Source organism: Magallana gigas, chromosome 8, assembly GCF_963853765.1.
Source record: "Magallana gigas chromosome 8, xbMagGiga1.1, whole genome shotgun sequence".
Classification (NCBI taxonomy): Eukaryota; Metazoa; Mollusca; class Bivalvia; order Ostreida; family Ostreidae; genus Magallana; species Magallana gigas.
In genome coordinates this window covers 19,003,740-19,067,741 of record NC_088860.1, presented here as the reverse complement: position 1 = coordinate 19,067,741, position 64,002 = coordinate 19,003,740, and the positions used below count along the sequence as shown (strand labels likewise).

At 33.8% G+C, this 64,002-nt stretch overlaps 3 protein-coding genes across 6 annotated transcripts in view; 1 reads left to right on the top strand and 2 right to left on the bottom strand.

Moving 5' to 3' along the window:
- Positions 1–4,455: 4,455 nt before the first annotated feature.
- LOC105332904 (uncharacterized) lies at positions 4,456–17,464 on the bottom strand. The gene is made up of 18 exons (XM_011435641.4): positions 17,303–17,464; positions 16,011–16,158; positions 15,490–15,592; positions 14,906–15,027; positions 13,628–13,748; positions 13,458–13,527; positions 12,946–13,149; positions 12,717–12,852; positions 12,438–12,572; positions 11,743–11,880; positions 11,396–11,470; positions 11,110–11,250; positions 10,235–10,438; positions 9,325–9,453; positions 8,925–9,197; positions 8,398–8,652; positions 7,814–7,927; positions 4,456–7,589 (listed from the first exon to the last, which is right to left on the bottom strand). Exons 1-18 carry the CDS (start codon positions 17,324–17,326, stop codon positions 7,480–7,482), a joined length of 2,502 nt encoding a protein of 833 aa, XP_011433943.3. The 5' UTR covers positions 17,327–17,464; the 3' UTR covers positions 4,456–7,479.
- Positions 17,465–20,254: 2,790 nt separating this feature from the next.
- On the top strand, positions 20,255–54,567 carry LOC105332906 (biotin--protein ligase). 4 transcript variants are annotated; one of them, XM_011435644.4, is made up of 13 exons: positions 20,255–20,334; positions 21,836–21,994; positions 22,370–22,485; positions 26,071–26,238; positions 26,785–26,938; positions 27,196–28,013; positions 31,752–31,931; positions 33,863–34,128; positions 34,650–34,717; positions 35,590–35,750; positions 47,570–47,684; positions 48,381–48,594; positions 51,552–54,567. In XM_011435644.4, the coding sequence occupies exons 2-13, from the start codon at positions 21,850–21,852 to the stop codon at positions 51,724–51,726; spliced, it is 2,580 nt and encodes an 859-aa protein (XP_011433946.3). In that variant the 5' UTR covers positions 20,255–20,334; positions 21,836–21,849; the 3' UTR covers positions 51,727–54,567. The 4 variants fall into 4 exon arrangements, with proteins under 4 accessions (XP_011433946.3, XP_011433947.3, XP_065924354.1 ...); XM_011435645.4 differs by having other exon boundaries at positions 20,256–20,299; XM_066068282.1 differs by having other exon boundaries at positions 20,259–20,389; positions 22,373–22,485.
- An 8,291-nt stretch (positions 54,568–62,858) lies between these two features.
- LOC105332907 (uncharacterized) overlaps positions 62,859–64,002 on the bottom strand; it is a 1,601-nt gene continuing 457 nt past the window's right edge. Inside the window, exon 2 of the mRNA XM_011435648.4 lies at positions 62,859–63,866. Coding sequence (XP_011433950.2) covers positions 63,177–63,866 — 690 coding nt within the window. The 3' untranslated portion in view covers positions 62,859–63,176. The remainder of the gene's footprint in view (positions 63,867–64,002) is intronic.

Sequence of the window (64,002 nt, the reverse complement as noted above, 5' to 3'; positions counted from 1 at the left end):
GGGCGACGACATCAACTTGATCCATCAGTAAAAGATTATCCTGCTAATCGTTAAGTATTTAATCAAACCGACTGGTTGTCAGTTGTTTACTTTTTTTCTTTTTTACAGCACTCAGCGATCTTTGATGGTTTCCCAATGAAACTGTAGAATTCTACAGAAAGCTGTAATGTGAAACTCCTTGGAGCAGTTAATGGTTCTGATCAAATGACGTAAGCGCCCACACGTACTTTGTGAGTACGATTTAACCCCTCAAAGATGGAAAGAATGAGAGTTTAGTGTCTTCCATCTCAAATACGTTGATATCGGAACCACAACAGTAATCACTGATTTTGACTGCACATGTGCTTAAGAACAGTTGAGATCGCGAGTTCATGACAAATGTTTTAAAACTTTCATTTACCTCAAGTTCATCATCTGTTATGGAAATGATCTCTTTTAATTTGCCATTGTCATATGTTAGAGCTCGTTATTATAAAAATCCGATGAAGATGAACCGTCCATGAACCGTTTATTTTGTCACGTAACGTGCTTTTCGAAAAGCGTTAGACAATTAAATATCCACAGATTAAATGTAAAAAAAAAAATTAAAAAAAACAAAAACAGAAAACTCAGTACGAATAATCTCTTTAATATTAATAATGATGATAATAGTAGTAATAAAACCAACCCAAGCACAAACAAAACTTGGCACCTACCCATGGGCGTGAAAAGTATCAACTGAAAACAAAACCGATTATTCTATACTGAGTTTACAACTTTTAGTACAAAGTTATTCAAAGTCTGCATAGTTGTTTTTTCACTCAAACAGGCGTTTCAGATAAATTACTTTTTAACACCGCATTGGGTTTTAACGTCCGTAAGTCCCCAAGGACGATAAGTCAATATGCCCTTTTCTTAGACTTTTTAGACTGGGAATACACAGGGAACTGAAATAAAGCCAGCAGCAGTAGTCATATTTTAGTGCACATGCGTGGATGTGCCCAGAGATTAAGACTGCTATTTGAGAAAAGGATGGCTACAAGGTTCTATTTTTAGCGAAATCTTAACGTGATATAAAATTAAAGTTTGTATTTTCATTTGGAAAATTTAATACAGGAGTATTTGAGAAGTTGTATACACACGTATATGTCATATAACTCTTTTCTCAATAGTCAACTTACAGTGATTAGATCTAAAAGTCACTATAGCAACTGAAAATTTTTCTTGCACTCATACAGTTCTAATAGATTTAAGCCTTCTAGTTACTACTTATAAGTAACTACGATAAAATTACTTTGGCTAAAGAGAACAGGCATTGAGAATTGCCATGATACAGGCAAAAACGATGATAAAAACAGGGTGATGTGTACACAGATCAATGCCTGTTTTTGTTTTTTTTATTATTTGATTGTTTACTTTAATTTAGTCGTAATAACATAACTTACACCTTTTAAATACTAAATAACTTACACCTTAAATACTAAATGTCTTACACCTTAAATACTATTAAATGTCTTAGAAATATTGCAAATTTACATGCTTAGTTTAATTTTTTATTAAAAGATCTTGGCAGATAATAAATGTATCATGAATTATTAATATATTATTTATGCATTTACACTTGAATAAGATAATTATATGCTATACTATTGTATGTGTTGCCTATTGAGATAAAGACGATCTAAGTACTCTGATGCAATTATCACTGAATAAAAGAAACCCAGAAAACCGATATAATAATGAAATTGACAGAAAGACGTATTTTTAATACATTTGTTACATAAGAATAATTCAACTGACAGTTGTCCTGAATGGAAAAACGCCTGTATCTTTTTTTATTATAATTGTTGCAAATGTTATTTGCCCTTAATTGTCCTAAAAAGTCGTATTTGTTGTCTTAATTCCTTAAAGAATTGTCTGCAGATCAATATTCTAGCCCAAATTTACGAACGTGGTTTCCATTCTTTACAGACAAATAATCTCTCCTGTGTGTTCAAGCATTATGTATTTTTAAACCAAGAAAATTCAATAATATCCATTGTTTTTTTTCCTGTAGTAAGAAGTGATATGTTCTTATTATCTTAATAGTGGCTGGATGAAAAACTATCAGGACTTTTCTTTTTAATTCAGATTGAATTTTATAAGTGGCATACCTGATATTTCGTAATGTTTTTAAAGATTAAATTTGACAACGAGCATAGTAGGAAATGTGATATGTCATCCTAATGTGACCGAGTATTTCATGTTTTATTTGTTTGTCGCAACCCCGAAGAAACCAACAATCACTTTAAAATGAATCCCAATGCGCGGATCCAGAAATTTTTTTAGAGGTGGGGGGGGGGGGGGGGGGTGTCAGGGGGTCGGGCGAGGCCTATTTTTTGATAATTTTATATATGTGAATTTAATCAGTTTGAATTTCCCCCTCTACATCCGCGCATTATCTCTGTCTCAATCAATTAAAGAAGAGTCTCCTTACAGTCAGCCTTCAGTTACCTTTCAGTTTCCTTAGGACACTGTAAGGTGACTGAATAAGAAGACTGAAAGGTAACTGTAAGGTGACTGAATAAGGAGAATAAAAGGTAACTGTAAGGTGACTGAATAAAGAGACTGAACGGTAACTGTAAGGTGACTGAATAAGGAGACTGAAAGGTAACTGTAAGGTGACTGAATAAGGAGACTGAAAGGTAACTGTAAGGTGACTGAATAAGGAGAATAAAAGGTAACTGTAAGGTGACTGAATAAGGAGACTGAACGGTAACTGTAAGGTGACTGAATAAGGAGACTGAAAGGTAACTGTAAGGTGACTGAATAAGGAGACTGAAAGGTAACTGTAAGGTGACTGAATAAGAAGAATAAAAGGTAACTGTAAGGTGACTGAATAAAGAGACTGAACGGTAACTGTAAGGTGACTGAATAAGGAGACTGAAAGGTAACTGTAAGGTGACTGAATAAGGAGACTGAAAGGTAACTGTAAGGTGACTGAATAAGGAGACTGAAAGGTAACTGTAAGGTGACTGAATAAGGAGACTGAAAGGTAACTGTAAGGTGACTGAATAAGGAGAATAAAAGGTAACTGTAAGGTGACTGAATAAGGAGAATAAAAGGTAACTGTCAAGAAGACTGAACGGTAACTGTAAGGTGACTGAATAAGGAGACTGAAAGGTAACTGTAAGGTGACTGAATAAGGAGACTGAAAGGTAACTGTATTACAGAAATCTGTCATTCAGTCACCTTTCCAGACCTTTTAGTTAACATTCAGCTTACTAAATAGCACAGGTTCACTCTGTGAATTTGGGGGAAAAGTATGTATTTTGCTATTAAATGCGCTTAATTAATTATAAATATGTATCTAACGTATTGATACATCGTAAAACCTCATAGTGATAAACTCAACAAATAAGGAAATACACCGTAGGAGAACAGTACATGCGTTTTACACATGTAAAGTCAATAATTGTATATATTATATGCTCACATTTATAATATTCTATGGTAAAAGGTATCAGAGAGAGAGAGAGAGAGAGAGAGAGAGAGAGAGAGAGAGAGAGAGAGAGAGAGAGAATCTTTTTAGCTAATTCTCGACTACCGTTAGATCCCATTATTAAATTACACCCAGTAGTGCCATATCGTGTACTCAGATAATGATTCACTCCTTTCTGGTGTCTTTGGCGATTCCTTCTATACTTGGTACTCCTAATTGCCCAGAAATACTTCTCCCTAGACAAAATACGCCCCTGTATATCAATATATCATTCTTATGTAGAATCAATGGATCACGCCGCAAGTTTTCCAAGTAGCAATTAAATACCAACATTGGGCCTTAAAGGTGTTTGGACTCCAGAAATGGACCACATTTGTCCTCTAAAAATGACATGCTGGGATGGCGTAAGAAAAAAGGAAACGTCATGGAGACGGAAAATGGCGAATGAATGGTCATTTAACAACATTAATTAAACATAGGTTACGGCATATGTATGTCAATAAAGTGCTATCTCTTGCTCACTTTCAATTCGAAAATGTTTTAGATCATGGTATATCGCGTTACTTTAATTAGTCTTTTAATACAATCACAATCCTTCATACGCTATTCGGGTAAGATGCTACATGCATGCCAAAAAACGATTCGAGATTCGCTTCTCTTCATTCAGTTTTAAAACGAAGTGAAAAATGACAGAGTTTAAATATCTCAATTAAAATTAGTTACACTGAATTTTTTTTATTCGAATACATAAAAAATATACTGACATGTTTAACTACTACAAAACCTCGGGGGTTTGTTTAATTTACATACAATACTGCTTTGTTTCTGTTAAATAACATCGTGCAGCTTATATCGAGTTTTTAGTTAAAAGTTAAAAAAAATTAATTTTTCCTTTACTTAAGATCACTTTATCAACCAACACCAGTCTTTGTTATACACAAACATTTATTGCAACGAAGAATGCAGTTAAAGGTAGAAAAATATATTAATCATACGTCAGTACAAGCAGGTTTATTTGTTATATGTATATTTTTGTACATATTTATACAGATTTGAAAATCAATTAAATATACATGTAAATGTACTGTATAACTTGTCAGTACGAAAGTCAATTAAACATGTTTTCTTAGTTCATGATAAGACAAACAAGAGGCCCAGGGGCCACATCGCTCACCTGAGCAACAATTGCCTTAATTCTGATCAAATTAGCATTACAGTATCAACAATATCTTGACAACTGAGTACAGTAGATCTTGCTAAAAAAAAATTGAAAATCTGCCAATTTTTATCCACCTCTTATTTTTTAGTAAAGCCCCTTTTGTTGTTGAACCTGTAAAAAGATTTTTCTCTATTCCTATAACCCCCCCCCTCCCCATTTCGTGGCCCCACTATTCTCTAGGGAATCATGCTTTCATCAAACTTAAATCTACTTTTAATCTCATAACCTGTGCTTTCACACTAAGTACTGAGTTTTGGACCGAAAACTTTCCCAGAATATTTTTAAGGATTGTAAAACTTGATCCCACAATTGTGGCCTCACCCTACCCCCGGGGACCATGATTTGAACAAACTTGAATCAACACTTCCTGAGGATGCTTCCATTTTAATTTGAGTTTTTCTGGCCTAATAGGTTTTGAGAAGAAATTTTTTTAAAGATTTTCTCTATATATTCCTATGTAAAACTTGATCCCCCAATTGTGGCCCCACCCTACCCCCGGGGACCATGATTTGAACAAACTTGAATCTACACTACCTGAGGATGCCTCCACTCAAAGTTGAGCTTTCCTGGCCTAATAGTTTTTGAGAAGAAAATTTTTCAAGATTTTCTCTAAATATTCCTATGTAAAACTTGATCCCCCAATTGTGGCCCCATCCTACCCCCGGGGACCATGATTTGAACAAACATGAATCTTCACTTCCTGAGGATGCTTCCATTTTAATTTGAGCTTTTCTGGCCTAATAGATTTTAAAAGAAATTTTTTAAAAGATTTTCTCTATATATTCCTATGTAAAACTTGATCCCCCAATTGTGGCCCCACCCTACCCCTGGGGACCATGATTCAAACAAACTTGAATTTACACTTCCTGAGGATGCTTCCATTTTAATTTGAGCTTTTCTGGCCTAATAGTTTTTGAGAAGAAAATTTTTAAAGATTTTCTCTATATATTCCTATGTAAAACTTGATCCCCCAATTGTGGCCCCACCCTACCCCCGGGGACCATGATTCGAACAAACTTGAATCTACACTACATGAGGATGCTCCCATTTTAATTTGAATCTTTCTGGCCCGATAGTTTTTGAGAAGAAAATTTATAAAGATTTTCTCTATATATTCCTATGTAAAACTTGATCCCCCAATTGTGGCCCCATCCTACCCCCGGGGACCATGATTTGAACAAACTTGAATCTACACTACCTGATGATGCCTCCACACAAGTTTAAGCTTTACCGGCCTAATAGTTTTTGAGAAGAAAATTTTTAAAGATTTTATCTATATATTCCTATGTAAAACGTGATCCCCCAATTGTGGCCCCACCCTACCCCCGGGGACAATGATTTGAAAAAATTTGAATCAACACTTCCTGAGGATGCTTCCATTTTAATTTGAGCTTTTCTGGCCTAATAGTTTTTGAGAAGAAAATTTTTCAAGATTTTCTCTAAATATTCCTATGTAAAACTTGATCCCCCAATTAAGGCCCCACCCTACCCCCGGGGACCATGATTTGAACAAACTCGAATTTACACTTCCTGAGGATGCTTTCATTTTAATTTGAGCTTTTCTGGCCTAATAGATTTTAAAAGAAATTTTTTAAAAGATTTTCTCTATATATTCCTATGTAAAACTTGATCCCCCAATTGTGGCCCAACCCTACCCCCGGGGACCATGATTTGAACAAACATGAATCTTCACTTCCTGAGGATGCTTCCATTTTAATTTGAGCTTTTCTGGCCTAATAGATTTTAAAAGAAATTTTTTAAAAGATTTTCTCTATATATTCCTATGTAAAACTTGATCCCCCAATTGTGGCCCCATCCTACCCCCGGGGGCCATGATTTGAACAAACTTGAATCTACATTACATGAGGATGCTTCCACTCAAATTTGAGCTTTTCTGGTCAATAGTTTTTGAAAAGAAAATTTTTCAAGATTTTCTCTATATATTCCTATGTAAAACTTGATCCCCCAATTGTGGCCCCACCCTACCCCCGGGGACCATGATTCGAACAAACTTGAATCTACACTTCCTGAGGATGCTTCCATTTTAATTTGAGCTTTTCTGGCCTAATAGTTTTTGAGAAGAAAATTTTTAAAGATTTTCTCTATATATTCCTATGTAAAACTTGATCCCCCAATTGTGGCCCCACCCTACCCCTGGGGACCATGATTTGAACAAACTTGAATCTACACTACCTGATGATGCCTCCACACAAGTTTAAGCTTTACCGGCCTAATAGTTTTTGAGAAGAAGATTTTTGAAAAATACCAACAAATTTTCAATAATTCTCAATTATCTCCCCTTTAAAAAGGGCGTGGCCCTTCATTTGAACAAACTTGAATCCCCTTTACCTAGTGGTGCTTTGTGCCAAATTTGGTTGAAATCTGCCCAGTGGTTCTTGAGAAGAAGATGAAAATGTGAAAAGTTTACAACGATGACGACAACGACAACGCCAACGACGACAGACAACGGACAAATTGTGATCAGAAAAGCTCACTTGAGCCTTTGGCTCAGGTGAGCTAAAAATGTTATATACACTTAAAAGGTACTCAATGATTATTAGAAAAATATATAACTCCCTTATCATTAAGATTCCTTGTATCAGTTTCTTTTCAAGGTTTTTTTGGATGTACAAAATATCTTTCCATACAAAGAATTGAAATGCTCAAACATAAGGATGGCAGACTTAATTCAGAAGAAGAAAAATGGGGAAAATAAAAGACACCCTTATAACCGGTACCCGAGTTTCTTACGAGGAATTTTTACAGTATATCCTATCTTTCACAGAATTGAAACAATAGGTTAGCAGACTTGGCATGATTTCTGACAAAAGCGCATCATGTAAGCTGAGTTCGTGTTACAGTGGTTGCTCTTTGACCAGAGTTGACAAAGGGTGTGCTGGTCCGTGCAAACTAAAATAAAAGTCACAATTGTGAGTTATATCAATTTTTTTTTGTAGAAATTCATTTAAAAAATCAAAATAAAACTTGCAACGTTTAGTAAGAATTATGCGAAGCAACCAGCCCCTAAACAAAACAACAACAAAAAACTCAAAAACAGATGCAACGGAATATGCGAGTTGACGAGGTTTTATGAACATTATATCCAAATTCAAAGTGAATGTAATAACCCAGACCTTGTTTGCAGTTTTTGCAGGAGAATTTACATTCCTTCAGTGCATATGTCGGGTTGGTATTGCAGACTCCAGATTTGGCCCAAGAAGGGCAACTGCTATGGTTATCCTGACAAGCTAAAAAATATTGAAAACTTATCGCATTTTTTACGTATATTCATATGCCAATTTTAACCGGACTTTTAAATGAGTTGTTGTCGTCGCTGGAAAATATACGTTCCAATTTAATACTCATTATGTACTTGTACGAGCATTGCCATACCAATAGAGAACCATTTTAACAAGAGCTTGGACTTTGGGTAGTTGTGACAAATAGCAATGTGACGTAGGCCTGTCTATTTCATCGTTGATCACTCAGCCACATGAGCCATGATGGCTCATTGAAATCAACAAGATTTGTTTGGCTTTTGAGCAAAGACTACGCAATCTGTGTATATTTCTAATGAAACCGGCGTCATTTTTAACTGATTTAAACGCAAGAAACAGATAGGTAAACGTCCTACCGAAAGTCCAAGGTCTTGTTAAAATGGTTCTATTTATTGTTTTTAAGCCGGGTATCTTTATTCCTTTGTTGTAATCCATCTCACCTTGTCTGGGTAAGTTCTCCGTGGTTGTTGTCGTTGTTTTGGCGTCAACAGACCCATCCCTTTGCTCTTTGTCAATGTCTACAATGGGGTCTCGCGGATCCTCGTTCGTGTCCTCGCGAGTTCCATACTCGCATTGGTTGCAGGCCTTTTTGCACATTTTCGACATATATGACGGGTTGATCTGACAGTGACCGTAATTAGCCCATATCTTACAATCTTTGTCATTATGGTCATTTCTACAACTTGTATCTGAGTCTGCAAACCAGACAGGTATAAATTTAAGATTTTTTAAAAGTATGTGCCAAATTGTATAGAGGAAAAGTAATAAAAATCTTTATGCACATTTCCGACATAGAAGACAGACGGATATGACAGCGACCCTAATAAGCCTATTTTTTACCATCAAAGTTATCAAGTTCATGCATTTGTAAAAGTGGGTCGGAGTTTGCAAACATCAATATTTGAAAAGGGGATAAGAAGTATATAAGAAAAGATGAATTGGACGAAATAACAGATAAATCCCAAACCGTCTTCATCATCTTCAAACTCCTGTCTGGGAGCTCTCGTGGTAGCCTGACCATCATTCACGTGAATTTCCACTTCAACGTCATTTCTACTATCTACTTCATTATCTCTTGAATTTACGTCATCATCCCTGTGATTGTCTGATCCATCCAATTCTTCACAACTGTTACAAGATTCAGCGCAATTCTTCCTCATCCAAGACGGATTCTTGAAGCATTCTCTCTCTTTGGCCCAGTATTTACACTTTTTATCGTCATATAAATTCTTACAAGAACCTGCTCAATAACAAATTGATTTTAGCTCCCATCATAAAAAATCCTGGTGTCATTTGAATCAACCTTCAAAAAATGAAATACAGATAACTTAAAAAAACCAAAATATGATAAGTTTTCAATAGCTAACCATCATTACATCTCCCACATGATTGTCTACAGTTAGGGATCATCCATTTTGGATTTCGTCTGCATTCATCCCTCTTCGCCCAGCCTTCACATTCTCGTGTGTTGTGTTTATCGCGACATCCGGTCTTAACTTGCAATGTTAAATCATTTAAATACATTACTACAGACAATCAAACCTATTCTCTAAGTTTTAGATGACTGATTTTCAAAATAAGATAAAACATGAAATAAAAAATCCATCAACGACAATGATAGAACAAGAATGCACATGCTTTAAAGAACAATAGACAAAACGACAAATGTATACTCTGTCCCAAGATATTTTGGATTTACGTTTGGCTTAATTGTTTGATATTTATAAATACCCCAGGATTCAAACGATGTTCATTCAAAAGTATGAAAAATTTCCAAGATTTCACAGTCAAAACGCCCCTGTTAGCTTATCAGGTTTCAATACAATGCTAAAAAATGTGATGTCTACGGAGATTTTGTATTGCAGCAAGCCCGGATGTTAACGTTGAAATATTGCGCGATGTATTCCGAGTGTATTCCTAATGTAGAAAAGATGTAAACATTCCCCATTATAAATCTCCGTAAGGAATCTGTTTTCGTTGCTGTGAATTTTTCCGTGTGAAAGATGATAATGTGTCAATGAAATTATCTTGGAAAATATCCTTTTCAACTATTTCAATTGCACTTCTTTCACAGGTAAGTGTATTTTTATTAAAAATCGTCCAAATGTGCAGTATAAATATCTTGGGACAGACTATAGTAATTTTTGGCTAAACCTCTACATGAATGATTTTTTTGAAAAATTGAAAATTTAAACGCGAACTTTATTCATGTATGATTTGCCTTCTTTCTTTCAAAAAAGAAACGTAAAAAATCAGTAGTTTGTAGCCTTTCCCTACCATTATCTTCGTCGTCATCATCCCGGTTTCTAGGTTTGTTTTCAGTCTCGTTATCGTCATCTTTTTCCGGTTCGTCTGCTGCCACACACAGCTGACACGACTTCTTACAATTCGTATGCATCCATTTCTTCTTGGTGATGCATTCACCTTTCAATGCCCATTTTTTACAGTCTTTGTCGTCTTCAATGTTCTTACAATCTCCCGCTAAAAAAAATAACATCACAGCAATATTTCATTGATTTCAACGGACCAAGTAAATTTTCATAAGATTTTTTTTACCTCCTTTTTGCAATAACATGGAATGGAAAATTGGATTGTGGTAACTACGGAGTGCATGATGTTATTTAACAACAAAATGCTTTCTTTAGTGATTCATGCGAGTAGCGACCCATCGATAGACTGGTTAGAACTGGTTTATGTATATTTTAGTCCAGACAGTTTCTAGAGATCTATGAATTGCAATCAATTTTCGCAAGAAATAGAAGGAATCATACTTAGTTCATGAACATATTAAAAGGAATTCTTCGTATTCATGAATGATCATTTTCGGAGGCCAATGCCAACTCTTCCGAAATCGATGCAAACATCAAACGACATTTTTATACTTTTATCTTATTAAACTTTAATACAATTATGAGTTTCACCACTAAATAATAAATGTGTCACAATTTAGATAAGCAATCTAAGAAAGTCATCCATTACTTTTGCAATACCACTATGATGGCACCGTCGTAAACAAAAATTATACAATGCTTGCATTAGCTCTTGCATCCCTACTAACACTTACAGTACCTCTGGATCCTTACTAACAATCACACTATATATTTTTCATCCTGACTAGTTACTAACACTTCCACTAGCTTTCTCATCCTTACTTCCAGTGTCTTTGGTTTCAGGGCTACATTTGCCACAAGACTTCTTACAAAACTTCGCCATCCAGTCTTTATTGGTGATGCAGTCTCCGTTTTTTGCCCATTCTTGGCATTTCTCATTCTTAAAACTATCTTCACAGTCATCTAAAGTAGAACAGCAAAGACTTTCATAAATTTTAAAACTATTTTTAAGAATGTGTACTGGAAATTTTGAAGGGAGTTTGCTTCTAGATAAAAATGCAGTTAAATAAGATTTATTTGGCTTTTACCGAAAAAGGCTTGATCTTACCCATGACCCAGTTTTTTGGAAACAAACTCGTGAATAAACCAAACCATTGCCATGACCAAGCTGCTACATGATTCTCTGGAAAATCAAACGCCACATTCTAATGAACATGTTCTAAGATGCTCGTTTTTATATAATGTTTTATATCATATTTTTTTTATATCCTTACTTTGAATTCAATTTGTACATGTATTTTGTTAAAATTTAAATGTATACAACATACATTGCATTCGTATTTTGTTAAAATTTAAATGTATACAACATATCTTGTTCTTTACACTATATAATAGTGAAATTTTAGATATTGGTGGGAGGGAAATTAAGTTAATGTGTTTGCGCAAACTGCATACCTCCCAATTGCTCTTCGTCGTTGCCACATACTCGACACGCCCTTTTGCACGACACCTTCATGAAGTCCGGGTTTATTTCACATTCACCCTGTGTAGCCCAGACATGGCATTGCCAATCGTTATAGGTATTGACACAGTCTAATGAGGATTTGATAGAAAATTGGACAAAAAAAACTACAATAAAAGACATTCATAGCGACGCGCCAGGGACGAATGAATTTGATTTGCTAAAAACAGTTCCGTTATATTCCACAACTTTATAGTACATATTCTTAAGATTATGCATAGAGATCTAACTTCGCCGTATATTTGAAATTGACATAAGCGTGTTGGCTGTAGCCGTGTTTCACTGGAGCGAATAATATGATTAATATTTTGATATGGATTTCTTAAATACATGTACATGAAAACCCGAATTAACAGATTCAACTTTTTAATGAATAAAGAGAACTTTCAGACAAGTTTTTTGATTAAATAGGTAATTGTATTAGCAGTCTGATTAAAACCATTCCCCTGCTCCTTGCGGAGCGCAAAGAAAAGGGGGATGGTTTTATCAGACAATTTTATTAGCGTATCGTAGAGGAGCGGTTATTCAAGTATAATTTTAATTGGATTGTTGATGGCTCGGTTTTGTAATGCACTTTCTTTCAAAATGAACTTTAGATCTAGCTCTGTTACAGTCAATTGTGACTCACCCGTAGGCCTATTGACTTTCATTTTTTCTCCGGGTAGTGGAGCTGTACATTCGTTCGATCCATCAGGACAGATGCATTTGCAATTCTGGTCAACGAACCCTCCTCGAATGCACTTCACGTTCTTTGGACAGTGGGCTGAAATTAGGATAAACTATAAATAAAAGCATTATTATTGATTTATTTGATGAGTAAAAGATAACCAAAATGTAAAAGACATGTATAATTATAAATTATAAACTTTTTTAAAGAATGCAGAAAATTGTATAGTCTAAAACTGACCTGCGCATTCATACATCCGGTTTACCGCCTTGACGTCACTGAAGGCAAGTTCTTTCCGCCATACCTTTCCAATGATGTCCGTCGACGTTTTGTTCTTTGGTCGAATGGTGGTAGATCTTCCATCGGAAGAAAAGGCCTGAAAAAGAAAATTGAAAACGTAATCAAAAAACAAGAAAGAGATGATCTTTACGAGATCTAGTCGCTGATTTGTCTGAAAACGATCACATACCGTCGTTCCGTAATGCATGACGGACGACAGTTCATAGTTCACGTCAAACTGATTGACCTCCCTTGATTGATATTTTTGAAACCATACGCGCATGCTCGGGGCCACATTGGCATAGATGATGTCGATGTAATCGTCTCGGTTTGGAAGCTGATGTTCATGGACAAGACCAATGGCGTGCCCGATTTCATGCAAATATAACCCTTTCTAAAAATAGAAATTGTAAGGAACGATTTGGTACTTGCGAAAACCTCACGTCAGAATTTTCAATATCTTGTAAAAGAATATGTCATGTACATACATTGTATATGTATATATAATTTTTATTTATTGTAATGAAACTTTTTTAACATTTTCGAAGATTAACGGTTTGCACTGCCGACTAGACATTAAAGTTTGATGATGTTTACATAAGTTTTTAAATACGTGTCGGAAAAAAAGCCCAATTTACTTAAATTACGTGGTAAAAAAGTAGAGTGTTTGTTTAAATTACGGGTAAAATGTTTATTTTTTACCCATCGGCATCCATTAATGTCTAAGTTCAGAATCTGTTCTCCGCCAACCATTCCTAGCTGTGAGTTACACCTGAATGTAAAAAGCATTTCAACTTTTATATTATGCCAGCTGTTGCAGTCTCGATCATGCCATAAGTCAATTCTTCTGTCCCCATAAGAAAAAACCTCACCCATGGCCGTTCTGAATCCGGACAAAATTGACATCGCTACTGGTTTTCTCTCTGAACTTTATACAGGTGTACTTTTCCCATTCTCTCATTGCTGTTTTCATAATGTACAGTTCTTTTGTGGCTTTAAGGAAGAAAGGATATCTATACTACTATATTAAAATAATAGACTCGAATTTTTAGTCTTTAATACCGAGAAATCGGAAGAATACTGTCTTTTGTTTTATATATTTTAAACATCTTTGGTACTTGAAGATTACCAATTTGTTTTTATTTTTTCTCAGTTAAGCTTCGCTAATTAATAATCAACAAAAATTCCTCAAAAAATCCCGGAAATCACCTGGATTTTTTGGATTTTACAACCTTGCGCTTGCGCAATACATTCACGCTAACGGGATCTTTAGTTTATATTTGTTTCCACAATATCACCCCTCCCTGAATAAACTCAGAAATGATAATACAAATACGGGTAAATTTTCATTGGACTTTTGCTATATATTCTGTTCATATAAATTAATGATTTCTTACGAGAGAAAGTATAAAATAACAAATATACATTTCAACTAAGCACTTACTTTCATCTTCGTGATGACAAAAAATATTGATTACATGCAAAAACGTTACATTATATTTGTTAGGAGAGTGAAGATCGAATATGTTTTATCGTAAAAATGAATAATGTCCTACAGACCCAGTTTTACAAAGAATATACGTGTACGTTGGTGAAAAGGTGTTGAGTTCTTCCATTCTATGGATTAAATTTTTTAGTTGAAAGAGATTTGCAGTCTCATAAAGGTTTGTTGTGATGTATTTGAATGTTATTTACAAGGCAACATCATTCATTAACTTTCTCCAAAATCGTTCCGGAGCTATTCTGCAATTTTCTGCTACTTTACGGGTATAAGTAAGGGATGGGCCTTTCTCGATACACAGTTAGGTTATTAAAACTAAGGAAAGTGTTGTGAAATTAATAGCATTATTGTAGGCTTATAGCTTTGTTATGTAAATGTCAATAATAAGGTGTATCGATGTACCTATTTCTAAATGTCCGATATGCAATGTCAACCCGTGCACACACGGGTCAAAGTCTAGTAAGATAAAAAAAACAACAAGTTTTGGTTGGTTTTCAGCAAATTTGGATTGTAGTAAAGCACATAAAATTATAATTAGATTTCAAAGAAGTTTTGTTGTTAGATTCAGTATAAATGGAATGAATGGAAGTATACTGTATGACTTTTTATCTAATAGATCTGGAACCATTTAAATCGAATGCATATTTACTAAAATGTCCATCAGCAAAGGTGTAAGGCAGGACACCGTCTGGCCATCGCAAATCTGTTCTTCTCACTGCCTTTCTCTTCTTTCTCTTTTGTTCGAAAAACGGCATCGTCTCCAAAGACCCGCTGCAAAAAGAAAGCAGGGTTGGGCTATATATATCTGATGATAACATATCAAAAATGCCACACGAAATTGCTTTAGTAATTTTATTACAATAGCATTTTTTCTAGTCTATAACTTTTTAGCTTGTGGCAGATTTAAGATTTTATCAAAATAGAAGAGACAGGGGGGGAGGGGTAGTGGGTGGGGGTCTAGACCCTACCCAATAGAAAATTCAACTTTCTTATATTCATATTGTAAAAGTACAAAAAGATGCTTCGGAACCCCCCTCCCATCTGGAAAACTCAATATCCTTCGGACCCCCCCCCCCCCCCCGGGAAAAACTTTCTGGATATGGGCATGTTTGAAATGTTTTTGATTAACTAATGATTAATGCAAGTTATTATACGATTAACTGAGAGTGTTTGAATGATGATTTAAATTGTATCTATTAACAAAACATAAGTCAGTCTCATTGGACCACTTACTACTCTGGTGCGCTGTACAACATCTGATACTGTTCCTCTGTCAGGTTCATGTCTAGCTCTGCAAGGATGTTACCCCCGGGAGTCAGCATCTTCTGGGCAGCGACTGAAGCGTTAAGATACTGTTTCACCTGCCTGACACGTTTATTTAGCATACATGCATTGTGTACAAGCGTTTAATCAAAATAAATACTAATTGTACTCTACAATACTTATGTTAAATGTGATATTGATGAATACTTTGTATTTTGTGTTAGTCCTTTCGATAGATGATAACTTCAGAGATACTTTCATCTTGTTTAAGGAAAGTGTAAAGATTAATACATATATTAAAATTGATATATAGCCTAAATCAAAGACAACTCCTCCCCCTTTCGGGTTAGGAATTTGATGTTTGATTGTTTGGGGTTTTTTTTTTTTGGAGTGTCAATATGTTGTAGTCGGTCTGCCAAACCACATCGGTCCCACTCTTTTTTTTTTTATAATATACCCATGTCTACAGTTCATAGGTATGACCCACTTACGATCGATCCCTCCCAGGGCCTGTGTGATGATCTCGTCGATACTGAGGTCTGTGTACTGCTCCACCCCCTCGATGTTATCGGGGGAGATGTCCAGTTTCTTCAGCTCTTCCATCATCTGTCCCCCACAGCATGCTGCAAGCGCCAGCGTCTACAACAAATCGCTGATTGATTGATTTATTGAATTGACTATCACGTGATTGATTGTCTTTGCTGTTTTACGTCCCTTCGATGATATATTGCACTCGATCATAAACATAAACTTTACTAATATAATGCATAATTTTGTTTTTTGTTTCTTTTGAAATCAGATCTAATTAATACGTTTTGAAATGCGATGCCACATGAATCGCTATGTGATTTTTTAAATAAAATATTTTCTGCATTTGTAGATTAACATTATTGAAAGTTTTGTTTCAAAACACAATAAACGGTACTAGTATATACATGTTTAACGTTTTATGAGTTTATTATTTTCATTTTCATTTATTTTTTCTTATAAACGGCTTCATTTTACAAGTATTGGTGTAAAATGTCATATACAGACAACAATAAAAACCAAAACGTATTGGGATATATTCCATTACTCTCTATGACCACATTAAAAAAAATGGTTGAATGCTTCTTAATACATGTATTGCATTTCAACAGTTGAAAACATCTAACATGCGATGATTAATATGGTGAAAATTAGAGCAACGAATTAAAGTATTCAATGATGGACCACTACTGATAACACAGTCAGTTGTAAGTATCTGTGTCTGTTGTCCTCGAGATACCATCAGCCCTGACTTTTATTTACAAGCACCATTTTCCTGTTGCTTAATTGTTGGACTAGATGTAAAGAGGAAAGTGTTCTAATTCCCATTTTTTGGTGCATCTTGGTGCATCTTATTTGTAATCTATTTGAATTGTGTGTCTACACATCCATTGCAATGTCTGCACCAAAACATTTCCTGGGTAACAGTAACCCATTTCAAATTTTGAAAAAAGAAGAAAAATTCAGATATGCATCGAAGTTTCCGTAACTGCAGAGTAAAAATCAAATTGATAATTATATAAAATTGTGTGTTTTCATAGCAGATATTAATTTATTGATCTTCCAGTTTAGGACCAGAGACCATGAGACTTTTGCGAGAATGAATATATAAGCATTAACAATAGAATTTCAATTTCAGGTTCGATTATGAGTGCAATAACTTGGCAGATTTCGCATTATGCATGGTACTCAAAAGGCAAATTTCGGCATGCACTTACTTCCTTGGGGGGCAAAGTGATCATCGTAAGAAACTTACCGCTAAAACCAGGAACTGCAACATTGTAGACTAATTCACTGGTACATCGGCGCAGTGCTTGAGTGACTGTTGGTGAATGCAGGTGCTCTTTATGTGATGGTGGACAGGATGGAAACGGCGGAAAAAGCTTCAGTACTAAGTACTTCACCAAAGTACTTTTTTGTTTAATTGGGTTATGTTTTCATAAAGAGACCAGATTGGCATGGTGGTTGGAATGAAGTGGATCAGTCATCTATATACTAGTGACTCATATGACTTCAAATCACTGTTGGATTGTGGAAGAGATAGGATAGTTAAAAGAACTGTATATACAAATGTACTTAGATACGGTATATACATGTATCCTTGGTTTAGTTGTTGGAGATCAAACAGTCTGCCTTCAATATGTGCTTGGTTTGCGAAATGAATCATACATAGGATGCATGTGTCATAAATTGTGTCGGATCTATTGTATAATTCACTTATCGTACATGTGGTTAATTACATGCATGTCTTGTTTTGTAATTAAAGTGTAACTTTAGAAAAAAAAATACATGTAGAAATTTGGTTAAAGTTATATGAGATTTGTATAACTTACAGTGATGTATTTCTTCAAAGATATATGTATATGGTGTTAGTACTTGTAGGTGAAATTTCAGATCGAGCGATAGTACCGTACCGTTCACGTTGCATAACATGAGCGTTCGGTAATTGTTTCTGTTCTAAAATGTTTTCTTGAGATCATAGGGCGCACTAGCACTACATGAAACTTCCGTTTTAATGTTACTTTTTATATGCCCCCCAAAAAGGGGGCGGGAGCAACTCCTTCAAATTTTAATTTTCTATATGTAATTTAAGTTTAAGTAAAATGTTTACTGCGAGAAAATGTTACGCGCTGCTAAAATTATTTTGTATAATACTAGTACTATCATACCTGGATGATGCTTAGAACGAGGTAACTGAAACGCTGATCGACAAATTTTAAAAATGTTATCATAGGTGTCGGAACCGGGGGGGGGGGGGGCTAAACTTAGTCCCTCACTTTTATCGCTAATCGCTAAGTAAGACATAACCATAACCATTTTTTTTTGCTTGTCAAGATTTTTGAAAAGTCTAGCCCCCCCCCCCCCCTTCCTTTCAATTTGCTTCTGACGCCAGTATCATTATGCATTGGGCAAACATCGGACAACATTGGTTCAAAAGAAACAAATATACGATCAGTCGAGTTACTTTAACTTAGCTGTTAGTGGAATAGGATTAAAGTTCATGTTATCGTAAATGTTGCAGAATAGTCTCCTTGACCTTCAAAATAATGTTATTTAAACTGTTAAAACCTCGTCGAGAGTGCGAAGTTGCGGAGACGAGGGAGCGATAATAGTTTCGCTCCTTTCGTTTTCGCATCTTCGCGTTTCGCCGACGCACCTTCGCACTTTTGTTTTTTACGCCTTGGCACTTTCGCCTTTGCAACTTCGCACTCTCGCATCTTCGTCCTATATGCGAAAGTGCGAAGGTCGAAGTGGCCCCAACGGAACACCACAGTTTGGGACCACTCGCACCTTCGCACTTACTCATTTAGGGCGAAGATGCGAGAGTACAAAGTTGTGAAGGCGAAATTGTGAAATTGCGAAGTCAAAGTAGCAAAAGTGGGAAGACGCTATTTGAAAATATTTACAGTTGCAACAATAATCAGGATATGGGACAAACAATCAAAAGCCGGAAAAGTTTTGAATTTTTTTTTTTAGTCAGCTGCAACAAAATGAATTTAGGCCACATAACATCAATATCAGTTTAGATATCCATCACTCTAGATATCAAGTCAGTTCTTTGAAAATGGTTGAGAAAAAAAATTTCAGACACAATATTAATATATAAAAAAAAAACAATGTAAAAATAAATCATTGTTCATAATACAAAGCCCCTTTAAGGTGTAGATTTATTTCCCCCGCTTGCACGGACTATTCTCTATCTTTTTTAATGATTTTTATAGTTATCAACAGAAACTTATATTTCTGCAATAAACTATTATCATGAATAGTTCAAAATCCAGCCAATCTGTAGTGGCTCGATTGTCGAATAGAATAGTTCTTCTTAGTTATTATTTGTTCCCGAATACAAAAAAGGATTAAAATTGGTGATCTTATATGTATTTCTGTGTATTAGTACATGTATTACAATGAATACATGTACATCCACCAAAAGCCTCTGTTTCAGTCTGTAAAAAAAATGCATTCAATGTTCACTCAAATGCCAAAAGTATGTCAAATTTGTTCTTTTCATTCTATATTTCATTGAAAACCAACATTTTCCCAAGAACCGTTAAAGTAACCCCTTGGCCGGTTTTGAAAAACCTGGATTGATAAATTCAGAATTTCTCCAGCTTTTTTGGCATCATACTTAAATTTATATTTCCTCAAAAGTAAAATTATTGGGCTCACATTAAGATCTATAATAGAGCTTCTAAACAATATCTTGGTATGATTTTTTTTGAATTATCAAATTTTATAAATGAGTCGTCAAAAAACTATTACAATGTATGTTTAAAAAATAATTTTTTATTTACTGTTTTTCATTTTACAATATAACACATTCGCACACACTTACAAAAATTAACCATCAGGGGTTACTAAAGCTCTTGAGGTAAAAATATTTAAGAAAAAGTTTTTATTTCATTCGAGCCATCTACTATTATGTTTATCATAGGAAGATTTAAAAAAAAAAACTTTAATCGATATAAATTTCTTTAAATTCTGACAAAAATTAACAACCGAAAACCTTTTAAAATAAGTCTTGTTTTAAAGTTTGAAATAAAGTGTGCATGGGAAAAAAATTGACATACTTTTGGCATGTGTATATTAACCTTAACAGTGTTAACGATTACATATAAAAATATCTGTAACCCCCCCCCCCAAAAAAAAAATAAAATACGGAATGGCATTGGCATTTAACGTCATCGGGTTTTTTCTTTAATTGAGCCAATGCCATTTCCAGTTTGAATCGAGGAAATCGCGGTCGAATGCGGTAAGGACAAAATAGAGACACTTGCCGCTAAAAATGTAAGCGGTTACTGGTAGTATGTCTGATTTAGTTTGATCAACATCTTTTTGCGATGTAAGTATGGTGAATACAACAGGTTTTAAGGTTGTTTTTAGGTTGGACAGATTGATAAAGCAAGAGAGTGCGTAGAAAAATATGGATAAGATCCAACTTAATGATATACCCAGTAACCCACTGATACATTTCAAAACATCGCTTCACAGGGGCTTGGTTGTCGGATAATGCAGTTCCTTATGATTTGGTCCCAAACACAAAATGATTAAAATTGGTTATCTTAAATGTATTTCTGTGTATTGCAATGAACACAATGATCCACTGTAATCCACGTTCCAGTCATGTAAAAAATGTGTATCCAGCTCGTCAAAGTACATTAAAAAAAAGTAAAGGGCATCACTCGCCGTCTTGGATTTATATAAAAAAGTGTATTCAACGTACATTAAAAAAGTAAAGGGGGGCACTCACCCTCTTCGAGATTTATATGAAAAGGTGTTATCATTGTACATTGAAAAAGTAAAGGGCAGCACTCACCATCTTGGATTAATTTGGGGTCTCGGTTCACAAAATGTTTTTTAGAAGTTTTCCCAATTGTCCAATGAGTTCTGATGAGATCTAGGTTGGTAAATGATCAAATGACTTATCCAGTCATCCTTATCACCTGACTACATCTTTGTGCTACATGATAAGTGCATTGTGTCAAAATGTACTAGATACTCGCCAAACTTATAGAAAGCAACGAAAGTTTACATGATGGTGTAAATTCTCCATAAAATCATCAGGATGTTTCGTAAACGTATGATAAATCTAGAGAATTTCAGAAAGCAAAAAGCCTGCAAAAACTTTTTCTTGATTTATCATATCCTCATGGTTTACATGGAGGGTTTTCATCAACTTCTGTTGCTTTCTATCTAAGTATTAATTTGTCTTTCTTTCCCTTGGATTTTCTCACTTATTTTTTATGGTATTTAGAGATGATTTGAAGCTTGGTAGTTTCATAACAAGAAACTAGAAAACAATTTTGACTTTTGTTATGTTTGATAAACATATGTTGAAGAAATTTGCATGCAAAATACAGATTTACGGTAACTTTTCAATCGTTTTACATCTATAATTTTGATAATTATACACATATATTTTAAAATATACTGGTATGCACCAATTTTTTTCACAAATCTGCAAATTAGAAAAATCCATCTATTATAATTCTGTATAAATAAATAAAGACTAAGTGAAGGAAATAAATGTCATATTGAATATATGTGAATCTCCTCAAATCTCATAAAGTACATAGAATGACATATACATTGTAATTCCAAATATAATTTAAAAGTACCTATAGGTCACCTGTTAATTGTTGCTTGTTTCATATGATGATTATACTTTCACATTCACTTTACGCTTAAAAAAAAGAAATCAAGCTTGATAAAATTATGTGGACTGGCTATCTAATAATTAGTACCGGTAAATGTCTGTCTGTGTAATAATTGTGACTTTCGTTTGTAGAATCCTGAGTGATAATGTTTGTCTCTGTGGGCTACCTGATTATTGCAGCGTATCAGTGGTATCGAAACAGAGTCCGCCACTCAATGGTCCACCGGTACATCTCGTCGTCTCTCAGACTCGGGAGTGTGATAGTTCAGAGGGTCAGCCCATTAACTCAAGGCAAGTCAAAGAAATCAGTTATAATAATCATTACAGTTTTACAACCAATTATTATTTATCCTTCTTAAACTCATCTGTTTTGTAAATCAAAAACATTTGGTTATAGAATTCCAATTTTTTCCCAGTCATAGTATTCTATTGTGAGTAATACAAGTAACAATGTTAAATGATATGTACCGGTATTTGAAGTAATTGGTTCTCAGTACCTTATTAAAAGCCTATTACTTAATTAACACTAGTACTAGTAGTAACGTACTTGCATGATATTTGTAAATAATTGCATGTTTATGTTTATATATACATTGTATAAATGGAGTTACTTGTATTTGTTAGTTAGCAATTAAGACATCTACCTTTGATTTCTTTTATGAATAGCAGTTGATGTAAAACAATCCCTTTGCAACTCAAAACTGGTGGAGAAGATTGGGTATTTGGGCGTGACAGAATTGTTTAATGATGATGAAATATCCATCTCACAAACTGTGCCTAAGGTGAGGAATGTTAGCAGTTTATCTATATGTAATTAATTAAATTAAAACTGCTCCTGTATGATTCACTATGCAAGATCTATCAACACTCTCTGTGGGGTGTGTTCCCGTTTTGCACACATTTGATAATTGGGTATAGAACAATAGGTGTGATTTGTGTTGTGATAGCAATTATAGTCTGCTTTCGGTCAAAGATTTTACCTGGGTTTTAACATGTGTTTTATCAGCGCCTTAACGATAAAACAAGAAGAATATAGATATTTTGTTGTGTTTTAGGTTTAATAACTATCACCATTTTTTCGTTTGATAAAATAAAGATAATGATATGTTTAAAAAGTCTTCAATTTCCGCACACTGATAAAAAAATAACGATAAGATGATTTGACTTTCAATTTTTTGTCCATTCACATTAAATATAAAACAAAATGAATCAGGAAAAATTGCTGGTCCAAAGCCAATTGAAAGCTGATTCAATGGATAGTTATATGATGAAGGGGAAAACTACATGGGTACTTGTGTCTCTTTTTACAATCGATTTGCAAATTATGTAAAACGCATGTTTATAATTGCTTGTTTGGTATCAACAGAAAGAATATTATGAAAGAAAACAGATCTTTATCACAAAATATTTCAATTTTTGAAGTAGCGACCTTGACAGTAGTTCTTATGACATCACCGCTTTAGTAGTTTCTAGTTTTTCAAATCAGAGGTTAAATACATAAAAAATCTGACAAAAATAATATTTTGATATTGATGCGATATAACTCAAACTGAAAAAGGTTGAAAATGCATGAATTAGGTCGATAGGTTTTGTGAAATAATCTTTACAGCTTTTGAAGCATATAAAATTGTTGATTTATCATCATACAGTTTGTCTATTTCTTCGATTATTCAAGCCACAACATAAATGAAAAATATCAAGCAGCGTTTTCACTAGACACATCTCCTCCATTTATGAATTGAATTGAACATATTTTTATCGAATAAATCAAAAGGATAAGACACAAGTTCTAAAACTTAGATAGTCTTCTCCTAGTAATGAAATTTTATAAATATTGCCAATAATAACGTTAGAGATGAATACACATAAATATACATGAATAAACAATCTACTGCATATATAATATCACCTTATAAATTCAGACATTTTTTATAAAACGACCACATTCACTCAAAAAAATTTGTACTGTTATCTAAGAAAGTAATAGATGTAAAGTAATTGTTAAGTAAATAATGTAAATATAAATTGCGAGTAGATATGTTTTATTTATTTTATTGTCAATTGCCCTTGCAGGAATTGGGGTATAGGATATAGCAATTAAGCATTTATCTCACCTGGTCAAATTCCCGTTTCGCACACATTTTTTCGATACCTAATTTTCAGATGTGTGCAAAACGGGAACAAACCCTCTGTGGGGACACTTCAGAGTGACCTTTCAATTAACCAATGAAATCACCACTGCTGAAATCTTAGCCGGCAGTTTGGACATCTCTTTCATTAACAAACCTATAAAATTGATGTCTTGTGTTGTAAACAAGGTCATGATGAGTTGCATGTGTCGATTCTGAGTTTGTGTTATTGTTGTTTGCATGATTCATAAGTGAAAAGTTGATTGGGCAGATTTTATACACAATTTTGGCATAAAATACTTATTTGGCACAAAATGGACAACTGAGCTTTGGAATTGGGAAAAATAAATGCATCAAATTAATGTAAGACTTGTTTAAAGAAGCTTGATTCTGATTGGTTATGACCTCATACTGTTGTTGTTAGATCTTGTATATTGAATCATAGAGGAGTGGTTTTACAAGTCTAATTTTAATTTCACATATGGATGTACATCATGAATAAATATGGAGCTTTTTCATTGGTTGAAATGGATGCCAGATTTGTTATATGATGTCCATGCCACATAAAACAGATGTTTTCTTAACAACCTTCAACATAATAAATAAAACAATTTACAAACATTATTGATATAAAGTTACATGCTATAAACTACTAATGAATTGGTATTTACAAACACATAGTTGTATATTTTGCATACATCTATTAATTTTAAGACTCCAAAACTGTACAGGAGCCTCATAAATACCGGTACTTGAATTTGGGTGAAAAAACTGTACACTTCCCACCCAAAATATGATAAAAACACGGTACAAAATAATGCTTAAACTCTGTTGATAAGGTACCTTATTTCTTAACCGATGAATGTATATTGTTGCAAATGTATTATTTTTAATTTTGCAATGAAGTTTTGCATTCCTTAAAATTGTATATTGTTTTTCATAATCACCATTTTCACCTGGAATTTACAAATAAAGCCAGTTTAGATGAATGTTTGCATGTTTTCCAACTTCGGTATAACATGATCGAGAAACAATGTCTTACATCTTGTTCATATTACACATACATGTATCAGAATGAGCAATGCCAAACACCAGCCTCAAATGCAAACTTACATAAATATCTGCACATATAACTTTAAACCATGTCCTTTTTTTTTAGCGAAATAATCATGGTTAAAATCATATATTACTTACTGATAGCTGGGTCAGCAAGATTTGTCTATTTCTTAAGCTGGCCAGATATATTAGGTACCCCTTGATTTAAAAACAAAGCTACCTAAAGGGATATCTTGATACGTTTTTATTGCTAGATAATTACCGGTATCCCAAATGACAGTTCACGCCTTCACATGCGATGTTTTGTGTACACTGTACAAGCTTTGGAAGGTCCTGTGTCAAACACAATTTTCCAGTGTCTTGCAAGCGAGCAAGAGAAAAAGGAAAATGGCAACATTAAAATTATACAAGCTGTACAGATTTTCATTTCCTTTGAACACTTTGTGTCCCGCCGAGATCCTGTGAATGGGGTAAAAAATATGGTGCATTTTGGGTACTCCAGATACATATGGCATGTATGACCTTGACTTAAGTGCATAGCAAGGATGTTGATCACAACATTGTCAACAAGGGATTAAGGCATTTTATTAAATTAACACTTATTACATGGTGTTAATCATTACATCATTAACAGCTATACATTATTGTATGCTATAACATAACAATTTTCACAATTAAATGATAACTCATTAAACTTTTAAAGCAGTGCTAATTTTTATGTACTTTATTAGAAGATAAGAAGTATTAACGTAAAAACAAATACCAGAACACTCATCGAACACATGAACAAATTCGCCTTTATACACCTCGTTTTCCAATTAGGAGTGTCAAATGAATAAGACTACATGTTATTGAAATTTGCTAAATTGGCCTTGAATTCTTCAACTTGTGCAATCTTCATTCCTACATGAATTCAACAAATATTTTTACAAAGAGAATTTCAAAGGATGGTTTTGATAAAGTGAAAATTTATATGCATGTATTTTGTAAAGTCTATTCATATGATGACTAACAGATATATTTTTTTCTGTCAAATCACAGTAAAACTCTTCCTTCAGAACTATTTATTTAAAAAAAAATCAAATACATGTACATGTACAGTTTGTGTATATTTTGCAAATATCAATACATGATTCATGCATATATTCTCATTTTTAAAATTTTTTATACATGTCTCGATAGGTTCAGGTAAATCTGGATAAATGGACGGCGTACTACAAAGACATTGGCCATGCTAAGCTGACCGCAGAGGATCGCGAAGTCGTCGTTCTTTTAGAGTCTCTTCGACCCGCGGACGTGGAGACGTTTGCTGAGCAACAGAGTCATGTTTCACTCAACAAATCATTCCATGTGAGTTGGTGTGCTTTTAGTTTTCTAAATGCTATTTCACTAAAATCTTGTTTCTGTGCGCTTGTTTGTATCTGTATGTATTAATATTGTTTGGTTATGAGAGTGGGAGACCGAGTGATAGATAATATATGTACAATATTAAGAAATCTTTTTATTTTTGTTTTTTCATAATAATTGATACACATGTACAAGCTATAAACCCTTTATATGTGTAACACATTCATATGTGCTGCTGTACATTTAAAAGGTAAATCTGAAAAAGTTGTGGAAATTTTTTTTATATTAAGATCAGATTTGAAATGCTACAATATTATAAAGGAAGGATCCCATCATGTGCCCCCTCCCCTCCTCTCTCTCTCTATATATATTTCACTTCAGAAGATCTGCAGTACAAGATAAGAAGAAGTGATATTACTTTTTAAAATGTCCATTAACGTATGAAATATATCCTGTAGCTTTAAAGTTTTCATTTAATGATCATTAGTACGTTTGTCAGAATTTTACCAAAGAATTTTGAGACCGATTTCACTATATGTAATTATGTAGATTTTGGATCATGGTCATCCAGTGGCTTGGAATACAGGTCCTCCTTTTGGTATCGTGATGCAGTGCTCGGAATCCGACTTCCTCACTCTGTGTTTATCATTCATTGATAATGCCATAATAATGGAAGAAGATCTGCAAGTTAACAGAATCATCAGTGAGTGTTATTTCTACGATCAAATGCATATGCATGGAGATGAACATGTGTATCCATCAATATTGAAGTTTTTATTTCAATGTTTTAATTTAAAAAAAAATAAACCCAATATTAAGGCTGCAATAAGTACATGTATTTAGATGAATAGACTTTGTGCAAACTTTTAATTTGTACTATATTATTGACTACTGTTAACACTTGAAAAGTTTATGAAAATGGAGTTATCTCTCTTTTCATGTTAGTTTTTTGTTTTTCAGGCATTCAAACAAAAGGAAAGGCAGCAAACTTGGTCAATTCTGACCTGAGGGAAGTAACGACAGTGGAGGATGCTAGCAGTCAGTGGTCCAATGAGTCGATGGCTGACTCTGTCAGTCTGGCCAATCACGAGGCGATGGAAATGTCCAGCCAAGACTGGGAAGGGGTGGAGGCAGAGAACGAGGTAGATATGAACAACTCCAACATAGAGGACATGGATATAGTCATGGGCGAGAGCGGGTCTGGGGAGATCATGTTTGACCCCAATGACTTCAGCATGGTACCCCCATCTGTTGACTCAAACGAGAAATACTCCAAACCTCCGAACATTGTGGTGTATTGTGGGAAGAAAGATGCAACTCGGAAGTTTGAGAGCTTGAAACAGGTCTTGTATCAATGTGTACACAATGACTGCTATGTCATCTACCATCTGAAGCATGATGAAGTTCACACTGTGCCTTGGGCTGAAAACACAGCTCTACTGGTCCTGACCGAAGAAAATCTGTATGATCAAAACGATGACATCATTTGTCGGTATTTTGAAAAGGGCGGCAGGCTGATCAGTTTTGGGAGCAATGTAGACGCGAACTTTGTACCCAGGAGAGAACTGTACAAGGGACCTGGGATACGTATTGTTAACTTTGAAGAGCACAAGAATATTGCGTTGTTGTGTGGGCGGTACTCTTACATGATGGACACTAACAGATCGGATATCAAGGTTAAAGGATTGGCAACCGACAACAAAGAACAAACAGTGGTGGTCGAGGTCTCTCAGAATGTGGCAGAGCAAGCACCTGCCGGCAAAGCCATTCTTTCTCAGGTAACCTTATAAAGATACATATCCAAAGTGTAAGAACATTACATGGTGATAAAATAAATAAACTGCCTACATGGATGTAGCACACAAATTTCATTACACTACATACCTTTAGGCATCTGAAGGATGGAATACAATTCAATGAATATCAGTGCCAAAGAAATTTTATCTTTTGCATGTTTACCCAAGTCATAAAACTTACTTATATAGTTTTATTTGTCTTCCTAACACCAACTGTAAACTTTTAACATTTTAAAATTGCATTTAAACAAATTTCTTATCTAGTATTTTCCCCTTTGTTTTGTTCAGGTTTCTTTTTAAAGGGAAACCAAAGTGGTGGGTGTTTTTTTTGTGTTGGAAAATTAACTTGCTAGGCACGTACTTCCTTAGTATCATTAAAAAAAAACGTAAGAGAATATAAAAAATTATATTTGCCGTTTCTGGTTTTCTTTTTAACACAGAGGGAGCATTGACCCTTGTTTTAAAAAATATATTTGGATTTAATCAACATGCTATGAACGTCACTTCTGGATTTTAATCAGAGGGGATTGCAATATTTATCACTGTGATGACTGCTAAGGCTCATGACCTTTGTTTTTATTTTTGTTAGGGTTGCATGTGTACCTGGTAATCTTATTGATATGAAAATTTAAACTGGATTGAAATTTGAAAATTAAATTTTACACATATGACATGCATTTATTTGATATAACAGTATAGTTCTCTTTTTCCTGAATACTATTCAGTATTGTAAATGCTCTATATAAATAAATGCTCTACTTTTAAATACCTACGTTACTTAAATGATTCCAAGTGTTTGACTCTGTGGGTATGTTATATAATGTATATATTATGTATCGGTGCTTATGAAAAAAAAAAAGAGGAAAAAAGGGATTGTTACTTGGTAGAAATAAATATATTAGCAATTTTAATATATACCGGTACTTGATTTGGATTGAGTTTTGTAAAATAAAAAATTGCGTCTGTAAGACATGGATTTTCCCATATAAAAAATTCATTATATGCTTCCCGGATTTCAGGCACAAATATACTTGACATTTTGAAGGAAAAGTTTGACAATTCGCTTTTTTTCCCCTTTGTCTTGCATGCATTTCATTAATCCATATTTGTAGAGCAGGTTGTAATTAACTTTGTTTTCTTAAACTTTTATTCAAAACTGGTTCATATTTGTCGAAAAGTTTATTAAAATTCCACAAAATTGGTCCCCTCTTGCTCTATTATGTCCCTGAACTTTTCAAAATTGACGTTGATTAGATGACTTTAACCACAGGATCCGATTCATTACTGGTTCCAATGCCCCACCAGAATGAATTTCTTGGTTAAAGTTGATCTTTTGGTTGTACTTAAGGATGCATATAAGCCACGGGAGTTTTAGATAACAGTCGTCCAAAATGGAGTAAAATATTTTCCAGAAAATTACTGTAATCTGTAAGCATGAAATTACTTTTTTTTTTTTCAATATTTGTCTCTTGGAAAGTTGCATATATAACAAACTACGGTAGATAGATGACATGTATGTACAATATTCATCCCATTGAGCAACCCATCTTTGCCTATATTAGCATCCCTTAGTATCTTTTCCAATCCACAGAGAATAAGAGCCCACATTAAATATATGCTCTATTTTTTTATTATACAAAAGTTTAAATTTTTTTAGCAATCAAGGTTAAAATTCACAAGATTTGTTCCGTGCTTTGCAATTTCACCAATCTGGCACTTCATTTCCATTGACAGTTCCCTTCTTAGCTCACCTGAGTCAAAGGCTCAAGTGAGCTTTTCTGATCACAACTTGTCCGTTGTCTGTCGTTGTCGTTGTCATAGTCGTCGTCATCGTTGTTGTAAACTTTTCACATTTTTATCTTCTTCTCAAGAACCGCTGGGCAGATTTCAACCAAATTTGGCACAAAGCACCACTAGGTGTAGGGGATTTAAGTTTTCTCAAATGAAGGGCCACACCCTCTTTAAAGGGGAGATAATTGAGAATTATTGAAAATTTGTTGGTATTTTTCAAAAATCTTCTTCTCAAAAATTATTTGGCCTGAAAAGCTTAAACTTGTGTGGAGGCATCCTCAGGTAGTGTAGATTCAAGTTTGTTCAAATCATGGTCCCCAGGGGTAGGGAGGGGCCACAAGAGGGGGATCAAGTTTTACATAGGAATATATAGAGAAAAATCTTTAAAAATCTTCTTCTCAAAAACTATCAAGCCAGAAAAGCTCAAATTAAAATGGAAGCATCCTCAGATAGTGTAGATTCAAGTTTGTTCAAATCATGGTCCCGGGGGGTAGGGTGGGGCCACAATGGGGGGTTCAAGTTTTACATAGGAATATATAGAGAAAATCTTTAAAAATCTTCTTCTCAAAAACTATTAGACCAGGAAAGCCCAAATTATAATGGAAGCATCCTTAGGTATTGTAGATTCAAGTTTGTTCAAAGCATGGTCCCTGGGGGTAGGGTGGGGCTACAATGGGGGATAAATTTTTATATGTAGAGAAAATCTTTTAAAATCTTTTTCTCAAAACTATTAGGCCAGAAAAGCTCAACTTAAAATGGAAGCATCCTCAGGTAGTGTAGATTCAAGTTTGTTCATATCATAGTCCCTGGGGGTAGGGTGGGGCCCCAATTGGAAGATCAAGTTTTACATAGGAATATATAGAGAAAATCTTTAAAAATCTTCTTTTTTAAGACTATTAAAAGAAGTTGGCCAGAAAAGCTTAAACTTGTGTAGAGGCATCCTTGGGTAACTATGTAAATTCAAGTTAACTTTGCAAAATCACAGTCCCTAGTGGTAGGGTGGGGCCTTGATGGCGGTTTGGATTTTTACATAGGAATATATAGAGAAAATCTTTAAAAATATTCTGGGAAAGTTTTCGGTCCTAAACTCAGTACTTAGTGTGAAAGCACAGGTTATGCAGATTTCAGTTTGATGAAACCCTGATTCCTTAACGAAAAGAGGTGCCACAAAATGGGGGGGGGGGGGGGGGGCTATATAGGAATAGAGAAAAATCTTCTTACAGGTACAACAACAAAAGGGGCTTGGTATTTACCAAAAATAAAGAGGTGGATAAAAATTGGCAGATTTTCAATTTTTTACTGTACTTAGTTGTCAAGATAGTTTGATACTGTTATGTTAATTTGATCAGAATTAAGGCAATTGTTGCTCAGGTGAGCGATGTGGCCCCTGGGCCTCTTGTACTTATATTCTTAACACCTGGGACATTCCAAAGAACATAGTATATTTAAGAAATTAATAAGAAAAATTTGACATGTAAGTAAAGTTAAAATATATATATGTACTTGTGTATACATGTATATGATAATGTTTTGTTTCATTCTTTTGTAAAAAACATTTTTTTCCCCTTTAACATTAAAGAATTGATTTTATGCAGGTATTTGATAGAAGTGGTACCATGCAGGCATCTAAAGATAATCTACAAGAAATAGCCCCCCTCCCACCTCTCCCTAACCCATGCCCAAAGCCCTTGACAATTCATATCTATAATCTGTAGTTTGCACTTTCATATAGTGTATTTCATTTTTTGGGTCTACACTAATTTAATTGTACATTGTATTCAGGTTTCTTTTTTAAGGTCTAAAGGATACTTATGGTATGTGTATAGCATTGAATAAATGAAGGAAACAGTTAATTAACACAGCTCCCTGTGTCCTGTAGGTCAGGGAGCAGTGCTCAGGATGTGTATTAATGTCATGATTTCGTTGTAGGTCTTGTTGGATCAGGATCCGACGGATGTAGCCCTCAATCAGGACGAATTCAACCAGCTGAAGAAGTATAACCCCACACGCTTCCAAATTCTCACCCTCATGTTAACCAGCATGGGGATCAGGTGTGAACAGGTCTCACAACCTGAACTCTCACCTTGCTTTCTCCTGACGAATGACCAGGTAAGTTAGATAATAAAAGTACATGTACACGTAACTTCAGGCTATATTCTCAAGAAAGAAAAAAATACATTGACCTTTTTCTCAACTGTGAAATTAATTATGTAACTTGTATTTTTCTGGAATACATCGTAAAAAGTCTGTGTTTAAAAGTTGAAGGCCCGGTAAATGGGTCAATTTAAAAGTTTATTGGTTTTTGGATTATTTTTTTTTTTTATCATTTCGCAATATATTTTGTAGTTCAAATTCTAGAGGTTTTTTTGTAAATGAATTTTTAAATTTTAAATTTTGCTTTCTGTCTTTGATTGACGATATATATGCAAATGAATAAATTACACAAATTTTTTTTAAACATGATGAATTTTGCAATTTATTCATTTTAATTCATAAAGATCTTTATTTATTTCTTTAAAAAATAGAAGAAAAAGAGAACATTTTTACAGAATTTTGCTTTTATTATTTAATGTGCATGATCATAAACTATAGTTTGACTTAACAAACATTTACTAGAATTTTTCTTTTGAAAAAAAATGTTCCAGGTCATTAAAAAAATATATACCATATGCATGAAAATGTATTTTATGTAATTCACAATTTGTACTTAATCTCACCGATGGATTTAAATATTTCTGGTAATTCTCATTAACTTTATTTAGTTGGGTTTCTAGGATCTTAAAATTAGGCCCCAACTCTTTTAATACAGTGTGGTTTTTTTTTTTTATCAAAATCTTTATGAATTATGGATACACGTATTTTTATTTTTTACTTGATTTTGACAAAATGCAAAGAAATAATCCAATTGAAAACAACCTGCCAAATTGCATGCACAGTTACTTTATAAAACCTGATATGCAAATATTTTAACTTACTTTTTTAAAGACAAATTTCTCATGAAATAAGAAAAACAATGATTCTCAGAAATGTTTAATATGAACAATTGAATAGATTAACTCACTTTATTAAGGAGGCCGATTTGGGGTTCTTGCGGAAAAACTACAATAGCAAAACTCTTTATTTTTTAACCATATGTAATTTAAACCAACTCTAGTTTATTTGCGAAATTTCAAGAAAATCAACCGTCTGGTTCATTTTAGGGACCATCTCAGAGTAGAGGTACATTTACTATAGGAATATAGGAAACTGTAATTTTCCGCACATCAAAGCAGTTTAAAAAAATACTACAATAGTTTTTTTTCTCAAATTGTTATATATGATTAGTAAAATCATTTCCTGCCTTATATGTAAAAAATACTAAATTCTACCGTCTGGTTTTTAGTGGGGGTCATCTAAAATTATTAAAATGCTACATATTTGGATCATTACGAATGAAGATTTGTAAAATGGATTCATTAAAAAAATAAGGAAAATGTTCTTGACGATAGCATCATACTGTATATAAAATTTCAACAGCATACAATTTTTACTTTTTTCTTTTATGTTATTTCTTATAACGCACTCCTATAAAGCTTCATTTTATCATAACATCAGAAATATATTGTATTAATTGTATTGGGTATCAATTAAGGCTTTAGGAGGTATTGTTTTTTAATTAAATTCAAAAAATGCAAAAACCTTGTTGCTCTATTATTTCTTAATTTGTCTTTTGAATGTCATCTTCGCTAGCCAAGGGTTTTCAGTCCACTTTGCAAAGTGGACTGAAAACCCTTGGCTAGCGAAGATGTTTGAATGTTAGAATTAAAGCATTGGTTCCTAAGCTCTGCCTTATCTGGTCAAATACTGCCCCATCGATAATTTTGTTTTTGCCATATTGAAAAGGGAATAATTCAATTTGAAGATGAAAATTGAGTTACTATCCCTTTCAATTCTTGCAAAAATGAAATAAATCCCTATTGCATTATAATTTGAAATTTTTAGCCTGAGAATCAAAATATAAGTTTTATAAAACCATTTTGGATGCTCAATTTTTTCTGCAGGCGAACAAGGTGCGCTTTATTAATGGACTTGCATCACGACTAAAAAGCGGATTCCTGAAATCCACCTCTGTTAGCCTCCAGTTTTTTCCACGTCTTATGTCCGAGGTCACAGTCACGCCCTCAGTGCTTCCTGTGGTCACTGACAAGATGGAGAACTTGAAATACTTTAACATTGATGAATACTGGGACAATCTGACGACAACCAAGCTCGGAAATGTCGTCGTGTACACTGATGTTGTTCCGTCCACCATGCCATTGTTAGATGGGTAGACAGAGAAATTTAGATATCGTTTATTTCTTTATTCTTCTTATTAAGAGAGCTGGATGGTCATGGCTATTTTTAGTTTAGACTTTATTGATCTCCTTTAGAGAAGAGTTTGAAATAAATTATTTAAACTATTAAACTTCATGGGGGCCAATTTTTGTGGATTACTGAAATTTTATAGGTTCGTTGGGACGTAATTTCCTGTATTTTCTTATACCCACGAAAGGAAATATGACTTTATAACCCTAATTTATTAATTCGTGGAGGATGTTAATTCGTGGTTGAGAGGTACCCCTGAATTCCATGAAAATTGATTCACCACAAAATTTAATGATTCCACAGTATAGGAAATTATTTAATTTTTTGAGCTAAAATATATCATATCTAAAGATTTAGGATATACTTGTAGATCTTGACCACCCAGCCTCCTTAAAATCCATTTTAATTGGATTAAAATAGGTGTTCGGTTTTACTGTGGAGAATGGCCCCCATCAGATTTGTAGATTTGTTTTCTCTTTTCAGCCTGATGTACTCTGAGCCTAAGTCTGTGGGTTTGATAGCCATTGCTGGTAGGCAAACCCAAGGACAAGGTAGATATGTTTGTGTTTCTTCATCATTCTTTCTTAATTTCATCATATCTCTACTTGCATGTGTTCACCTTGGTTTTAATTATGAGCTGTTGCATTTCTACCTCAACACAACATGAATATGAATATCAAAATTATCTTATATAGTAAAAACTATGATAAAAGATTTGCATTCATAATCTGGATTGTTTTTATTTAGTTACATTTGAATAAATCAATTAAAAAATTCTTGAATTGTTTGAACTACTAAAGGTACAGTCATTTCTCGCATATCTTTTACAGTTTTATGCTATGCTATGGTATGCAATTTTAATGATATTGGGTATGTTATGAGATTCCTATGGAATGCTATGAGACCTTATGCTATGCTATGAGAAATTGAAATAAAAGGCTTAATGATATAGTATGCAATGGTATGATACTGCTACGCTATTCTATGAAATTTGAAACACATTTCTGTGTACAGAAGGGTTCCAAATGTTTTGAAGTAAATCATTAAAAAAAAACAAGTTTCCTACTAATATGCAATTTCAACTTTAAGTTTTTTCTTATAAAAATAACCACTAAAACAAGGTTGATATTCTATCGTATGCTGTGCTATGCTATGACGAATGTTAATCAAATGACATGCTATGATGTGAGATTCCAATGCTATGTTAAGAGGTTTAATTGCTACGCTATGATGTATGTATGCTGTAAAAGATATGCTTGCATGAATTGACTGTATTTGTTCTATTTAACAAACAATACTCACTTTAAACCTGTGTCATGAAGTATAGCATAAAAGAATAAAAGTCAAGCTTTCAAATGATTCGATCATTTCCGTTCTTAGAAGATATTTACCCTGTATATGTAGAGTATGTTTTTATCCATAGGAAGGGGAGGTAACTCGTGGTTAAGCCCGGAAGGTTGTGCTATGTTCTCCCTCCATGTGAGAGTCGAGTTGGAAAATTCTTTGGGGCGGGCCGTTTCTTACCTTCAACACATCACCTCATTGGCTGTGGTGGAGAGTGTCCGTACCTTACCAGGATACGAGGTAATTGATATTGCTTCTTGAAATGTATGTTGTCAGAAGCAGAGAGAAAATGTTGAATTGGTCCAGTACAACTTTGTTTAAGTCTTCTTAATTTTTAAGAGTTGAGTTTCTTTGTCTTTACTTCTCTTTGTTGGAGATCCTTCGTGGTTGAGACAATGGTCAGATGCTCAAGACCAGTCTCACATACAGGTACACCGGTAAGTACCGGTAGGTCAACTCATTAAACTTTTCTCTTCATCATGTATATTCTTAATCTTCTCAATCTACAAGTGAGAAGGTGAAACTCCTTTGATTTTGGAGATATGAAAAAAAAGTCTTGCAGTTGTTTATACATGTAGATAAATGCTTAATGCCGGTATCACTACAGTACTAGTTTTCACTTTGTATTCTTACCAGAATTTTGCAACTTTAGATAGAGATTAGACATTAAAAACAAACTTCTAGGAGAAATCCTCTTTACGTCTTTTTAAATATATAACACTTCTTTTACAATCTAGTAGAAAAAACACACGTGCATCCAAACGTTCATGAGACATTGTTTATGTCGAAGTTACACATGCGCTTGAAAATAAAGCCCATGCTTTTTTCCCCCTCTGGAAACAACGCACATCAGTAAATCAAATGACCTTGCACTGTTACATGTACAAAACCGGGATAGTCGGACATCTTAGATATTGTTTTTCAAAAAAAACAAAAAACAGCTCCTGTCCTGGGTGAAATCACCCAAAAATCAAAGGGGAATTCAGGAATTATTATACCCCCTGCAAACAAAGTTTGCGGAGGTATATAGGAATCACCTTGTCCATCTGTCCGTCTGTCCGTCTGTCTGTGCAATCGTGTATGGTCCATATCTTTCTTATGGAGAAACTTTGGAAGTTCTTACCTCACACAAAAATTGCTTATGACTTAAGAATGTGTCATGACCTTGACCCAAAGTCATTCGGGCAAGGTCAAGGTCACTGGTAGAAAAAATGCAAAATTCATGTCCGGTCCATATCTTTCTTATGGAGAAGCATTGGAAGTTCTTATTTCACACAAAGATTGCTTATGACCTAAGGGTATGTCATGACCTTGACCCAAGGTCATTTGGGAAAGGTCAAGGTCACTGGCAGAAAAAATGCAAAATTCGTGTTCGGTCCATATCTTTCTTATGGGGAAACATTGGAAGTTTTTACTTCAACCAAAGATTGCTTATGACCTAAGGGTGTGTCATGACCTTGACCCAAGTTCAATTAAGGAAGTTCAAGGTCATTGTTTCAAAAATGTTAAATTCTGTCTGTGTCATGTCTTGTATTGATGGAAATATTAGAAACTAAAATTTGACACAAAGCTTGCCTGTCTCAGGCCACATAAAACTATTTTTAGACTCTCATCCCCGTCTCTCTGAAAATGGCCTGCCACGATGAATTTTTTTTTAGGAAAAAATAAATGTGTGGAAAAATTTTTTCGCAAAAAATCCGGCTCAGTATACCAATAATTCAAAATTTTTAAATATAAAATTTTTCTTAGCGGGGGGTATCAGTTGTGAGCTTGCTCACAGTACCTCTAGTTTTGCCTCAGCCATGTTTTGAGGTGAACCTTCAGTGAATTACTGTAGTGACACCTTGGTGAGATTTCCCTCCAAAAAGTGTGAAGAAGCCAATCATAACGAGGCATGAATTGTACATGAGAGTAAGAAAAATTCTTTGTATTATAATTTTGATTAGCCCTCAGTCTGTTAATGTATTGGAGACTGGAGGTAGATTTCTGGCTATGTTTAAAGTGTTTGTTCAAATGTGTGCAATTTTCTTCATTGTCTATACTCTATGGAAAAGTGTTAACGAAATTTTCTTTAAAGATTTTCACTGCCCATAGTGATAACGATTTCAGCTTATTACCTTGAAATCCTTATGACTATATATCTGCAATTTTTTTAAGTTACCCAAAACTTTTTAAGATAGAAAATGTTTATTTGAAATAGAATAGTTTTGTTCTACTTAATCTCTATTGCTAGGAAGATTTTCCTGTTCTATTCTTATTACTGGTTCTGCACAATAAAGGAGTGAGTGAGGTTAATTTAAGGTAAAACGTCTGCTGTGAAGATAAATTTTTGAAGCTCTAAAGAGATTGGAGTTACCGTTGTTGTAAGATCTTTGCTGTTTATAAGAAGCAGAATAATATAATACCTCTGCTGTGAAAGATGTAAAATGAATTGTGATAGCATTGAATGAATTGTATCCTGAAGGTTTATATCCAGTGATACAGCACATTTTTTACCTGTTATATGAACACTAGGTAATCCTTGACATTTTCACTGAATATTAATATTCTTACGAAAGCGCACATCGATGCAGTTTACATGAGCAGGCACTTTAAAGACTGTTTTCCAATAAGTTTCCTTTTATAGCTTTTACAGGTACATCTTTAATTTTTTTAATTTATTGCGTTATATTGGGAAAATTTATTGATGTCATGTCAATTTTTGTTAACAAAAGGATGGGTTTGTAAAACAGTTGAATATTTTGATACAGGTATTTTTTTTTTACATAAAAAGATTTGAATATAATTTAAAAGGATTAGTTGGAAGGTAATTAGCCATCTAATATAGTGGATTTTAGCTTTTTGTTATTGAGCCCCTGTTGATCTATGGCCATTTCATACGGTACCTCCTGGGAGGCTGGCGAATTTTAGATACAGTGTATGTATGATGAGGAATTGAATATGTTCAACAATTAAGCAGAAAACCAGCGATTTCTACTGTGACATTTGCAAAATTCCTTTTAGAATATAGTTCAGTAAATTTTGCAAGTAAGAAGATGAGGGTATATATGGACTACTGTTAATTTTGGAAAAAAAAAATTTAGTACACAGCAAACCTGTGCAAATTATTACTCTTGAATTTATTGCATTCATGTATATGATTTTTTTATATATATATATATATATGTATATCATCTGGAATTATCAACATTATTTGAGCTAAAATACATGTGCCATTACATTACTGTATAAAGTGACGTTAGTAGATAGTTAAAAAAAAATCCTTATTCCATGGCTGTTTATTATGACATTTATATTATGATTAACCTTGATGGCTTTCTAGGTTAATATACTTGTATGGGTTCATTTATGCATGTGCATTATACAAAACGATAAAAGGAAGCTGAGCCCAACAGCTTGCTTGGATGGATTATGTCCTTCTGATTCTGTATATTGTTGAAAAACAATTTTTAATTATTACAGAAATCAGAGATCTTGGATTCTTTAGGTTAATTCACAAGTTTCTCACCTCTAACTGAAGAACAAAATCTCCTTTATTGGCAGATTATGATGTTCATGTACACATACTGGTATTCTGTTTCTCTTCCAGGATTATCAAAGATTTTGCGCTTCATCTTCATTGATTTTTATCCTGGAATTATAAGATATAAAGCGGGGTCCTGCATTCTTATTATTTAGGAATAAAACAGATGATTGACTTTCATTAGCTGACACATGTCATAGGATAGTTTATTGATGTCAGTCAGTGCTTTAAAAAAAAAAATAGAAATTAAGTGAAGAGAAGACCTGGGTTATTTTGCACTTTTGTTGACATAGCTTAGGTGTCTTTGATCTAATCTGTCTCTCATGAACTCGCACCTTATTAGGCGTATATTATTACCAATAAGTATTTTCTTTTTGAGATTAGTCAATACTTTAAAAATGTTGCCCTATATATATTGATTTCATGTTCTTTTTTCCAATGTATTTATTTTGAATTACCAATCCCAGGTCTTTGCAATTTAAAATATCTGTCGTGTGTGCTCTTGACTGATTTCAATTTCCTTGCTCTTTATAAATGGCGGTAATGAAGTTCTTGGTGAACTAACCAAGATAAGAAAGAAAAACTACGTGGAAATAACTAGGATATTTTTGGACCATTTCAAATTTGTTAAAAAAAATAATTACAAAATTTTAATCAAAATTCTTTGTCATGTAAAAAGCCTCGGCTAATATCAATCTACAAAGTATGAGTTTATGGTTTTAATCATCTCACGATTCTGTTTAAATGGTATTAGCAATACAGGTTATATTACACGGAAAGTCAGAGAAAAAAGGGCTTTCTTTGAAATTCCTTCATGGAATTCCAATGTTTTTGGCACTTTATTTGATCATTTTCAATGTATGCTGTCACTGAGATGTGAAGAAGAAGAAGATATATTACATGTAATATGTGTAAGAATATTGCAAAGGTGGCAAACATGCTTTTCTAATACAGATAATTGATTAGTTTTCCATTTCAATTTGATTTAGTGCAGAAAGATTTGTTCAATGCTAAATATTAAAATTTTGAGAAAAAAAATTAAGGGAAGAGTTGAATGACCAAATTATTGGCATTTTAGGTGTTGCAATTAAATTCCTTAAATGAAAATTATTTGGCCTAATTAACTGTCTATATTATATTTTATTACTATTTTATTATATTTGAAATTGTACTTTCATCTTTCTCTCTTATCAGCTATCACACACCATCCAAACATATATATCACACACCATCCAAACATATATCACACACCATCCAAACATATATCACACACCATCCAAACATATATATCACACACCATCCAAACATATATATCACACACCATCCAAACATATATATCACACACCATCCAAACATATATCACACCCCACCCAAACACATATATCACACACCATCCAAACATATATCACACACCATCCAAACATATATCACACACCATCCAAACATATATCACACACCATCCAAACATATATATCACACACCATCCAAACATATATATCACACACCACCCAAACATACCGGTATATATCACACACCATCCAAACATATATATCACACACCATCCAAACATATATATCACACACCATCCAAACATATATCACACACCACCCAAACACATATATCACACACCATCCAAACATATATCACACACCATCCAAACATATATCACACACCACCCAAACATATATATCACACACCATCCAAACATATATATCACACACAATCCAAACATATATATCACACACCATCTAAACATATATCACACACCATCCAAACATATATATCACACACCACCCAAACATATATATAACACACCACCCAAACATATATATCACACACCATCCAAACATATATATCACACACCATCCAAACATATATCACACACCATCCAAACATATATCACACACCATCCAAACATATATATCACACACAATCCAAACATATATATCACACACAATCCAAACATATATATCACACACCATCCAAACATATATATCACACACAATCCAAACATATATATCACACACCATCCAAACATATATATCACACACCACCCAAACATATATATCACACACCACCCAAACATATATATCACACACCACCCAAACATATATATCACACACCACCCAAACATATATATAACACACAATCCAAACATATATATCACACACCACCCAAACATATATATCACACCATCCAAACATATATATCACACACCACCCAAACATATATATCACACACCACCCAAACATATATATCACACACCACCCAAACATATATATAACACACAATCCAAACATATATATCACACACCACCCAAACATATATATAACACACAATCCAAGCATATATATCACACACCACCCAAACATATATATAACACACCACCCAAACATATATATCACACACCACCCAAACATATATATCACACACCATCCAAACATATATAACACACAATCCAAACATATATCACACACCATCCAAACATATATATCACACACAATCCAAACATATATATCACACACCATCCAAACATATATCACACACCATCCAAACATATATATCACACACCATCCAAACATATATCACACACGACCCAAACACATATATCACACACCATCCAAACATATATCACACACACACCATCCAAACATATATCACACACCATCCAAACATATATCACACACCATCCAAACATATATCACACACCATCCAAACATATATCACACACCATCCAAACATATATATCACACACCATCCAAACATATATCACACACCATCCAAACATATATATCACACACCACCCAAACATATATCACACACCATCCAAACATATATATCACACACCATCTAAACATATATCACACACCATCCAAACATATATATCACACACCATCCAAACATATATCACACACCATCCAAACATATATATCACACACCATCCAAACATATATATCACACACAATCCAAACATATATATCACACACAATCCAAACATATATATCACACCATCCAAACATATATATCACACACCATCCAAGCATATATATCACACACAATCCAAACATATATCACACATCATCCAAACATATATATCACACACAATCCAAACATATATATCACACACAATCCAAACATATATATAACACACCACCCAAACATATATATAACACACAATCCAAACATATATCACACACCATCCAAACATATATATCACACACCACCCAAACATATATATCACACACCACCCAAACATATATATCACACACAATCCAAACATATATCACACACCATCCAAACATATATATAACACACACAATCCAAACATATATATCACACCATCCAAACATATATCACACACCATCCAAACATATATATCACACACAATCCAAACATATATATAACACACAATCCAAACATATATATCACACACCACCCAAACATATATATCACACACAATCCAAACATATATATCACACACCACCCAAACATATATATCACACACCACCCAAACATATATATCACACACCATCCAAACATATATATCACACACAATCCAAACATATATATCACACACCACCCAAACATATATATCACACACAATCCAAACATATATATCACACACCACCCAAACATATATATCACACCATCCAAACATATATATCACACACCATCCAAACATATATCACACACCACCCAAACATATATATCACACACCATCCAAACATATATATCACACACCATCCAAACATATAGCAAACACCATCCAAACATATATATCACACACCACCCAAACATATATATCACACACCATCCAAACATATATATCACACACCATCCAAACATACCGGTATATATCACACACCACCCAAACATATATATCACACACCACCCAAACATATATATCACACACCACCCAAACATATATATCACACACCATCCAAACATATATATCACACACCACCCAAACATATATATCACACACCACCCAAACATACCGGTATATATCACACACCACCCAAACATATATATCACACACCATCCAAACATATATATCACACACCACCCAAACATATATATCACACACCACCCAAACATATATATCACACACCATCCAAACATATATATCATACACCACCCAAACATATATATCACACACCACCCAAACATATATATCACACACCATCCAAACATATATATCACACACCACCCAAACATATATATCACACACCATCCAAACATATATATCACACACCACCCAAACATATATATCACACACCACCCAAACATATATATCACACACAATCCAAACATATATATCACACACCACCCAAACATATATATCACACACAATCCAAACATATATATCACACACCACCCAAACATATATATCACACCATCCAAACATATATATCACACACCATCCAAACATATATCACACACCACCCAAACATATATATCACACACCATCCAAACATATATATCACACACCATCCAAACATATAGCAAACACCATCCAAACATATATATCACACACCACCCAAACATATATATCACACACCATCCAAACATATATATCACACACCATCCAAACATATATCACACACCACCCAAACATATATATCACACACCATCCAAACATATATATCACACACAATCCAAACATATATATCACACACCACCCAAACATATATATCACACACAATCCAAACATATATATCACACACCACCCAAACATATATATCACACCATCCAAACATATATATCACACACCATCCAAACATATATCACACACCACCCAAACATATATATCACACACCATCCAAACATATATATCACACACCACCCAAACATATATATCACACACCATCCAAACATATATATCACACACCATCCAAACATATATATCACACACCACCCAAACATATATATCACACACCACCCAAACATATATATCACACACCATCCAAACATATATATCACACACCATCCAAACATATATATCACACACAATCCAAACACATATATCACACACCATCCAAACATCACACACCATCCAAACATATATATCACACACCACCCAAACATATATATCACACACCACCCAAACATATATATCACACACCACCCAAACATATATATCACACACCACCCAAACATATATATCACACACCATCCAAACATATATCACACACCATCCAAACATATATCACACACCACCCAAACATATATATCACACACCACCCAAACATATATATCACACACCATCCAAACATATATATCACACACAATCCAAACACATATATCACACACCATCCAAACATCACACACCATCCAAACATATATATCACACACCACCCAAACATATATATCACACACCACCCAAACATATATATCACACACCATCCAAACATATATATCACACACCACCCAAACATATATATCACACACCACCCAAACATATATATCACACACCATCCAAACATATATATCACACACCATCAAAACATATATATCACACACAATCCAAACACATATATCACACACCATCCAAACATCACACACCATCCAAACATATATATCACACACCACCCAAACATATATATCACACACCACCCAAACATATATATCACACACCACCCAAACATATATATCACACACCATCCAAACATATATATCACACACCATCCAAACATATATCACACACCATCCAAACATATATATCACACACCATCCAAACATATATATCACACACCACCCAAACATATATATCACACACCACCCAAACATATATATCACACACAATCCAAACATATATATCACACACCACCCAAACATATATATCACACCATCCAAACATATATATCACACACCATCCAAACATATATCACACACCACCCAAACATATATATCACACACCATCCAAACATATATATCACACACCATCCAAACATATAGCAAACACCATCCAAACATATATATCACACACCACCCAAACATATATATCACACACCATCCAAACATATATATCACACACCATCCAAACATATATCACACACCACCCAAACATATATATCACACACCATCCAAACATATATATCACACACAATCCAAACATATATATCACACACCACCCAAACATATATATCACACACAATCCAAACATATATATCACACACCACCCAAACATATATATCACACCATCCAAACATATATATCACACACCATCCAAACATATATCACACACCACCCAAACATATATATCACACACCATCCAAACATATATATCACACACCACCCAAACATATATATCACACACCATCCAAACATATATATCACACACCATCCAAACATATATATCACACACCACCCAAACATATATATCACACACCACCCAAACATATATATCACACACCATCCAAACATATATATCACACACCATCCAAACATATATATCACACACAATCCAAACACATATATCACACACCATCCAAACATCACACACCATCCAAACATATATATCACACACCACCCAAACATATATATCACACACCACCCAAACATATATATCACACACCACCCAAACATATATATCACACACCACCCAAACATATATATCATACACCACCCAAACATATATATCACACACCACCCAAACATATATATAACACACCACCCAAACATATATATCACACACCATCCAAACATATATATCATACACCACCCAAACATATATATCACACACCACCCAAACATATATATAACACACCACCCAAACATATATATCACACACCACCCAAACATATATATCACACACCATCCAAACATATATATCATACACCACCCAAACATATATATCACACACCACCCAAACATATATATCACACACCATCCAAACATATATATCACACACCACCCAAACATATATATCACACACCACCCAAACATATATATCACACACCACCCAAGCATATATATCACACACCATCCAAACATATATATCACACACCACCCAAACATATATATCACACACCATCCAAACATATATATCACACACCATCCAAACATATATATCACACACAATCCAAACACATATATCACACACCATCCAAACATCACACACCATCCAAACATATATATCACACACCACCCAAACATATATATCACACACCACCCAAACATATATATCACACACCACCCAAACATATATATCACACACCACCCAAACATATATATCATACACCACCCAAACATATATATCACACACCACCCAAACATATATATAACACACCACCCAAACATATATATCACACACCATCCAAACATATATATCATACACCACCCAAACATATATATCACACACCACCCAAACATATATATAACACACCACCCAAACATATATATCACACACCACCCAAACATATATATCACACACCATCCAAACATATATATCATACACCACCCAAACATATATATCACACACCACCCAAACATATATATCACACACCATCCAAACATATATATCACACACCACCCAAACATATATATCACACACCACCCAAACATATATATCACACACCACCCAAGCATATATATCACACACCATCCAAACATATATATCACACACCACCCAAACATATATATCACACACCATCCAAACATATATATCACACACCATCCAAACATATATATCACACACAATCCAAACATATATATCACACACCATCTAAACATATATATCACACACCACCCAAACATATATATCACACACCATCCAAACATATATATCACACACCATCCAAACATATATATCACACACCATCCAAACATATATATCACACACCATCCAAACATATATCACACACCATCCAAACATATATATCACACACCATCCAAACATATATATCACACACCATCCAAACATATATATCACACACCATCCAAACATATATATCACACACCATCCAAACATATATTACACACCATCCAAACATATATATCACACACCACCCAAACATACCGGTATATATCACACACCACCCAAACATATATATCACACACCATCCAAACATATATATCATACACCATCCAAACATATATATCACACACCATCCAAACATATATCACACACCATCCAAACATATATCACACACCATCCAAACATATAGCACACACCATCCAAACATATAGCACACACCATCCAAACTAAGCATTTGCATTTGTCAAAACAAAAGAAACTTTGGAGAATTTTCTTAATAATTTAACACTGCCATATATTATGATCAAGATTAATATCTTTAAAGTCTGATTTTACATCTTCCATTGTGTGATTGAGTAATCACATTGTGCATTGTATTTCAGACAGTCAGCTTTTTTTCTAAACTGGTCCGTGCATTTTATTGCCATGTGTAATTCTGATAGTTAATATGATTTAGCTCTACAGGAACATTTCAGTTTACAGCTGAGAAATTTCCACTCTTTCGTGCAACTTTATAGATTCAACTGTTACAAGGTCTGTTGTAAATTTGCCTTTCAGAACGTTGACTTGCGATTGAAGTGGCCCAATGACATTTACTACAGTGACAAGATGAAGCTAGGTGGAGTCGTCGTCAAGTCTTCATTGATGGGAGGTGCCTGTGATGCTATAATTGGTAAGTTCCAAAAGAGCACTCGATATCGATCCCATTGAAGTCTGCTCCCAGACTGCTGGAGCTGAATCCAATTGAAGTCAGCACTCAAAAGGAATCACTGGGTTTTATTTGAGACAAAAAGAGTTTTTATCATAACTAGGTCATTATGTATTTTACATTTTTTTAAATGTTTTTTGATGTTATTTGAGACAAAAAGGTCAAAGCATTACTAGGTCATTATTTCATAGATTTATTTTTTCATTTGATTAATCTGTTTCAAAGTCAATTTGTTGGCATAATTTTACAGTTTATTGAGCTTTGATTTTATAATGCAAAGCACTTTTGAACCACTGGTGATTACATTATAAAATCAGGTTCCTTTTGAATACAGTTTACTTGCTCAGTGTACATTATACAGAAAATGTTAGCTGATCTCGTTGTTTTTAAAGCTTTACCATATTTGTTCCTAAAACTGAATATTGATCAAGAATCAGTGCATATTATACATGTATCTATACCAAATTACATTTTTATTACCAAATTACATTTTTATACCAGATTACATTTTTATTACTAGATTACATTTTGATACCACATTACATTTTATTACCAGATTACATTTTTATTACCAAATTACATTTTGATACCAGATTACATTTTATTACCAGATTACATTTCATTACCAGATTACTTTTTTAATGAAATGTATAATTACAGGTTGTGGTTTCAATGTGAGTAACACTAACCCCACCATCTGTATCAATGACATCATCAAGCAGTATAACAAGGAGCACAGCACCTCTCTCCCAATGCTGACCAAGGAAAAACTGTTGGCTCGAACTGTTAACTTGATTGAAGAATTTATCAAAGATTTCCAACTCAATGGCCGCACAGGGTTTTGCAAGAAATATTATCAGAGATGGCTACATGGGTAAGAATCTGTTGAGGTTTTTTTTCTGATGTATACTTGTAGCAATTTAAACATGTAGAAAAAAATATTATTAATTGAAACTTTTGAATCAAGATAAGCATTTAACTCCATTGGTTGTCTTCAGAAGGCCAAAGCTAACATATTTTATTTCTTGATGACTAAAGTTAGTTTTTGAACCTTGATGTACCATAAAAAATGATATTATGGTATAAATTGGGTTGCTTTCCAAAAAACATTTTTTGAAAATTACCACAATAATGGAATTTATCTAGACCAAAAAGTTAAATGTTTGTCTGTCTTACATGTGACAGCCAGACTGGTCTTAGTTTTCAGTTGGTAGAGCTCTTGACTAGAGATTCAGCAGGCCTAGGTTTGAATCCTGATCTAGTCCATTATTATTTCTTGCATCCTGTCACCACGGTACATTAAGTGCTGTGACCAATCCCTGGATTTGAAATGTTAAACCCTACAAGGGGGAGACCTTGGACCTTGGGCCGGCCAAAATCATTTCATGTTGAAGAGAATTAACACATGGCTGGGTTTATCACACAAAATGCTGAGTGGAAAAAGTCAATGTCAACTAGAGAAAAATCCAGTACATTATGAAATAGGGGTGTACATATGTATGTGTATTTTCTAACAGATCAAAGTTTGTTACATAAGTAAGTTGCATAAATCGACATAACTGTTGAACAAACTACACTTATAACAGTTTTAGAAGAATACTAATATTTTTGGAGAAACCATTAATATATCAAAGTATTGAAGGAATTTAAGTTTTTTAAAATTTGATAAATTGATTCAGTCTATTGCAAATGACATTGGATTTGATTGTTAACCATTTCATCATATTCATGTTTTATTGTAGTTGAATGTTTTGTGTTTAATTTTCACTTGATAATGCATACATGCAAAACTGTATGCACTTACACTAATTAATGTTTACATGTGATTCATATTACAATCTTGCCACATGCACTTTACAACTCCATCCTATCAAAATTCTAAAATGTTATTAAAAAAAACAATAAATCAAAGCATTGGTATTACTTATTCATATCAAAATTTTGTTGGGATGATATTTAACAGTTTTCTGATGATCATGGCATTACATATACATGTATCTGCAATTGCTGTGCAGGCATACCGTGTAAATCGCTGGTTCAAATAACTCCTACAACAGTTTTCAAGATTGGAAGTTATTTGCATTTCAATTGTTCAAATACGCACCATAGGGATAACCTTCATATTCTGATTTGTTTTTATTGACAAATAGCTATTTTCAGACAAAGATCATGAGTTTTAATACGATCCCAATACTCTCGTTTAGAATTTGAAACACAACATCTTGACTTTGCTGTTTCCTGCATGTCACATTTTTTTTTTCAAAATGGCTTATCTTAAAGGAATTTTTACTTTCTAGGAATCATAAATGTTTTTTTATTTTCTAGGAAAAACCAATGTTTCATTAAATAAAAGTGTTTTTTCAAGTCTGATTATTAAATGAGAGGAAAAAATTTGCTCATTCAAAGCAATTTTTAAAATATTTTACATATTAAGAAAATTAAGGTGTAAAGAAAATTGGAACATTTAAATTTTATCTTGATTTAATTTCTAAAATATGTAAAATTTAATGATATTCTGACACAATATAAATGTACTGCCAGTGAGACCAAAATTGTTTGATAAATGGATTGAAAATGTTCCCCTTTGGAAAAAACGACCCAATCTACCATACCTGAAACAATATTCTGATTTTTAGAAGCCGGGCCAAAATAGAATCTTAACATAGATAATGACTTCACGGAAAATTTTACTTTTGACATTTGTCCTCAGTGACAGTGCAATTTAAATGGGCTAATTTAAAACTAAACTTAAGGATTATGTTTATTTACTCAGGGTTTAAGATTTCAATAAAATATTTTTACATTAAGTTCAATACCTGAGGTCAAAAGTTGTTTTAAAAACACAAAATAACAATGTAATAACAAATATCAATATTGATATCCATGTTTTGTTTATTTGAGGAAGATATGCTGCGACAAAGGTAGATTAAAATTGAAACAGAGGAAATTTGGACTAATTTGTTCATTTTTCTTATTTTCTCTCAAAAACTTACTGTAGCAATGTATATTGCAAAAGTTAAGTTTCTGTAAGTTTTTTTGGTTTTGTTTTTTTACATCATTTTACATTTTTTATGATTGTATTATCTTGTGTATCATTTTATATCACAGTGGCTGGCTCGCGATGGGAAAAATTTCTAAAATACATAAAATTAATTCCAGATAGATTATCTTGAAAATTTGATCGTTGACCTTATTTAATGTTAATGTCAACAGAATACAGACAATAGAAATATTTTTATGCAATTAATGGTTTGGAGCCCTTATTAGTCAGTTTTTTGTAAAACTCGATCAAAAATGCTTGGGTAGAACTTTGAAAATTGATAGAGGAAATTTGGACCAAATTAAATTTAAATTATGAGCTTCAAACGATTCATTCAAAAATGAATTTTGTAAAGGTATTCATATTTTATCATTTCCCAACCAACAAACTGTTTTATTATTTCTAATAATTGCAAAATAAGGAAAACCTTGGAAAGGGTGGACAATTTTTTCAATAAACACTCAGAGGTCATTAGCATAAAAAGTAAGTCATTGACCTAGTTATTTGAAAGTGAAAAATAGCACCACAATACTAGGGATACAATGCACAATAAGTAGTTTTTCGCTCCTATTAGTGGATTTTTTTTTCGTCCACTGAGTAAACATAATCTTTAATCCTGAAATTTGCAGGTTACTCTTTTTTATCCACAATTGCGTGTGAAAGGGTGAATTTTAAAACAGGTAACTTTTTCAAAACCATGATTAGGCGTAATTGCAAAAGGGTTAATAACATGCCCATATTTAGTAATCATTTGACTTATTTTTATCGAATCCCGCTCTTTGGTTTTGTAGAAACCATCAAGTACAACTGGACACTGAGGGAGACCAAGTTTTCACTGTCCAGGGGGTGGATGAGTATGGATACCTGGAGATCAAATCAAAAGATGGGGGCAAAACCATCAGTGTGCAGCCGGACGGAAACAGTTACGATATGATGAGGAACTTGATTCACATGAAGACACACTGAGGGTCCGCTCCAGTCGGAGATTTACCTGGATGCAGCAAATCCAGCCCTAGATATACCTGTGTACCCGTGTATTGAACAGGCTAGCTAGACTGTTTGTTAGCAGATCAAGAGTGGAAAATAGATCCATGAACATCATCATCGTCATTCTCATCACTAAAAGATGTCTGTTAATAGCAGATCTAGAGTGTAAAATGACCCATTATCATCCTCATCATTGTTTTCATTGGTTGAAAATGTCTTTTAGCAGAGCCAGTTGGTTAATTTATTCAATATCATCATCCTCATTCTCACCAGCAGAAATTGGCCAGGATGTACAGGTTGATTATTTCACAGGAAATTTTATGTACTAATTGTTATTGAAAAACATGAGGAATATGAACAAACATTTCATTTCCTTAATCTTGAACATAAATGTTTATACTAGTACAGTCAAACTTCGTCATCTCGAACTGGATGGGACTATTTTAAAATTTTGAGATATCCAAGTATTTGAGATATTGAGGGTAAAATAATTTTAAAAATAAGTTGTTAGGACTTAAAAATCACTTCGACATATACATTGTATTCAAGATATCAGTGTTGGAGATATCAAAGTTCAACTGTATAGTAATGAATTTCATAGCACATAGGTCTGTCTAATTTTTGGGGAGTAATTTTACTGGAAAGTTGCTTTTCACATAATTCACCAAATTTCCAAGCCATGACCTTAAAAAAAATTGCTCAGGAATGTTTATGTCTCAAGTCCAAGAGACTTAAAGATCCCATTACTTGTAACACCAAGCAACCGTCAATTTCTTTCAAAGTGCACCAAGTGTTTGTTTTTCTACATATAAATTCTTGTGATAACCTACACCTTGTCTACACCATATAGATAGAGTAGTGACAAGTCAGAAAATGGAATTATTTAAAGTATTGTAGAAGTCGTGTATTATTTACATTTTTAAATGTTGTGCCATATTTCATGTTTACACCTATTTATACGTCTACATATGCTCAGATTTTTTTCCAACGCAAACTCGTACAGCACACTGATTTGCTATGTCATGTTGTTTATTAATTTTGTTAGTCTAGTATTTCATCCATAGATCTCTTGAAATGCGTCAGGATATAAGATCAAAGGATTATTAATTTTGCTCTTCCTGGAGATCTGGTTAGGTCAAAATAAAATTATTGTTTGTTTGGAATTGCCTTCCACCTCATTGAAATGCCCCCGCTGATAAAATTTTATTAGAAATTTTTTTTTTTTTTCCGAAATGGAGATTTTTTTTTATTATTAATTTTCAATTAGTTAAACTTCAAGTTTGAAAAGTATCAAAAAAATTCCCTCCCTCCTACCTGGGTCTAAAAACCTTCAGGAAGTTATTCTAAACAAACATTATTTAAAGGATGGCCTTACTTTTTCCACCATATTTCTTTTCAGTTTGAAATTATGGAAAGCTGTTTTCTTTTAGCCACTTTACCATCGAGGTGAATATCACAGAAGTTAAATGAATCCTAGTCCTAAATTTCCCTTTTTCGCAATTTTTAAATCTAATACTCTTTATTTGACATTAGTGAATGTGATGCTGATAGATATTTTCTTGATTTTTTTTGCCAGTGTAGCATTTTAGCATTTTGAAAGGGAAATCTAGCAGATAAAAATCAAAAATGCTTAAAAGCATCACCCTTCTAAATGTAACTTACAAAAGTTTATAACCATTTCCACTCAGAATGTATCTTACAAATGCTTAAAAGCATCTCTCTTCTAATTGTATCTACAAAGCCTCAAAGATGGACAGTTTATATTTCGTGACCTTAAAGGTCAAGGTTAAATGTTAATTGAGGACACTCAAAGGTCAGAATTGATTTTGACAGTCTTATCAGGTACACTTCAATATGACCACCTTTGAAGGCAGGTAATGTGTAGAAAACTTGTTTTGTAACGTGTATTATGGCAGATAATGTGTAGAAAACGTATTTTGTAACATGCATTATTTTATTGAAGTGAGCTCCCAAAGTTGAGATGACAGTACATGTACCACTGTCAAAGGATATAGTGTTATCCAAGAAAAAAGATATATTTTGAAGAAATTTATGAAACAGGTTGTTTTTCCAAGGATTTTCTGTTTAAACATTCATTAGGAAGTTTTTGTCCCAAGTTATCCTTATAGTTTGATTTACATTGTTATTGTTTTGCATATACATGTATTATAGCTTTTAAGAAGTGAGAAGTTTTATTGAACTGTATAATGACATGAGCTGAATACTGTCTCATCAGATTGCAACATCATCTTCCAGTGTTTTTGTGTGAATATTTTTTTTTCAAGGAGCAAATCATCCCTCTCTCTCTTGATCTGTCTCTTTTTTATTTTTTAAAGAAATTGTTCATTCTAACTAGGTCTTGTGTGAAACATTTCAATTAGAAAGGTCACATAGAACATTCAAATTGAGTTTCACATCCTTTAAGTTCCGGTACACATACTCCTGTGTTTGGGATTGCCAAGATAAATTACAAGATCTATGGCACATAGAAGCTTGAATAAAAAAAGCAACCAATTTTGTCTTTCATTAGGATATGTTACCAAAAAAAAAAATGGCTGATCGTTGCTATTTGTTCTGTGTTGTTTTAATAAGCAGATGCACAAGAAAAGAACTGAGATTTAGAGCCACCGTATTAATAAAACTTGAGTACTTTAAACTGCTGAAGGCATGTCGCATACATTTTGTAATTTATATATTGTTCATCCTTGAATAAGTGCTTTTGTGTGTTGTGCAATAAATATTTTTTTTCGCGTTGGTAGTTTTGTTACCAAGCAATTGCTGTTGGAATGTAGAAAATAGAGTCAATAAATAGATGCACCAGATATTACATGATTTCGTCGTTTATGTTATTTTTTTTAAAAAATCTCTTGTAAATCAATGCAAAAGTGTGAGTTACTGTTATAGAAGTGTTTCGTTCTTGTAAATCATATGAATTTTACAAGATGACACCACACATCGGAACATTTTTGCTTTTATGCACTATATGCTTTGTTTGTGGATAAGAAATAAAGTTCAACCGTTAAAAACAAAACAAAAAATACTAGAATGCAAATTCTACGATGAAGAAACCCCTGAATATAATGAGGATTCAACTGGCAACATTATTTGTTTGTGTGGAAAATATAATATTCTGTACGTTTGGTAGAATTCAGATTAAATGCTGTATGTTCTACCATAAATAGATTTAATTAGTGAACATGTATTACCAGACCAAAGCTGGAACACTATAGTTGCAGACCTGGTTATTCTAATTTTAAGATATTTGTTGCTGACATCCATTTCATCCAAACGCCGTTCCTCCGGTCGCAAGATTCCATGTAATCTGCACCGCGAGGGAAACAAAAAATGAATGATTAAACTAATACATGTTATAGTTACGTTTGTACTTTGATAACGTTAAAATTGGATTGTCTTTTAATCGGCCCCCTGAAGTAATTAACCTTTGATAACGGACTAACTAATTACTGTGTGGTTGTTGATTGCCCATACGGGGATTACTCTTTATTTGTACAGGTAATATGGGTCTCTGTGGCAATTTACAGGATCGGCCACATTTGGAGTACTGAATGAAAAAAGGATGACAAAAGATTATAATACGTCACGTAACGCGCAGACGTTCACGTCAGTACATGTATAAGTTATTTTGATTGGTTCAAATTGATCTCACATGAGATTATGTGACTTTGAAATAAGATAGTTGCAGCACTACCGTTAAAATTAATTTTTTTTTTGTTAGATTAAGTTATATACCGAGAACAGAAATGTTTGACTAATTCGCCCCTGGTAAAAATGGGGGTCAGTTGCCAAGACAGTTTTAACACTTTAAGCAGGGATGTACATGGTTATACGCCTGTCAGGAACGTTCCTGCTGCTACTTTAAAAGTTGTGAAAAGCGGTTAACAGCATTGATAAGATGTAGGACAAATAAGCCATTGTTAAAAATAAATTTCCAGAATCCAGATTGCTATACTATGTAATCGTTTTGCACATGAATTGTAAATACTAGTAAATTGCCATCGAACTATGTAGGACCGTAAAAATATCCAGAAACAAAGAAAAACCAAGGTTTATTTATTGCTTCTTAAAGTAATCTTCCGTTTATATGCAACATGACAATTGTTCGCCCCTCCATTTCATTCAAAAGGTCTACAATTCTTTGGTTCTACACAGACCATTAAAAAGAAATTTTTTTCTTCAATTTTTCACTTGGTCTCAAAAAGTGAGGGGGGGAGCAGTTTCTTGACAATTTACTTTTTATATGTAAATTTAAGAAAAATATTTGCTGCGACAAAAAGTAGGGAGGGGGGCAGGCCCCCTGCCCCCCTCTCCCTCCTGATGCTACGTGCCTGATAATGGCCAGCCAATCACTGGTGATACAAATTGAAGCTGGAAGACACCAAATAACTAATTAGGTCAGAGATGAGATGAAATCTGTTGAAAATGCAACATCGTGATTTTGGATATACTAACATTGAATCAACTGATCAAATTCCAGTGCGCCGCCTTTGGCGATTGCGTTGCATTTTCACACCACATATGAAGCAAATGACAACATGGAATCCGAGATAAAATGACTAAAAAAATTTAAAAAAAAAATCCAGTATGAAATTATAGATATAAAAAATTATACTAAGTACATCATAGTTTTGTTAAAAACGTATTTTTTTCTCGCGTTCCTAACATTTTAATGATGATTTTGAATTCTTGATATTTCGACACCTCCGGTTCTCTTTCCAATATCATACACTATACGATTTTTTTTGCATGCTTTTATGTATATTACAGATTAGTATGGTAAGTTTCGTGCTTTTATCATTTTAAATCTCGGTTGAGATTTGGCGCGGCTTGATGACTTCTTCACCGAAACTGAAGTAGTCGTTCTACTTAAAAAAGCAATGTATTTTAATCTATAAAAAATTTGAAAATATAGACATATTTGTGGGAAGACAATGTCCTTATTAAAGACTTAGAATAACAGAATACAAGGATCAATAAATACGGCAAAAACAAAATGTAGAATTGAAAAAGTAATGGGATGGTCAAACGGGTTTGAAAATTATGTTCCAATTAATATATCTTATAATTAGTAAAATGGACACTTTGCTACCCCCCCCCCGGCACCATTGCGTCCCCAACGCCCACAAAACGTGCCTGTAAGGGTGCTGTTCAGTGCAAACAGGAATAAATAAACTCATGATCAGATAAAGTGGAATTCTTGTCCATTTCCAGAACAGCAAGAGGTCGATGATCTATTGGGATGTACATGTTATTGCGGCCAATATTGTGACAGGAATGTGAAACTTTTCTCAGAGTAATTTAGAAAATTGTCGTTTCGCAATATTCTCGGTCATTATTACTCACAGAGGGATCAGGAACCTACAGATTTTAGCTTTGGCAGAATGATGCTTTATTGAAGGGCAAAACACAGAATTAATCGCTTAAATGTCATGTAAAATTTGATGGAAGATGTTCATTAATGGTTTCTAAAAGAAACATGCTTATGGCAGACGAGAACCCAATGGACTTATTGCATTTAATCACCAGAATAAGAAATCAGAGAGAGAGATCACGCCTAGGGTTTGCAAGGGTCGTAAAGAGCTCTAGAATGGAGCCAAACGAGATTTCAACGTACTTTCATTATTACAAAAATTTTATTTTCACAAAACGAAATAATTACAGATGGCTTTTATATTCATAAGGAGGGGACAGGTAATGATTATTTTTCTATACTCAAAGCCCCGCTTCGGGGAAACGTCTCAAAAGCTTGATTGAAACGCATCAGCATTCGAACTAGATTGAGATTCTGAAGGGAATTTGTTTCAGATTGTACAGCTTAAAAACGAATTGGAAAATTGACTCATCAAATGAATATTCAATGAAAGAAACTATAAATGATTTTTCAAACTAGATCTAAACAATTGATTTTTACTGAAAATTATAACCAAATTCTGAAAAAGTTACTCCAATTTCATATTGATGAACAATCATGTATACGCCAGTATGAACTAAAAGTTACTTATACATACATAATCAACATTTTGATATAATTCAGCTGGTTTGTAGATTGTTTCCGTGTATTAAGTAATGTTGGCTTTATCTGCATCAAATTTTCTAGGAAGTTCATTACAATAAGTAACCTTTAATACCCACAAGTTTTCGACAAGATCTATCTCGATCCAAAAATAAAATTTCAGAAGCCCTTAATGAAACTTAAGCCATGCCACATATGGTTTATCATAAACATTTATAGTATTAGTAACTTGCTCCAAGTTAGATGTAATTATGTACTTGTATCTATGTATATTAAAATACCCCCCCCCCCCCTTTATAATTCATAGACTATTTGTTGGCCTTTCATGGATTTGGTCAATATCAAAGACGCTTGCTTTCATCTAACAGTCCTTTGGTGTAACGTTCTTCAACTCAGTGACATTTTTGATTGCTTTCTTTGATTGCAGAAATCTTACTAATCTGAAACAATTCAGAAAAAATTGCATTTGAAGGGGATAACAGCCATCAAGATATCTTCTAAATGTTGCTGAATTGTCCTTCTTAATTGAAACCCAGATTTCTTTCGTGCACTCTTTGGATCTGTATGAACTAGAGACACATTTCGCGTCATATGTGTCAATATAAGATGATTTCCCTTCTTCTAAGATTAATCCATGCAGATCATTTAATGCTTACAGGACATTAAATCGATTCCACTTGACATCAAGTAACCCCTTTGTTTTGGTGTTTCAAGGTACAGTTTGCGACCTCTTAAACCAAGTACTCTTTAACTTGTACATAGCTACCAAACAAAAGTGCTTGCTAAATTCCGTACTTCAAACAAACGACTACCAGCTGACTTGAAGAGAAAGTTATATATGAATACAATGTATTCTATCTCCTTTTACTGTCTGATTAATCGGTACAGATACATGTATTTGTAGTCAAGTCGGTCCTTGTAGAAATAATCTTGGATTTTCTATAAAATCTACAACTTTCAAATTGCAAATTGTATGGATATGCAAAGTTCATATAGGGTCAGATTTAAAAAAAACGAACTACATTTAACCCTTTTGGCATGCTGAAAAGCCTTCAATTACAAAGTCAAACAGTATATCCAAGACAAGACACCACGGTTTCTTAAAATTATGTTCACCACAATAGAAGAAATGTTTATGCATCTGTAACTGAACTATTTTGTTGAACCCACTTTAAGTTTTGGCCCGCTAGTCTTAATCACTGATTATTTCCATTGCAGCGCCCATTGTGCAGACATGTTAATCTTTGAAGAATTTAAATCTAGAACAAAATGTTTATTTTGAATAAAATTTATTTAATCATAGTTTATGATGGTGGATAAAACAACGAAAGTGGCATATAATAGCTGGGTAAAATCTAGAGTTGGTGCCTGCGTTCACTTTTATTTTATCTAAATGTTGCTGAATTGTGCTGAATTCTCAGTTGAAACTCAAGATTTCTTCAGTGCACTCTTCGGATCTGTATGAACTAGAGACATATTTCGCGTCATATGTGTCAATATAAGATGATTTCCCTTCTTCTAAAATTTAGATGCAGATCGTTCAATGCTTACAGGGCATGAAATCGATTTTACTTGACATCAAGTAACCCTCGTTTTGGCATCTCAATGTACATCTTGCGACCTCCTTTACACAGTACCATTTAATTTGTATAACTACCAAACAAAAGATACATGCTAAATTCCGTACTTTAAAAACATACACACAAAAATTCCACTAGCCGACTTGAGTATAAAGTTATATAAATGCAATGTCTTCTACATATTTCCTTACACTTTCTGATTAATATGTCCAGATCTTTATAGTCAAATCGTTTTTCGTAGAAATTATTTTGGGTCAGATTTAAAAAAAAAACTACGTATCTTTTTTGGCATGCTGAAAAGCCTTTAATTACGTACAGCGTCAAACTGCATGCTCAAGGCACCACGGTTTCTTAAAATTATGTTCACCTCCAAAGACAAAATTTTTATGTATCTGTAAATGAATTATTTTGTTGAAACCTGTTAATGATTAAGTTTTTGTCCACAGGTCTTACTTACTTGTTTATTCCATTCCAGCAACAATTGTGTTGATCTTTGAAGAATTTCAACTCCAACAAAATGTTTATTTTGAATAGAATTTATTTATTATAATCAAAATTTATGATGGTGATTAAAATACAATGCAACAAAAGTGGCACATTATAGCTAGACAAAATTTAAAGTCAGTACACGCGTTCACTTTTATTTCAGTTTAAACAATACTAATATAGTAATTGGCATCATACATATTGCAGCAGCAGTACATAACAGATTGAGAAACGAAACAAAAGGATTTACCTAATCTCGCTCTGGTGATTTTCATCTAATAAAACAGCAGTGGTAATTAAATATTTCCTGCTGTTATATTCGTGAGAGGTATATTAAAAATATATCTGAAGAATTAAATATGAAAAGTATACTTCTTAATCCAGCACAGATATCAACAAATCATTTCAGCTGATCAAGTGACACACGACAAGGATCATTTTCTAGCCTGTTACCGAACAGTGTCCCTAACAAACAAAATGTTGTTGGCTTAAAATGGTTGTCTCTCTTTGAGACTGAAGGAATGCCATTCTTCCCACAATTTCAAATGGCTAACTTTTCATTTATAGAGTCAGGTATAAATGTACCTGATTAATTATCAATATGCCTTGCTTACAGAGTAACGTTCAAACAAAAGGCATCATATCAAAAGTCACAGGTGCTTGAGGACAGGATCGACCCCCCCCCCCCCTTCCACCCCACCCCACTCCCACCCCATCCCGAAGCATAACGACCCCCGGGACTTTAGGATAATTTAATAAAAATCAAAAATAAAGTCATGGGGGTCTATATACTTGGGGGTGGGGGTGGAAGGGGGGGGGTCGATCCTGTCCTCAAGCACCTGTTTCAAAAGTACCACTATTCTAACAAAAATTAAGACATGACCCTAGCATATTTAGAATTCTCTTACTGGCGGTTAGAACTCCATTAAGGAGCAATGTAAATGTACTTATATAAGTTGAGAGGGTTAAGTTTATGACAATTCTAAATATGTCATGTCACACAGTACATGTTTATCGATGCTATGACTGACCACTTAATGCATGTCAGTTTGACATGTCACTGCCACCATTATCATTGAAAAGTTCATGCTGGTGTATCATTTGAAACCATAAAGCTGTTCTGGAAAAAGGGTGTTGCAGTTCCTATGCTAATTTGCCATATAGGAGTTGCAGATAAAATGGAAAAATAAAAATTACAGAATTCGATGTAATTTTTTTTGCAAGCATCGTTGTATATAAAGCAGTGTAGAATTTTATTTGGAAAGTTTGTACTAACTATTTAAGATCATAAAATAAATTTGAAAATGGTTACAGAGAATAGCCATGATTGTTTTGCAACACCTTCTTTAGACAGACACCCACAATTGTATTTCTAATTAAATTTAACCTAATCTTTATTTTTTTTTAAAATTTCATTCTATACGTTAATTTCAAAATTGGCTAATTCAAAGTTCCAACTGAATTAAAAAATTTTTATCTATTGCAAAGAAACCCCAGGAAACCAAATATTACTCAAGAAAGAGACCTTATTAGCGGGTTGACAATTTCCTTGAAACCGATACCGCTGTATCATCGGTCAACAGGTTACGTCTGTGTAAGGTACGCTTTATGATTAACTATAATCGATAATTTAAATAATAACTCATTCTGTCTTCAGTGTCTCAAAATTGGTGCATTATTTGTAATTACTGCGCAAAATTAATTTCAATAAGAGGACAAAAAAAACCAACCAATTACTATACATATCTCCTTGTTTACAGGTTTGTACCTTTGCATTTGGAACTTTTCATGGCATAACTTCTTGGCATGCATGACAGCGTTAAGGTTAAACCAAAATTTATTCCAAATTCTTCCTTCTTAGACTCCGAGCAAGTCACGGTTGATTCTAATGAAGATTTCGGTCAAAGATTTCGGCAGCAGATCTTGTTCGTAGGTGGCCATAATTTCATAATCTATACTTGAGATGACACTGCTTGTTTGGAACAGTACTACCAAACCCAACCACAAAATAACCTTTGTGTTTTTGATTGCTGGGGGTGGGGGGGGGGGGGGGGTTGTGATGGGGTTGTGATGATGTCCGTATGACTTTTGAGAATCATTATTCTATTGGTAAAACGTTATTGTAATAGAATAGAGAGTATAAATTTTACGTATACCAATATAGTATGTGTTAGTGGTTCAGTCTGAGCAAAAAAAAACCTGAGTACTGATACCGCATTAAGTGAAAACCATGATGGCTGTTTGATTCTTTCACATCAGATTTAGGCATATTATGGTTAATAAAAATTAAAAATTCAATTAATTTTTCATCATTTTTACTTCTACGCAAATCATCTCTGTATTACTGAACAATCTGTCACGATGTTGCTATCTCACCCACGGTCCTGACGCGCGCGTTTTCACAAGGATTAAAGTAGGACTAAGGATTAATGAATTATGATATAAGGTGGTTTTTTTTCTCAACACGATGAACCGGATGAATTGCACCACATGCTATACTAGTAACAGTCCATGCTTTACTGTGTATTCTAATGTTTATTCTCAATATTCACCTCAAATAACGATGTTAAGCTATATGTATATTCTCACGCAGATATATAACCTGTATCCATCGAACGTTGAGTAACTTTAACCATTTACGTACATGTATACGCAACTGTATTGAAATTGACAATGTCTAGACTAAAATGATTATTACATTTTGTTTTACTTGTATTAATTAGTTATCACGTCTTGTTTAAGAGTGGATGCATGTTAGACACAGACTATTTTCATCATCAAAATCAAAGAAATGCATGTATAATAATATCTACCTCATTCGCAATTTAGGTTAATGTAGAAACAATCATACGCATCCAATTAGCTTTGCTTCGTCCGCTGTCTTTCAGTAAGACAAGCTGAAATTGATTTTTGTCTCGCCGTAAAGAAAAAAACACACTAAATAACTTATTAGTTATCTATATCGATACAACAAAAACATTTTTTTGTTTTTATAATTTATTCACAAACTATGTATGTACAAAGAATGCTTTAATCGTAACATAAAAGATGAAAGAAAATTGGAAACTCAAATAACTTATATTTTTGGGATGATCTGCCAGCTATCCTTGACCTCATTTTCTTGTCGTATGTTTAAAAACCATGACTTGATCATTCGTCGTTTGAAAAAAAAATATCCTTTTACTGCCAAAATTTAGCCAAACAATCAAAAAATCAACCAAGAACTTTTCTAGGTTTTAAAATTCGACATAAATTGAGTTCTAAAAGTAATGAAATTCGATTGACAGTTTCCGAAAAGAACCCCTCTGGTATGGTTCAGGCGAACAGTCTTGTTAGATCTTGCTTCTAACATTTGCAGTTCCGTCGGCATAGGATTGGTAAACCATAATCGCTTTATCAATATCGCAGGTGGTTTTGATGACCGAGGTTTGTTCTTTGCAAGCTTTCATCCACCTGTGAAAACTCTCGTAATCCCTCGTTTCTGGTATCACAAATCCCCTGTAATGACTTAGCACAGGGAACCGCATGGCGAAAGGTACTAACATGATGTCTGCCATTCCCAACTTGTTACCACCGAAAAACGGAGTCGAATCCGGTTTGTATGTAAGCAAAGTCTTCAAATTATGTAACAGTGCTGCTTTTATTTTCTCCTGGGCGTTTTTGTCTTGTTTTAATAGCAAACCATAAAAAGCAGGGATTATTTCGCGGGATATGAAGCCGCAGATTATCCGCGTCTTTGCACGTGTCATTGGTTCAGCTGGAAGCAGCCTGTTCGCAGGACCGCCATATTCGTCAATAAATTCAATACAAACGTCAGACTCATAGACGGATTGGCCATTCACCTCTATAACTGGGACCAATCCTCTGGGATTTAGTTGGAGAAACTCTTTGGTTTTTTCCTTGTACGGGTTATATTCGATGTACTCAAAGTTCACACCTTTCTCCAGGAGAGCAATCCATGCTCTCTGAGCAAAGGGACAAAACCAGGCACAGTAGAAATTCAGCTTAGCTGTCATTTCAGTCTGAAAAATGTACAAGTTTGATGCTTATCCGACATTGTTTTAGGGTACAATCCGTTTTTGAAGTCAAATCAATCGTTAAAATTGAAAAAAAACAACCCACCTTTAGTAATCAATACACAAATCATATAAAAGTTGA

Coding starts and splice junctions, on each gene's coding strand:
- LOC105332904 (XM_011435641.4), bottom strand. CDS start 17,326: ATGTTGCAGTTCCTGGTTTTAGCG. Junction 16,159..17,302: donor TGCAGTTCCTGGTTTTAGCG/GTAAGTTTCTTA, acceptor GATTTGTTGTAG/ACGCTGGCGCTTGCAGCATG. Junction 11,881..12,437: donor GAAAGTCAATAGGCCTACGG/GTGAGTCACAAT, acceptor AATCCTCATTAG/ACTGTGTCAATACCTATAAC.
- LOC105332906 (XM_011435644.4), top strand. CDS start 21,850: ATGTTTGTCTCTGTGGGCTACCTGATTATTGCAGCGTATCAGTGGTAT. Junction 22,486..26,070: donor TCTCACAAACTGTGCCTAAG/GTGAGGAATGTT, acceptor ATGTCTCGATAG/GTTCAGGTAAATCTGGATAA. Junction 26,939..27,195: donor GCAAGTTAACAGAATCATCA/GTGAGTGTTATT, acceptor TTTGTTTTTCAG/GCATTCAAACAAAAGGAAAG.